Genomic DNA, 72,089 nt, shown 5'->3' with positions numbered 1-72,089 from the left:
GAAGAAGGCATACTGGTGGCAGAGAGCCTGGACAAAGCCTTCATCCTCAGCAATCAAAGAGCTTCTACTCTTTGGGTATGTTTGGAGACACTGATGGCCTCTTGGTAATCTGTGGGAGCTTTGCTGTCTCTGCAGGAGCTCTACTATCTCCTCAAGTTAGTTGGGGACATACTTGTATTTTTTTTTTAAGATTTTATTTATTCATGAGGGACACACAGTGAGAGGCAGAGACATAGGCAGAGGGAGATCCCAGGACCCTGGGATCACACTCTGAGCCAAAGGCAGATGCTCAACCACTGAGCCACCCAGGTGTCCCCATCCTTGTATTCTTAATATTGGAATAGGTCCCTTTGAGAGACAACCCCATAGTTATTGCCTCCTTTGTTATATTATGTGGCTTCCTGGGCATTGCTATAAAATGTGGAGGGGTGGGTAACTAGCTGACCTTCTAAGGCCTCCTCTAAGCCAGGGTTAGAATGCCAAATCTCTTCCTTAAAGTTACCACTGTAATTGGCCTCATCTATTAAATGTACTGTATCATCCTTCACTGCCATGCATTTCATTATGCATTGTGGAAGGGTTTAAATAACAACCTTTACTTCTAAAAGCCTGCTCCAAGTCTTCCAGCATTACTAATAGAAATCCCAAAGAGTACAGCCTATATTAAAATAGAAAATAAAAAATGCATAAACTGCACCAAGCCAATGTGATGGAAATCTTGCCAAAAATATAAAAAAGCATATGCATAATATTTTATTAAACCTAAGAAACACACATAAATTCCTCTGTGGGATCCAAGTATATTAGTAATAGACATACCATAAAACTCAGTTACTCAACAGTCATAAAAAACAGCACAGACCAAGTAAATGCTGCCATTTTAAAGGAAACATTTCAAAATGAGAGAGAAAAGACATTTAATGTATGGCTGCAACTGGGAAAATGACAGTGATGTAGTCAGTGGCTACAAGTCATTTCTGGATAGTTCCAGATATAGGGGCAGCAGGGAGGTGCTGTATTACTCTGGGTTTTATGGAGAAACAGAACCCAATATATATACACATATGTTTATACATACATATATACTTTTTAATATATATACACTTTAAATATATATATACATACACACATTTTATATATATATATTTTTTTTATATGCACACACACAATAAGGAACATATAGAGATTATAAGGAATTGATTCATGTGATTATAGAGGCTAAGAAGTCCCAAGATCTGTACTCATCAAGTAGAAATCCAATAGAGCCAATGATGAAAGTTCCAGTTTAAGTATAGACTTGAAAGCAGGAGAAGACTGATGTTGTAGCTTCAAAAGAGAGATTTCTTTCTTGCCAGCTTTTTTGTTCTATTTGGAGCCTCAACAGATTGAATGGGGCCCACCACACTGGGGAGGGCAATCTGCTTTATTCCATCTACTGATTCAAATATTAATCTCATCCAGAAACACCCTCATAGACACACTTACAAGCAATCTTTAACCAAATATCTGGACTTTCTGTGACCCAGTTAAGTTGACTTATATATATAATTATCACCAATGCTGTGTCCTGGAGGAAAGACATACCTGATTTTACAGAGGTGGATATGTGATTTCTATATAATACCACCACACTTAAAAATCAGAATAACAACTTTTGAGGCTGAATATAAGGTATGCACATGGCATTTGTTGCTTAATTTATCAGTGTGTATTTTTTTGCCTGATAGTTTACACCTAAGTAATTTTTCTTCTAAATGCATGGATATAATTTCTATTAAAATACATTAGAAGAGACAAATAAGCTGATAACAGAAGAAGGAATTTTATCCCTACTATAGAATATTGCTTTTCCCAAGAGAATGGCTTACAGTGAATGGAACCAGGATCTCTCACAAGTCCTCTGTATTCCTAACCAACCCATAGAGTGACTATGAGCCTGCCATGCTACTGTGATTCTTACATACAAATTTGGAAGGTGAGGAGCCTATTTGAATAGATTCTGCAGGGAATCATGACTTTTTCTTTCATCCTTCTCATCTGCCAAGCCAGAGGTGTTATGTATGGCCTTAGCCTGGGGAATAACTTTGCAGGTTGGAGAATTGAACTTAAAAAGCTGGAACCATGTGAAGAGAGTGGTTCTTTTTTTGTTGTCTTCCACTATGAATGCGTATCAGGAGATAAATCTAGATGAATTAGGTGGCAAAATAGCATTTGTATAATAAGACTATCCCAGGATGGAGTAAAGGAAGCCAGAACAGCAATTGTATTTTCATGAAGCAGGCAATGTTTCTTAAACTTGGGTGACCATTGCTCTGGAGATATGCGAAGATACAGAACAAACATAGCATCCTCTTGAAACACAAATTTTGTCTAATAATTTGGGGGAAAAATAATTTTATATTAATCCAAATAGATGCTTCACTGGGTAGAATACAGAATTCACAATTTAAAAAAAATGTGACATGTAAGTTCAAGGAAGTTTCATTTTTGTGAGTAGCTACTAAGAATTATGCCTCTTTCCCTTGGGAAAGAGAAAATATATGAAGATATTTAGTTAGAAAAGTTTGGGAGCTCTGGTGAAGGAAGTTGGTTTTTACACTCAAACATTTTGTTGTTTTGCTGTCTAGCACTCAGCAATACTATCCTCTCTTTACCTGTACCTCTTTTTCTATAAAGCTGAAATAAAGTTTTATTTGTCTAGGCTGAACAAAATGATCTCTTGAACATCTCTTGAGTCTTTAACTTTTTCTGGGCTTGAGAAGGAAGAGCTTTGATAACATTTGGGATCTGGTCCATTTTTTACCCCATTCAACTGAGTTTTTCAGTTGCCCTGCACCTCTAGGTCATAGCCTCAAGTCATCTTTGGAATGCCCCCAAACTAGCAGGATCTCACTGCTGGTGCAAAGCACTCCACTATCTCAAATCTCTCTTGTTGGAAAAGAGTGATGGCAACCACCCAGCAGGTGACAAGCTCCAATCAGCCTGGTAAGGGTAGCTGTGGATGTACACGCCTTATTAAACACAACCCACGACAGATTGACGTGCTGTGAACACTTGCTAAATGGTTTGGCAAAGACATAGATCCTTTTGCCAAGTGAAGTCTAGAAACTACAAATCTGAAATCCATTATACAACAGCTTTATATTGAGGGCCTAGCTTATTTGGAGATTCTGAAAAGTATCTAACTACTGACAGGTTTTCATTTCTTTGCACAGAAAATGGATCCTTTATAAGATTCCAGGGCAACTTTGTCTTGGGGAAATCCAATCTGAGTGGAAATTCAGTAAAATGTAAGGAAGACGTATTAGGATTGTTTGGGATAGGAATGCCTGGGTGGCCCCGTGGTTGAGTGTCTGCCTTTGGCTCAGGGCGTGATCCTGGAGTTCCCAGATCAAGTCTCGCATTGGGCTCCCTGCATGGAGCCTGTTTCTCCTCCCTCTGCCTATGTCTCTACCTCTCTCCCTGTGTCTCTTGTGAATAAATAAATAAAATATTTTTTAAAAAAGGGTTGTTTCAGATAATCTATTTGTAAATGCAGCTGGCAGTTTCCCCCTGAGTTGTAGAACTGTAGGAAACTCTAAGGGGTCAGCTCTGTAGGCTCCTGTTTCTAGGGAAGGGTAAAAATGGGATACTGGGGCAGCCCAGGTGGCTCAGCAGTTTCGCACCGCCTTCAGCCCAGGGCATGATCCTGGAGACTCGGGATCAAGTTCCATGTCAGGCTCCTTGCATGGAGCCTGCTTCTCCCTCTGCCTGTGTCTCTCATGAATAAATAAAATCTTAAAAAAAAAAAAATGGGAAACTGACTTGTCATCTGTAGGCTGTTCTTGGTGAGGTCTTTTACCCTGAAGTGGTGACTTGGAGGTCCCAGCCTTCCCCATGAGCTCAACAGCGACTGACCTGCTTTATTCTGTGGCAAGTTATTTTATAGAACTGTACCCAATCTCATTGTCATTAGTGACTCTAGGAGACCATTTTTGCTGTGATGGAAAGCCTCTGCATTTATTCACTTGTTGATCAAATAAATATTTTTGAGCACATACCCATGCATCTGCGAACTTAATTCTCTTTTATTCCTAAAAGTAAATTTAACATACCAGTTGGCATTTGTTGGTTTTAGAACTAGGGAGAGTTCAGTTTTCTGAGACCTTACCGTATTTCACCCTATGATACCCTATGACATACACTACTGTGACATCATACTTCCTCTGTAATAGTATGTGTCATACCGTATTGTAGTTTGTTTAATTACCTGCCACCCCTAGTAGGCTGGAAACTGTGAGGGCAGTGATGGTATCTCCATTCTTCATTGCTATGTCCGCAAAGTTTACAAACATTTCTGGATATCTAGTAAGCACCCAACAAAAACTTACTAATTAAAAAAATACTTCATTGCCTTTTACTTTTTGATTAATTCCAGCAAAGTAAAGTAGAATTCTCCTGTGATACTCATCTCATTTTCCTTACCTCCCCAATATTTGGTTAGACTCCGTGTTAAGTCAGAGGATCAAGTTATATCCACTGAGAATGTATATTTGGCAACTACCCAGTATGAGAAGTGATTTTAGGAAACTAATTTTACTTCAAATGACAGTGAGACAGAAAACAAATATAACTTAGAAATGTGTTGTTTTGAGGTTCAGTAAATAACAGTCCAAAGGCTTTAATATTTTAGGGAAATAACACCATATCCGAGAAAGGTAGTCATTAATCAAATTTTGGAATAAAAGCCAAGTATTTTTTGCTCTTTTTCATTTTCATACTTTTCATTCAGATGGTAGTAGATTTGGTATGATGAGAAGAAATAAACATACAAAACAACAATTTTGTCCTAATAAATTCTTACCCCAACTTGTGGTTTATTTCAGAATGAAATCGTATCATCATCTTCCTGTGATATGTGGAAATGTATGGTCAAAACAGCAAACCTTGTCTTTAGCAAATTCTTGTGACTTCATGGAAACATGAACAATACAGTTTAGGCTGTTTTGTCTATAAATACTGACTAGTTTGAAGCAAAATATATGGCACATACATTTTAATGGGTGTTTGTTTTAATAATGATTGTTTGACATACATAGCTGAATTTAGGGAAATACTGAAAATTGTGGAACTTGAGAAAAAAAAAACTTTGAACCATATCCTACTTGTCTAATGATTATTAAAACTCTTCCTCTCTTTCTTTATGCACAAGGCACAAGGCACAAGGGATGCAAAGTTGAACAAATGGTTCCTGCCTTTAAAGACCACTGTCTCAGTGAGAGAGATACTAATGAAGCCAGAATTAGAGTGCCCTGTGCCCTGAGAGAGTTTTAGGCAGAATGTTGGGGGAGTATAGAGGAGAGAACTGGACTCTTTTAAGAGCTGACATCTGAGCTAAATCTTCAAAGCTGAATTGGAAGTCTTCAGATAGGGTGGGGCAGGATTTTTTAAGCAGACAGCAAAAAAACTTGCAGACATGAAGATATTAAAGAATTTGGTGTACTGAGGAATGTCCAAGAGTGTGTGATAGCTGGAAAGAAGGAGTGATGTGAAAATAAGAACAATGCAGTTTATAAGAGAGATGGAGGATGAGGTGACAGAGGTGGTTTGCCATGATTTGTGAAAAGGTCTATGTCCAGGTCAGGAATGAAGTGGGCAGATGATAAGAGAAAAGGGAGTATTGGGTGAACATCATATAGAGATAGCAATGCTAAGGAATTGCAGCAATTCTAATTCAGATAGAAAGACCCTTTATAATGCTGAAGTAGATTTTGTCAAGGACAAGGACTAGTGATCCTAATTAGGGGCCAGGAAAGGCTTTTTAGAGGGGTTGATATCTGAAGGATAAGTATGAGGAGCCACGGGAAGCCAGGAGGGAGGAAACTATTCCAGGAAGAGCGACCATCCTATAGAAAGAGATGAGTTAAGCAGAAGGGAGGGAAAGGAAGGAAGGGGAGGTGAAAGGAGAGAAGCAGAGTTACATTCTCAGAACTGAAAGTAGTTGAATGTGGCAGTAGGATGGAAGCAAAAGTTAGTGAAGGTAGTGAAGGGGAGTTAGAGGAGATGGCCTTTGGGATACAAACAGTGGCTAGAACAAGTAGGTCCTTGTAAGCAATCTCAGGATGGGGTAGCCTCTATAATATTAAAAGCAGGAAGGTGATATGATCAGGTTTGCAGTTAAGAAAGATTATTCTAGAGAGTCGATTGAAGAATCTATGGTTGAGCCAGAAGATTAACACGTTAGTTGTTTCAGTAGTATAGAAAAAGGTGATGGCAACTAAAACTGGGATACTTATTGACAAGAGAGTTGATATTTTTAAGAAAGGGACTAATGAAGACCATGGGGTTTAAACAATAGGCGTGTGCCCATGGAGAGCAAAGGATACTTGTCAAAGGACTAAAAGCTTCATTGGATCGAAGATTTGGTGTGGCAGTTGGGCGGAATTACTGTAGGAGAATGTAGTGATCGGAAGGTAATGGCTAATTTATTTTTATTTCAGAAGGTAGTGGTTCTTAGCAATAAAAAAAAAAAACTGCCCCTGATGTGGAGATGAGCAAGAGAAATGGAGGAGAAGGTGCCAGATGAGGAGGCCATGGATTGAGTGAGTACCTTGTTGGAAGGCCATCCCTCTGGGCTAGTAAAGAAGAGAGCTTGGGCCAGTGGCTAGTCTTACCATCTAAGTAAGACATGATATGGGATTGGGTAGATGGTGAGATGTAGAAAACCATCCACAAATAAAATGACACCAGTCTAGAAGGAGCAGAGGGCTTTTATAAAAAAACAAAAAAACAAAAACAAAAACAAAAAAAAACAAACACACACACACACACACACACACACACACACAAAACGGTTCAGAAATAGTCCAGAAATAACACTGAGCAGCTATCAGAGAATGCACAAGAATGATTAGTTTCAAACTGAGAGGGAAGTAGAAGTGATTGCTCAGGAAAAAAACACATTTTGGATAAAGCAAGAAGATGGATGGAGCAATGTTGAAAAGACCTAGGCTGTGCACATCTGGATTAGGGTGCTAGAGAGCACAGGTTTCCGGAAGCAAAGTGGGAACTGCAAACTTAACCAAAGTTAACCTGGATGGGATGCATGTGGATTTTGGTGGCTATGTTTTCCAAAACTGTTGGAAGGAGAAGGTTGTTCAAGCTTTTAGAGAGGATTAACTGTGCGTACTTTTATTAAATGTGAAAATAAGAAGCTACCAATTCCCCTAAGTGGACTAACTGGAATTTTGTAGTACTGCCACTTGGCCTTATTTCTGAATACTGCTCAAGGATGAAAACTCATAGGGCATCTCTGGAGATCTGTGTCCTGGGCACAAGTTGTTGACTGAAAGACCCTTCAAATTGATGTTTAATGATGAGATATCTAGAAAGAATGTTGCAGTAACCAGGAAAGCTCATCCTACAAAGATTTTTATTTCTAGATCTTTTTCCAAAGACTTCCTCAGCAAAGACACATTTTCTCCTTATGTGTATTAAAAGGAATAAGCTCTAACCTTGAGGGAAGACGGAATCAAAGATCTGACAACAACATTTTTCATAAATAATGAATAAAAAACATTAAAAACTTAATTGGGAAAAATGAAACATCAGTGTAATACTTGTGAAAATTGACTCATGGGGGTTCTGGTAGGTTCGCCTCACTGATGAGATGTCTGTATGAAATTCTTCTCCCATGGTACTCTCCAAACACTGCTTAGGTTTTCCTCTTCCCTCACCAATGGCTCCTTGTTTTCCTTCTCTAGTCCCTAAGTGAGTGTTCCTCAAATCTCAACTCTCAAGCTTGAGAATTCTTTCAAAAGTTTGTACTTCAGGCTTTTACTGTTTATTTCTAAGTCTATATAGTTCTTTCCTTTCTTTGGCTCAGACTCCAGACTTTTACTGGTAGGGGCATACAAACAGAACTCCTTTCTTGGAATGTACAATTACTGTCATCTCAGCAAACTAATTCTGATTCAATCTCAATTGATTATCTTTCTTTTCAATCTCCTACTCTCTCTCAGGGGCACCATTCCCATCCTGGACATTCAGGCCCCAAATCTTTGTTTATCTCAGACTATTATTAGGGTACCACCAATTCTTCCTTTGCAATCTCTTTTTGTATTTACCCTTTTCACTCCTTTTTTTTATTCCACCACCATGTGACTAGTCCTTAATATCCTACTCTCAAATCTATTCTGCTTACAAAGCCAGTCTTCTCAAAATAGTGATGGAATAGTGATTCCATGTATCTCTATTAAAAAGATACATGGAATATCCTCCCTATCCCTCCATGCTACCTCAGTCCTACATTCTAAGGCCAAACCCCGATTCCACATCCTCTAGGGAGCAGCAGTTTCCACTCAAAACTAAGGCCAAACCCTGATTCCACATCCTCTAGGGAGCAGCAGTTTCCACTCAAAACTCCCATCTCTTCCTTGAAGGGACCCAGCCTGTAAAAGTTGGTATTGGGAATGGCCCAGGAAAACAGGTGATAGATGGGATTTTTGATCACTGAACACCAAGATTCAATAAAGACACAGCCACTGTGCACAGACAGCTCTTGGCCAAAGGTATCATTGCACTTATTATAACTTTTGCTAGTGGTACGTGATATGGGAGACTGGTGTAAAGGAATGTACTAGCATGCATTATGTAACAGGCTTTTGAAACAAATGTGTGAGATGAGTCAATAGTCTCTATAAAGGGTGGTAGGATTGCATGGCTATTGATAAATGCCACTGATGCTTTGTAGAGAGATAATGAACAGCTGAAGGTAAATAAAAGCAATAGAAATCCAGGCATGAAAGCCAAAGGGTTTTTTGGGTTATGTACAAAGAAGTTTTCATTTTGAAACCAAGTACCATGTAAAGACTTAATAGTGATAATAGCTGAGTTTTAAAGACTATTAAGTGCACAGTCATAGCAGGTCTGATGTTAGAGTCCACATAGAACCAAATATACTTCTTGAGGAGGTGCCTAAGTCCCTAGGAAGAAAGAAATATCATGTAACACTATGACATACATGCCCAGTAAGTTGCCCAGTCCTCCAGGCAGTACTAAGGTCATTTACATGGGTAATTGTGCTCTGGAGATATGGGAATACTAAGATACTCCAAGTACTAGTTGGCATAGGATTTGAGAAGACATAACTAGAGACCCAAACCATATGGTCTTCCTATTAGAGTAGGGGCATATGGGGTCCTGCACAAAGTCTGGTGGGCAGTTCCTCGCCTCAAATGTGTAAGTGGGTTTGACATACTTGGCAGTTGGTGCAGCCACCATATTAGATCATTAGTCTGTGGGATCAAAGCTACTGTAGAGAAAATCTTCAAACTGTTCCTCACCCTTCTCCACCCCTGCAGCCAAGATGGTGAATCAAAACCAATATTATATTCTGAAAGGATGGTTGAGATTAATGTCATACTTATAGGATCTGAAGGATGCAGATGGTGATCTTTGTCATATTTCCATCTAATTCATGAGTTTTGTCTTCAAAAACTTGATGAAACTTGGAGAATGATGATAGATTACTGCAAATTCAACAAAGTAGTAGCCCTAATCGCAGCTGCCTTAGCAAATGTATTATCTTTGCTAGAGCAAATTAATATAGCCTCAGGTATAAGCTATGCATTGATTTGGTGACTAGCTCCTTTCATCACTACCACAAAGAAGGTTAAGAAACAGCTCACATTTACATCATATGGAATGGATAACTGCATGAATTTATAATTTTGCTCCAGGGCTGTACTAACTTTCCTGCTCTTTTTCATGGTATATAGACTGAAGAGCTCCAGATCAGTGCTGGGCCCAGTATAAATGAAATGTGAGTCATATATGTAATTCAAATTTTTTATTAATCACATTAAAAAAGTAAAAGGAAACTGGTAAATTAATTTAATATGTTTCATTTAACTCAATATTTCCAAAATGTTGTTTCAATACCTACTCGTTATAATAATTAGTGAGTTTCTTGGTATAAAGTCTTCTATACTTCTGATATGTTTTATATTTATAGGGTATCTCAGTTCACATGTCAAATTTTCACTGGATGTACTTGATCTCATAAAATTTAGTTAAAAAAGTAGATTTACATGCCCAAATTGTTCCTGACATACTTAAAATTTGACCAATAACTGAATTAACTGCCCAAAAGTATACTTTTCCTTCAATAGTTGCATCAACATTAACAAAACTGTTTTATCTTTTTTAAAGAATTGATTTGACTTTGGAGGAAATATCTATCAGTTTGAAAACTACAACTATTAAAATTAACTAAATTTATTAACTCTTTGTCAACCCCATATTACCAAAATTGAAGTAAAAACAGTAGTACATAAATTGAAAGCAACTCTAAATTTGTTAATATCAAAAAGTGTTCTTCAAATTTTTCTTATAGTTTTTTCAATAAATTTATATAACACTGCCAGTTACAATTGAAATTTCAATATTCATGTTGGAAAATGTAAAACTTGATTTATCAATTAAATTATTATTAATTTAATAATCATTATTATAGATACAAAAAACTTAAAGCCCAACATTAATTTGCACACAAGTGTGTCAAAAATAAACGTTTTCTTTCCTCAAGAGCTTTAAAGTTAGTCTATTCATATGGAGTGTGTTATCAGTGAGAAAATATAGAGTGTACTGCTGGGGGTTTTTTGCCTTTGATTATTGAATGTCAGCAAATACACCTTTTTGTTTCAGAGTTTATAGTAGATTGAAATAGGAGTTTGTAATTCTAGAAATCTTTTTACAATGCTTCCATGACTCAGTCAATGAGAACAAGATCATTTAATTAATTGTCTTCTATTTTTTCAAAAGTTTGATAAACTGGTGACGATTTTTGCACATGTGTATTGCATAATCTTAATGACTATATAAGTGGTGCTTTTCCTAGAGTTTGCTAGAAAACTAAACCCAAATATTTCCAATATGTATCATGTAGTGGGATAATCAATGAGAGAAATATCAATGTCTTGTTTTAAAATACCAAAAAACCGATTTTTACCTAACATAGTTGGAGCACCACCCATAGTTATAGAAACAAATTTTTCATATCTAGATAAAAATTTTCTTTGATGGATACAAAGCATTTAAAAATAGCTATTCCATGAATCTTGTTTTTTAGTTGCAAATTGATATTTGTTTATAAATTTGGAAGTCAAAATGAGACATAATATACTGAAGTATTAATTGGGCTTTGTCTTTTAACTTTGCATGGCTCATCTAAAGCTAATGAAAAGTACTTAAAATTTTTCCAAAAAAAATTTAAGAGATTATTTATTTGAGAATAGGAGAGAGCATAATCTGAGAAGGGGCAGACAGAAAGAATCTTCAAGCAGACTCTCTGCTGACTGTGGAGCCTGATGCGGGGCTCGATCTTTAGACCCACAAGATTTCCATCTGAGCTGAAAACAAGAGTAGGATATTTAACTGACTGAGCCACCTGGGTGCCCCTCAATTTTTCAAATTTTGAATCAACTGGTTTTGGTGTTGTTGGAAAAGTCTATCATTGTAGTGATAATTACTTGGTTGCTTCATTGAGGATCTTCCACATTTTATGAAATATCTTTTTTATTTTTTTCTTATTTTATAGCTTTCCATCACTGAAATAATTTTTTACCATTTCTACGTCTAAAAATCATTTTCTGTCTTGTAGAATCTGAGACATTTTATAGCTGGCCAACATTATAAACCCACATCCTGTTAAGAGTATTAGAAAATTTTTGTTGGATATTTAATTTAGATTCCAGGTAACTATTTAACTACTAACTTTTTCACTGTTGAGAGGAATCTTCTTATCAAGTTCACTATATATTTTTGGCTAAAAATGCCTCAATATTGCTGACTTAAATCTTTTCTTACACAACAAACAACTTTTTTTTGTTTTTCTTTGCAGTAACAAATTGCAATTGCCATTCATCATGAAATTTCTGATATATTTTCTTCTGGTCACTTTTTTTTTTTTGCCTTTGAAGTACTGGCTTTGCATTTTCACTCCATCTGCATCAGTAATATGCCTTCATTTTGCTTTTAAAAATTTATATTTCTTTAAGAAAATTAGTTTAATTATATTACAATTAAAACACTAATAAGCTACTTCAGTTACTAATAACATCTTAAATAGGTATCATTATACTGTGTATGGATTATAGAAAATATTAAAATAAACACAATATTACACTGATGCCTGGAAAAAGTCATTTATACTTAATTTGTTGACTTCCACTCAGTGATATGTTTCTGTGTAATGCTAGAAATGATGCATGACCCTGAAGAGCACTTTACAATACAATTACATTACTCCATGTAATTTTTAACATAACATGTAATCCTACCAAAACAATGAAGTTATGTCTAACAAAAAAGGCATTTTACACTGTTTCAATCTTTTTAAATACTATTTCAATCTTTAGGTTTAAATTTATTAAAATGAAAAATTCAGTTTCTCAGTTGCACTAAGCCACATTTCACATGGCAAATTGCTACATAATGGACAACACAGATTGAGATTTTTAGACATCTTGCAGACCATCATATTCATCTATGATATCAGTGACATTATGTTGATTGGACTGGATAAGGAAGATGTAGTTAGCACACTGGAAGCCTTGGTAGGATACATGTTCCAGGTGGTGAGAAAGACACGCTGCCATATTCATAAAATATTTAGGAGCCCAGGGCTCTGACGCATGGCATGGCATCCCTCCAAAAGGAAGAGATAAATTATTATATCCCAGGCTTTCTGTCTTGGAGAAGGGAGCACAATAATACCTGGTGGGACTCTTCAGTTCAATTGACAGAGTATTCTGTACAGAGAGATATTGCTCTGGCCCATATACTAGGTGATTGAAAAGACTGCCAGTGTTGAGAGGTTCTGCAACCCTGCCAGTGGGTCTTATGATCCAGTAGGCCCCATGGTGTTAGAGGTTTTGTTGGGAAAAGATGCCGTATGAGGTTTTCGACAAACTCCAGGCCCTCAGGATTCTGGAGTAAGGGCATGCTGTCTACAGTGGGGATTTATATGATTTAAAACAACAGCACATGGTTTGTTGCTGGGCTTTAGTCTAAAGAGAATACCTGACAATGGAATATACCAAATGACCACATGGCTGAAAGTATTTATTATTAGCTGAGTCCTGTACCCATGAAGTCAAAGGTTGGGTTGGCCCACTTTCCATTGCAAATGGAAGTGGTGCATCCTTGTTGAGCATGAACAGGATCAGGGGCACAAACTAGTACCGGAACAGGTTGCCCACACCCACATGACACCCACCACTGTTGGATTAATTACCCTCCCTCAGTGCATGCCTATGGCTATATGAGGATCCCATATAAACAGTTGAAGGAGGAACACGAAGACTTATATTGGTGTATAAATGGGTTAATCTGTTATGTGAGTATAAGCCAAAAATGGACAACTATACTACAGCCTCAGGGTAGCCTTGAAAGATAGCAGTGAGGGAAAAATCTTTTAATTGTAATAGTTTTGGATAATGCACTTGGCCATCCATTTTGTATGAAAAGAGAAATGACCCCAAGGTTTAATATGCATGGACACGTGGTGAGTAGCAAATGGAAACAGATTGAAACATCAGGAACAGAGAAGTCTGGGTTAATGACATGTGGATGGAGAAATAGGAGTTGTCATGCTGTGTGAACACAACGTGTGTTCATGTTAATTAATGTGTGGGAACGTTAATGCCAGAGAATATACACCAAAGAAGAGATGCTAAACAATCAAGTGGACAAAAGTACTCAGCCATTTGATGTTAGCCAGTGTCTCTCATCAGACACCTCAATGTTGGCATGATAAACACATGAATAGAATAGATACTGTGGCAGAGATGGAGGCTATATGTGGGTTTAACAGCATGAGTTCTGACTTATCAAGATATATTTATCTATAGCCACTATAAAGTCTCCAGTCTGCCAGTAATAGGGACTAGTGCTGAGTACCCAAATGAGTACCATTGCTTGAAAATATCAGGTGATCATTTATTGGCAATATGACAGCATTGGGCCTTTTTCATCCTGGAAGGCTAGAAGTTCACTTTTACTAGACTAGGTACATATAACCTGTGTCAGTGATGTGTCCTTCCTGTCTGTAGGGCCTCAGCCAGCACCACTATTCATAGGTTTATGTAGTCCTAGATCTTTTCTTTCTTCTTCTCTTTTAAAAAGATTTTATTTATTTGAAGGAGGGGGTTGGGAAGAGCATGGAGGGAGAGCACAGAGGGAAAGTGAGAGGGAGACTTCCCACTGAGCAGAGAGCCTGATATGGGACTTGATGCTTAACCCACTGGGCTATCTAGGTCCCCAGTCCTAGATCCAATAACATAGGATCTAATGAGAGGGGGTGTAGATTGCTACATTACCAGACTTAAAAGGGGTTCAGACGGCTAGAGAACAGGAGAAGGAGTTGGCAAACACCAGTTGGTAGATGAAATTGGAGAGGCTGTCAAGGTGTATATAAATCGTGGAAAGCCTTTGTGAGCCAAGCTAGGGAGTCTGGGCCATATGGATGTGGGTAATCAGCAAAGGGTTTTAAAAGGCAAGTGACATGATCAGATTTTCCATGAGCTCCTTATTATCTTGGGCTTTACTTACCTTATTTGTTGAGAAGAGGAGGAATGTGAAGTTCTGAACTAAATTACAGTCTCAAGTGCCAGGTCTCTGTCCTATTTATCATAGAAGAAAGCTCTCTCATTTTTATAATGAGACAATTGGCAAGATTATATTTTTTTCAAGTAACAAAAACATACAAATGGAGTAGGGGAGGATCTTTGCCTGCTCCTATTTGTAAAAACTAAGAACGGAATATAGAAATGCTCAAAGAGCATGTTTGAATACATCTCTTTGTAAAACATGACAGAAAGGAGTGATTATTTAAATTGGACAGGACTTTGCATTCCTGGCTCCTTGGTGGCAGTGCCTTTTGTCTGAACTCTTCTTACTACAAAAATGTCACAAAGGATAAAAAATGAGTCCAATAAGTTTTATTCAATTTCAGAGTCTATTATATATTCTGTTTTACACAAAGCATATAATTTTAAATTTCATAGATAGGCACACCGAACATACACTTGGTAGATATACAGCTGTTTGTATGGGTGAAATTGAAACCCTCTAGGGAGGGTACATTAATAATTCCTTACTTGTAAGACAGAACAGCCATCTCATGTTCCAAACAAAGCCTAGCCAGCCAAAAGTGATTCATGGTCATTTATATAAACTGATTACCAATCACCAGATCTTAAAGCCATGGCAACCTTTATTTTTCAATCTTATAAACAATAAAGCTCTCTTTTGTTAAACTTATGAGGGAACTCTTTCCCACGGAGGAGTTAGTAAGTGCAAAAGCTAATTTCCCACATCTGACAGCAGGAATGAAAGCTGACAAATACATATATGATAAATATATATTTCAGTAGAAAGAAAATATTAGTGTGTATATATTTATATAAAGTTTTCTTTTTCTGAGCTGATCCAATGGGGAAAAAGTCCAGAACTGACTCCTTTGTTTTAGTGCTCCAAAGGCACTTTTTTTTTCCTGATAGGACAATATTAAAATATTCAGTTCATTAATCCTAAAAAAATCCATATTCATATTTAGTTTAAGTGATTCTTCTGAACAAGATATTAAAAAGGTAGTTTCTGTATTTAATAGTGAGAAACAAGAGATTGTAATAATTCTTGATTTGTAGCTTAATCTCAGTGCTTGGTAATGACATTAGACAAATCATTCATCAAGTTTTGATCATCCAGGAGTTCCAAGGTACCAGGTAGGACTAGCATGACTCTGTGACTAATGGCTCCTGCTGGGGCCCCTTTTCCCTCTTTCAATGGTTGAGTGGCAGACCAAGTAGATAAGAGAAAGCATCAAGGTCATTTCTTTGCTTAGCCGTCATTTGTTCTGTTACTGTCTGTTCTGTGTATTAGTAAGACGGTAACTTCTTCAAGGTCAGTTTGAAAGCCCAGAAATATGTTCACCCATCATGTAGTCGAAAGTACTGGTAAAGGCATGTGAAATCCAATAGTCGGTTAGGAGGTAGGCAGAGGGTAGAGAGATGGAGGAGCATAGGCAAATCTCTGTTTACTTTCCATTATGTACATAATTGGTTTTACATTTGGAAGAGTTCCTTAAAACATTTCAGTGCAGAGTAAGCCAAAGAAATTTATGAAAAAAAATTATTTCAAATTCAGATAATTATTTTGGGCCATCTTTGAGGGTGATATAGCCAGAGCTGAGCAAGAATTGAAATCTTATTGATTTGTTGAAGTCTGTTGGTATCTTTGGTCTCCATATGATAACTAAGCAATTGTGGATTTCAGGCCATTTAGATTCTCCTGCTCAAACTCTTGAGTCCTGCTTTGGAGTCCTGGCCTTGAACTTAGACCTTCCCGAGTCTTACAACTTTCACGATTGGATCTTCATTAAAGGTGTTAGTTAACTCCATGTCCAGTATCTGTGGTCTCCTACTTTGTTATATCTCTTCCTTATCCTTTGTCCAAGCTTTGCCCATTGACATGATCCTGAATTGGGCTTGAGCCTCCTTTACTTCTGTAATAGGATTTGAGTAACTCTTACTGCAAATCTTGACTGGTTGCATAATCAATGGTACCTTGACTACCTTAGTCAAACTGGCTCCTGCCTTCTTGTCTGCTTGCTTGAGCATTTTATGGTTAAAATTGAGGTTTAGTTGTGGGGGCAAAGGTAGTTCAAAAATTCTAGTCCAGTCTGGCCACAAGAACAATCTTTAGTTCTTATTCTGCATCAAATACATAATCCCTCTTGGGTCTGTTCTAAGCTGTGCAAGCAGATAATTTCTGGTTTTTCAATGGCATTTTTAATAGTTGCCTTCTGGAATTCAGCTCTCAAGGGATTTTTTTTTTTGATAAGAGCTATGTAATCATGATGGAATCTCTTATTAAAAGGACTTTCCTTTTCCAAAGCTTGAAAAAAGTCTGTTTCTCTCTTCTCAAATTATCAGGCTATCTATCAATAATTGAAGGTGAGATCGAAACTATGACCTTGGCAGGTAGTGCAGGAGATTTGCTAAAGTTGTTCAATAGTGTGAGCTATTTTTTCGATTATGTGTTTTTGGACTGTATTAAAAGTAAACTTCTTTTCTCACTCTTTAGGAATCTGTGAACAGGTTCATTTATTCAACAAACATTTCACTTATTCAACAAACAATAATACCATGAAAATAGAGGAAGAGAGCAAATTGAGGCAGTTTCCAGCTGCCCTTTCATACTGAATGTCCTTGGGCACATTACCCAAGAGGGGTCCATCCTTGGCCCAGTTACCATAGTGCCTCACAGTTCTGAGCGTGGTTTCAAGTTTAGCCCATGATAAATGATGAACCAGGCTTCCTGCATACAAACCTTCATCTGAATCACCTGAAAAGTGTACGAAAATGCAGATTCCAGTTTTCAAGCCAGATATACAGTCAGTAACTAAATGAAAGGACTTGGAGGGAACTTGTTAAAACACAGACTCCAAAGCAAGGAAATACTTACAAGGCTGAGTCTCTTGCTACTACCAAACTACCACTAATAGTGCTGATAATAACAAAAAAACAGCTATACAGCACTTACTAAATATTAGTCTAAGCATTTAACATACATTAATTACACATATTCATATGATCCCTGCAACTACCCTATGAGGTAGACACTAGTGTTATCTCTCATTTTATAGATAAGGAAATAGAGACTCTGAGAGTTTAAAAAAATTGTCCAAAGTCACACTATTGAGTTAGAAAGACAGGATTCTGGTCATAACTTCTGATGCAGCCTGCCAGTAATCCTCTATAAAGGTGATTCACAAGAAACAAAAGGACAATTTGTCTTCTTGCCACCAGTCTCTGAGCTCCTCAGGCCCCTGCTCCTCTTTTTTCAAATGCCTGCCTCTTCCTGAGTATCTGCATACTGCACTGGGTCCCTGTGGCTGCTGGATGCTTGTTCCCTTGTCTGTTTCTCTGCATCTCCCACTATGGTCTCTTCACAGCCTGCTGCTCAATTGCTTCTTTAACCTCAGGGAGGAGGTTAAAGGTTCTATATGCCACTGGAATGTGGATCAGGAAGGGAGGAAGAGTTGACATAATTCATACAAAATGGATTTTTTAAAAAAAACTACATCCAGTTTCCTCAGCCTATAGTACCTGGAAGCACTCTGAGACATCATTTCAGGCCCTCTTAGATGGTATCATCTTTCTAGAAGGTGCTGCACCTGGCACATAGTAGGAACTTACTGAATACTCATGGAAAATTGATGTTTTCACATATTATATATGATTTCCTGTGTGGGAGAATGAAGCTAATCCTAGGTCTTTCCTAATCCAGGCTACAGACAGCTTTCTGCTTGTTTTTAAAGATTGTGTTTGGTTTGATCTAGGTATCTAGAATATCAATCTACAGCCATAGTATCAAGCCACTATATAGCAGTATTATTATGACAGTATCTAAAGGGAGAATACTGGCTGTACCAGAAAAAAAAAAAAAAGTTTGTCTGGTCTCTGTGTCTGAAGTGTGAGGAATTAATTCAGTCTAGTAACTTGAAGAAACAAAGCAAAGCACAATAACAACAAAAAACCCCACAAAAAACAAACCATGATTTGTGTTCTTCAAGGGGGAGAGCATCTCTCTACTGAGCTAAGTTCAACTTCACCATTGTGTGCAGTTGGCTCCTATTGTAGGGTAGGACCACTCTGTCTAGAGGCACAACTGTCTGTGATGGGAGTAACCCTCTGAGCCATACAAATTGTCTCTGGTATCTTTTGGAGAGCTCTACTACCTCTCTAAAAATGCAGGTAAGATGTTCTTCTAGTCTCTGGGATTGGGGTGCCTAGAATGCTTGGATGAGGAAAGAAAAGAGCACCAAGAAGTGACAGATGACAACCAGATTGTAGAAGAGAGATGAGAGCCATCAGATATAAAAACCAAGCAGAGCAGCAGTCTGGAGCTACTTATTACATAAACAAATAGTTTGAAACCTTTTAATCTTCCTCCCACATTGTATCAGGATCATATATAAAAATATACTAATATACATAATTGAATAAAATATGCAATTTGATGAATATAAATTGTTGAAGAAAAGCTGGATTACTTTAGAGGTGGAAGTAAGAGTGCCATGCATTGTGGAAAGTTTTCCATTCAAAATAGATACAAAATGGAGGTACAGTTTTACTTTATGATGTCATACTTATCTGGAATGCTGCATTCCTAGAAAGTATCAACTAAGAATTAAGTGAATTTAACATCTATTGGTTATCTATTCTGTGTCAGGCTTGAGGAGACACTAAGACATAGTATCTGTCCTCGTGGTGCCCACAGTTTTCAGTGGGTTACTTCAATGAGAATCATTTGCGTATCACAGAAGGGGGTATTGATGGTTTCTTTCAGAACTTGGATGGGCCTTTTAGTGACTCTTGCCTTGCTTTTCTTTTCTTTTTTTATAAATTTATTTTTTATTGGTGTTCCATTTGCCAACATATAGAATAACACCCAGTGCTCATCCCGTCAAGTACCCACCTCAGTGCCTGTCACCCAGTCACCCCCACCCCCCGCCCACCTCCCCTTCCACCACCCCTAGTTCGCTTCCCAGAGTTAGGAGTCTTTCATGTTCTGTCTCCCTTTCTGATATTTCCCACTTATTTTGCCTTGCTTTTCACTCAAAGGATATATTGCTGTGTTGCCCAGGCCATTGTATCATGACTTGATCCTCAGAACTATAAAAATGAAGTCCACTCTGGGATCCAAGGAAGGGTATCAACATCATCCCCAATCTAGTTAAAAAGGTTACTTTAAGGGGATCCCTGGGTGGCGCAGCAGTTTAGCACCTGCCTTTGGCCCAGGGCACGATCCTGGAGACCCGGGATTGAATCCCACGTCGGGCTCCCTGCATGGAGCCTGCTTCTCCCTCTGCCTGTGTCTCTGCCTCTCTCTCTCTCTCTCTGTGTGTGTGTGACTATCATAAATAAATAAAAATTAAAAAAAAAAAAAGGTTACTTTAAGAGCATTGTCCTCCAGGTTCCACATCCTTTCATGAATCTCCAAGAACAATCTTTACCTACTATGGGCAGCATGTGGGTGTAGGGATGGCCTGCCTCTCAGTCACGCCTCTAAAGCTACAGGCTTTCAGTGAGACACTCTATTTTGGGATCTCAGTTTCCCTGTATGAAAAACAAGAAGGCTGCACTCACACCCTCAGTTAGGGTTCTTCCTGGGTAGGCTTTCTGATCAAGCTATTTCCTCTTGCTCTGTTGTTGTAGTCCAGAGCAGGGTGTGCTTCACTGACATCTGGAATAAGCCCAATGAGGCAATAAATACATAGCACAAATTTCTTTATATGGTAATAGGGTGGACCCTTGCTTGCTGAAGCTCCTGCACATACAACATTCTCAACTTAAAATACTGTAAAAGACAGTGGCTCCCTAGTTCTGCGTCTCTGATTCTATGGTTCCTATATTCTGTGCTGTAGAGTGGTGAGGATCAAAAGGAGGCACTGAGGAGTCCTATCCATTATCACAGTTTTGAGCTACAGTATGCCCTTCGTCCTGTTTTTTTTTTTTTTTTTTTTTTGGTTGCTTGACAGTCCTTTGGAAGATTTCTTAGCCAAGATACAGCTGATATTCTTGCCATGTCTTTGAACTTGCCTTTGTGTTCTCCCATAGGTCAGATAGATGCTAACTGAACTGAAAAATTAGAGTTCATTAGAGATTTTATTAATTCATAACCATTCCTTCAAAACAAAGAAATTAAAAAAAAAGAAATTACCGAATGAAAAGTTACTAATTTATTTAATTCCTATTTGCTCAAGCTGAATATCGTAGGTACCCTGAAGTCTTCCCTCTACCCTGGGTATCTAATATCTAATCAGTAAGCCTACTTATGCTTCTCTAGAATATTCTTCCTCTACCCCCTAATTTAGGACTGTATTACAGCTTATCTTGACTACTGCAATATCCTCCTATATTGCTACCATGCCTCATCTTTCAACATCCCCAAATCCCAGTCATCATACCTGTATTTCGGCATTAGCTTCATAAATCTTAAGCCCTGGTAATCATTTTCCTCTATTCAAAAACATCAATGTTTCCTGTTGATCCAGCTTAAGTCCAGATTAAAGTCCACGTTCCTCAGTCTCACAGCAGGGCCCTCCTGTGTTCTCCAGTTCTTCAGACTCATCCTGATGCATTCCAACACAAAACTAAGCCCCATCTTTACTAATTTCTTCAGGGAACCATCAGAGAACTTTAATTCCCTTACATTATGCACATGCCTTAAACCTCCCACTATAGTGGAAACTCTTTAGGGGTAATATTCCCTATATTCTCCAGGGACACTGGGTTTTCCTCACAGTTGCTAGCCTAGAGTATAACAGACTGCTTTGCAGTAAATGTTTGTAGGACCCATCAGCGAGGGTACCCCACAAAGCCATTGCCATTTCTATCTTCAGCTCTTCTCTCACATATTGCTCTGCTTGGGATGCTTTCTTACGTTCGCTTTAAAATGTTTGCTAATTTTGGTAAGTTAATTTTCATCTAAGATTTCATATTCATTAGCAGAAAACTCTTCATAATCTCATCTTATTAATGTTTGTGGCATCTGTAATTAATTCCCCCTTTTCTTTTCTAATATTGTTTGTTCATATGTTCTGTACCTTTTATCTTGATCAATCTTGTTTGTTAATTTTATTACTCTTTGCTAGGAACCAACTTTTGGCTTTTGTTTTATCCTGTCTATTGTATGTTGGTTTTATATTTTATTAATTTCTCTTAGCTTTATTATTTCCCCCTTCTACTTTCTTTGGGTTTGATTTGCTGTTCCCTCTCTCTCCTTTTTTTAACTTTCTAAAACAAATGCTCAGCCCAAGAATTTTCAACCTTTTTTCTTTTTGTAATCATTTGAGATTATACCTTTTTCTGTCAGTGCTGTATTAATTGCATTTTACTCTATAGAGGATTGTTATATAGCATTATTGTTTAGCTCTAGATATTTTCTAATTTATAATATGATTTTTTTGATGTATGAGTGATTTAGGAATGTGTTTTTAAATTTCCACACATGTGAAGTTTTTCCTAGTGATCTTTTAGTTACTATTTCATACCTAATTGCTTTGTGCTCAGAGAAAGTGTGATACCAAATTGTTAAAATATATTAAGACTTCATGGCCAATGTATTGTTGATGGTTGAAGACTTTCTTGTCTTTAATTATTGGGTGGAATGTCTATAAACACCAATTAAGTTATACAGTTAATAGTATGATCTTAATCAGTATTCTTGATTTTGTTTTCTTCTGCATGGGCTAACAGTTACCAAGATAGTGATCTTAAAAAAAAAATCTTCCATTAACATAATAGTTTGCCTGGTTTTCTCTATAACATTTTTTACTTTAAAAATTTTATGGATATGTTACTAAATACATGCACATTAAGAAAGATTACAACTTTCTGATAAATTGAACCTTTTAACATTATTCGGTGACTCTCTTTTTTCCTTTCTCTAGTGATGGTAGTTATGGTTTTCCCAAGAGTCAATTTCATCTGATATTGCGAATTGTGATAGCTTTCTTTGTTAATATTTACTTGGTATATCTTTCCATTTTTTTCCCTCTCATTCTATTTGTATCCTTTGTCTTAGATGTATCTCATAAAAAACATAGGGCTGGATTTATTTTTATCATCTTCAGTCTTTATCTTTTGACTAGAGCAGTTCATGCATCAATACTTGTCATGATTACTGATACACATATACAATATGTTTATTTCTCTCTCTATATATATGTACAATATATTTTGTGTTTTCTAATTATAATATCTTATTTTTCTATTTATTTTTTGTGTTTAATATTTCCTTTTTTTTTTTTTACTTGTGAGTATATTATTTTATCTTAGTAATTCTACACTCTATTTTTAGTGATTACTGTGATATTTTGATCTTTATCTTCAATGGTGACTTTATAAGTCATTTTCTTTATCCTTCTTCTATAGGTTTTTGGTTGTTGTTAAGAGCTTTGAGATATAATTTGCATATCATATAATTTGCCCATTTAAAGTATATAATTCAATGATTTTTAGTATATTCACAGAGTTGTGCAACCATCGCCAATACCTGATTTTAGATATTTTCTCACTTCCTTTAAAAAACAAAAAACCAAAGAAATTCCCATTAGTATTCACTCTCCATTTTTTACCCACCCTCCCCAGCTCCTGACAATAATTAATCTATTGTCTGCCTCTATGGATTTGCCTATTCTGGACATTTCATATAAATGGATTATACAATATGTTGTCTTTTGTGACCAGCTTCTTTCACTTAGCATAATGCTCTCAAGATTCATCAGTGTTATAGCATATATCAGTACTTCCTTCCTTTTTTTTTTTTAAGATTTTATTTATTTATTCATAGAGACACAGCTAGAGAGAGACAGGCAGAGACACAGGCAGAGGGAGAAGCAGGCACCATGCAGGGAGCCTGATGTGGGACTCAATCCCGGGTCTCCAGAATCATGCCCTGGGCTGCAGGCGGCACCAAACCGCTGTGCCACCAGGCCTGCCCAGTACTTCCTTTCTTTTTATGGCTAAATAATTTTTCATTGTATTGATATATCTGACATTTATGTTTACCAGGTTTGGTAAATGCTTTTAAAGCTAAAATTGGTTTCTGTGATCATTTTATATCTGAAGGTTCTTTACTCACTTATTCTGTAGTTTGAAATTATTTAGTTTCCTGACTAATCATGTTAAATCAAGAGGTTAAATTATTAAAATCAGACTGTTTAGATGTTTGTTGCAGATAGTTCAATCTGTGTGCTATATTGCTGGACAAATTAACCATTCAAAGGCCATTCTTTTCTATGCTTTCCACTCTTCCATCTGTCCTTTTCTGCCGGATCAAACCCTCTTCTTTAGAAGATTTTTTTCTGATCTACAAGCTTACTGAGGTCTTACTTGCCTCAAATTCCTTAAACCCCTTTTTAGGTTCAATTCATATGCCTCCTGACACAGATAGCTTTGTCTTCAGTTATTGTTCACTATGATGGGAATCTCTTGGTGGGCTTGTTGTGGGTACCTTGGTTTTTCTGTCTCTAGGTAGGCAGTCTTACCATAGCATGGGACAGATTGTAGGTATTCAAGAACTACCTGTAGAATAAATGAATGAACAGAGTCAAAAGTTGCTATTTTTCTTCTCTGACAATTGACATTTCTGAGTGAAATTTCATGTCTGAAGCTCTGGGTGCCTGGATAAAGCAAACTAGGATTCAGGTGCCAATACACTGCTTGTGGCACCTTTTCTGGGTCTGGCTCCTTCACCTCAGGGATATGGGAGGGGGCCAAAGTACAAGATCTCATTATTTACAGCCTCCCCAGGGCATGTGAGAGGATGTGGAACAAATCATCTTCCCTGGTCTGCCTCCACTGATGCCTCCTGAGGGTTGGGAAGCATTTGTTGCAGTTTTGATTTCACAAATTCAGAGAAGGTTTAGATATGCATCTGTCTTAAGCTCCTTATTGTCTTCTGCATATGAAGTGGCAAAACCAAGGTCTCAGTGGAGCATATTCAAAAGGAAGATCAAGAGAGGAATTTGGATCTGATCTGATTAAACCCTAATCTCCTTATTACCACATTGGTAGGAAAGTGCTGACCAGTACCAGTGGTAGGGCACTTTTCATAGAGCGGCTTATGTGGTTTGCTCGGGAGGAAGAACACAGTGACCCAGGAGACCTTTTACTGGTCTCACAGGCCCTTCCCTGAATTTGTGAATCTTAACTCCAGCTGGGGACGGAGAGCACTGAGGTTGAACATATGGGGCTGCGGCTACTACTGCTGCAGGCTAATGAGAAATCAGCATTCCCAGGTAAAAAGGACTTGGGAGGGACCAGACCTAGGCAGCTTAGGGGAGTTTAGAAAGGGATGAGGGAGGCAATGAAGAATCATCACTGTGGAACTTTCAGCTGCTTCATAATATCAGCACATTACCCTTATTCTTTCTTCCTGAAATAGCAGCTGGTTCATCAGGGGTGTCTAATCTTGACACAGGTTAGAAATGTATATCTCTTTTTTAAAAAGATGGAATAAGTGGGGAAAAATGAAAATACAGCGTTACAGCCTAGCAATATGAGGGGAGGATTTCACATAAACCAAATCTAATTTATAGTTGGCAGTTGCAAAGGGTTGCGGAGCCTTACACATAATAGAGGCTTAATGGGTATTTGTTGAATTTAATGATTTGAATCATTTGCAGCAAAACAAATTCCACTTTGTCTGAATTGCTCAGATAGGTTTCCTCCTCGCTCCATTTAGCGCAGCAGGCAGGTAAGATTTTCCTTGTGCATTTGAACCACAGGATGAGGGACCCTGGCCCATTCATATACTGTGCCTTAAGCTATAGAGGCATGTGACAGTTGTACTGAAATAGACCTTGGCCTGTGTCCTGGCTTTCTAATTTACCTATCAGGAAAAATACAGAACTTGTCGGTGAGATATAACTCTTATGATGAAACAACACAGTATCTGGCACAATGTAGCCCTCAATAAATGTTTGTTACAAAGATGAGTTGTGATTTCTCCTTAAGACAGTGTTGGGCAAAAATCATTGATTCGGCCTGAGGTGCACCACTAACATATCCATGTCTTCTGAGAAAACTTTGAAAAAGCCTTATAGCCTAAAAGTCCTATGATGACATCCGAGATGGATTTGAATTAATTATGGGAAGGCATGTATCTGAATCAAATGGAGCTGGTGATTTTACCATTGGAAGGACCAATGGCACACCTGTAGCCTAGAAGTAAGGTTAGGAGAGACACATGATAAGGAAGACTGTGCCAAATGGAAAATCCATAGCAAACTGCTTTCTAAAGGACTAAGAATGTGTTATTTCTCCTGATTAGTGCCTCTTCTTCTCCATCTGCCCAGAGCATACAAATCCCAATTTTATTATATGGTTTAGTCCTCGGATCAGACCAAGGGAGGGGCTCTGTAACCAGCATAGTTAGAGGAAGGGATCATATCAGAGAGAAGGACTTCAGGCTAGAGTTTTCTGATGTTAAATGAGAATGGAAGTGGGGGTTCAGGAGGCAGCATTTTTCCCCCAAGCTCTGCAGGTAAATTTAATATATAGTTAGGGTTAGAATCCACCATTTCAGATTTTTCAGGAATATGTTTTTCTTTAGATGGGAGGTAGAAGCATATCATTTTGCAGTCCAGTATCTACCCTAGAAAAATGATAATCAAAGCAGTGTTTCTCAAAGTCTTGTTAAAAACAGATAAAAAAAAATACGGATAATGGGGCACCGGAGGTAGAAGCATATCATTTTGCAGTCCAGTATCTACCCTAGAAAAATGATAATCAAAGCAGTGTTTCTCAAAGTCTTGTTAAAAACAGATAAAAAAAAATACAGATAATGGGGCACCTGGGTGGCTCAGCTGACTAAGCATCTGCCTGGCTAAACATCTGCCTTTGGCTTAGGTCATGATCCCAGGACCCTGGATCCAGCCCCACATGGGGCTCCCTGCTAAGTGTGGAGTCTGCTAATACCTCTCCCTCTCTCCCTTCTCTCCACTTGTGTTCTCTCTCTCTCTCATATAAATAAATAAAATCTTTAAAAAAAAATACAGATAATGCACCCTCACCCAAGACATGCCAAATCCAAATCTCTGGGAAGGTGAGGCTGTTGGATCTTGGGAATCTGCATTTTTCACAACTCCCTGGCTGTCTTTTATGTTCACTTAAGTCTGAAAATAAATGTTAGTTGATTGCAACTCTACCTACATATTAGAATTACCTGGAGAGCTTTGAAAAACAAACAAACAAACAAACAAACAAACAAACAAACAAAACCACAGCTTAAACGCCTCCTCCTGGAGATTTTCATTTAATTGGTCCGGCAGAGGTCCCAGAGATCAGCAACTTTAAAAGCTCCCCAATGAATCCAATGTACTGCTAGGATTAAGAACCACTGAACTAGAGGCTGTGTATGTTAATAAACCAGTAAGCTTAAAATGTGAAAGGTAAATTCCCACAGCAACAATGTGGACGAATAATTCATTCCTTTTGTTTATTGATTACATAAATTTTGAATCCTGAGATTCTTAAGCAAATGAGACAAATGTAGAACAATAGGCTATTCTGTGAACCTATAGCAAACAGATCTTTACTAGCATACCCAAGGATCAAATGCTGGATGCATTTCCTTTAATATTTTTTTATAATAAATTTGTTTTTCATTGGTGTTCAATTTGCCAACATACAGAGTAACACCCAGTGCTCATCCCGTCAAGTGCCCCCCTCAGTGCCTGCCAACCAGTCACTCCCACTCCCCGCCCCCCTCCCCTTCCACCACCCCTAGTTCATTTCCCAGAGTACTTTTTTTTTTTTAAGATTTATTTATTTACTTATTTATGATAGACATAGAGAGAGAGAGAGAGGGAGAGAGAGAGAGAGAGGCAGAGACACAGGCAGAGGGAGAAGCAGGCTCCATGCCGGGAGCCCGACATGGGACTTGATCCCGGGACTTCAGGATTGTGCCCTGGGCCAAAGGCAGGCGCTAAACTGCTGAGCCACTCAGGGATCCCCTAATACTTATTTTTTTTTAAAGATTTTATTTATTTATTTGAGAGACAATGAGCCAGGGTGGGGCAGGGGCAGAAGGAGAGGGAGAAGCAAGCTCCCCCCTGAACAGGGAACCCTGACATGGGGCTGGATCCCAGGACCCTGACATCATGACCCGGAGTCAAAAGCAGACAGGATGCTTAACTGACTGAGCCACCTAGGCACCTCCAGTGCATTTCCTTCGAAACAAGAACATGACAAGCATGTCCACTATTATTAAAATTTTGTTTTGAAGGTTTTAACTAATGGAATAGCACAAGACAAAACAATAGAGGCAGAACTAGTGAAACAGATTAGCAATATTACATTTTCTGATGATTCAGGCTTTGCCTAATAAACCTAATGTATAACTATTAGTTGTTAAGATATAAGCAAAAATTTAAAAAAAACCTAATGTATAACTATTAGTTGTTAAGATATAAGCCTAATAAACCTAATGTATAACTATTAGTTGTTAAGATATAAGCAAAAATTTAAAAAACACTACCTTTCCCATATTTTAACATTAACTAAGAAAAATAATAGAAGATGATGACAGTCACATTAGTAATTAAAAGAAATCTTAATAAGAAATCGGAATATAAGGAAACCACAAAACAAATGAGCAACGTAAGAGAGATCTTGTATAAATGGAGTCACCTGATTCATAGGAAAGGACAACTGTAATGATGTCAGTTTTCAGCAAATTAATTTGTAATTTTACTGTAGTTACAAAAAAGTTAGGATTTGTTTAAAAGAATGGATAAGATTATTTTAAAGTCTCCTTAACAGAATGAGTAAGAAAGATTATTTAATAAAAAATGGGAAAATGACAAACATATCTTACTTTGTATAAAAACATACAAAACTGAAAAATGCAAAGATACTTCTTGCAAGAAAAAAAAGGCATTGAGTGGAACAAATTTTTAAAAATTGTAAAACCTCCCTAGAATGTAGATTCATGATATGATATTGATAATATTTCAGATCCCTAGGGAAAATTAATTATTCAACAATTAGAACAATTGATTAGTCTTTGGAAAAATACCAATGTTAAATTTCTATGTCATGAAATATAAGATTAATTCCGTTTCAGTTAAATGAAATGTCCTCTTACAAATAAAAAATATGAGTCCCTCAGTAAAATGTGTACAGTTAACAAACCACTAATAAATGAAGTGAAAATGACCAATAAGAACGTGAAAATGTTTGACTTTACTAATAATCTTACAAAAATTAAAAAGACTTTATTTTTTGTTTCTTTACTTTTCAAAGAGAAAAATTATGGTGAGGTTGTGGTAAATTGGACTCTCTACTGCTGAGGTTGTGAATTGGTATCATCATTTCTCTAAAGCAAGTTGGAAATGTGTACTGAGAGTCTTAAGACTATGCATTCTTAAAATGTCCAGAACTTTTTTTTTTTTAAGATTTTATTCATCCATTCATGAAAGACAGAGAAAGAGAGAGAGAGAGAGAGAGAGAGAGGCAGAGACACAGGCAGAGGGAGAAGCAGACTCCATGCAGGGAGCCTGACAGGGGACTTGATCCCAGGTCTCCAGGATCATAACCCGGGCTGAAGGCAGGCACCAAACCACTGAGCCACCCAGGCTGCCCCAGAACCTTTCAATAAGTAATTTCACTTCTAGGACTTTTTCTTGAGGACATAATCAGAGATTTGGTAATGATTATAGTATGAGTATGTTCGGCTGTAGAGCATTGTTTTTATAGTGAAAACCAGAAGCAACATAAATACCCATATTAGGGAATGGCTTCACTAAATTTTGGTTTAGCCATATACTGTAAAACCTTAACAAACTATCTTTTTGAAGAAAAATGACATAGGGCAAGTGTATGCTGTTGGTAAAAGATAGAAAAGACCACTAAAGTAATTAATATATATTGGGGAGAAAAAGTTTAAACCCAACTCATACCCTCCAGCAGAATGATGAATACAATAGTCAAACCTGGGCATCTTTTATTCAGTATATATTAGCAGATAGGTTATGTTCATTATGGGAGTAAGTCTTGCTTTTGTCCTGCCAGAATTATAATAGCACTTTTTATCTTTGGCTGATCTCCTTTTTCTCCTCATAGAAGTAGGGAGAGTTGAGAAAGTGTGCAGTGTAAAGAGGCAGGGGCTACGGTCACAAGGGCAAATCTCTCTTCCTCTCTTAGTCCTTTCCTTGGGTGCTGCTGGAAGAGGGCATTGGGTCCTTTTTTCTTCTATTACAGTGGTAAGAGGCAAGGTCTCAACTTGAGTTTAGGGGAAACAGAGAGGATAAAGCCTTTGGCCTGCAGTTAAGGCCAAGTCGACAGAGTAAGAAGAAGCCGTACACCTCTAGCTTTCAGAATCATAGATCAGGGCTTGCAATAAAACATCAGCATCTGACTAATCATTGTTCTCTGAATGTAGTTACTTCACTTGAAGACATTTATATTGTTGTAGACAAGATTGGGTGATTTTTAGGTCTTGATCCTAATACCATTTTGATCTCAGAATTTCTGTGTCTCTCTGTCTCTATCTTGAGAGACCGATTTTACAAATGGACAGTGTCCAGACCATATGACAAAATAGAATTTTGACCCACAGTGGCAACCAGTCCAGAAAGACAAATCAGAACCTCTGTAGCAATTGACTCAAAACAGTCAGCACTTAGTAACTAATTGACTGCTCCCCAATTTAGAACGAACCAGAGAAAGTCAAATATCCTTTCCTGACCAATCACATATGACGCTCTGCTTTTAGTTAGCCTGCCTCCGGTTTATGCCAACAACCTCCAAAAGGGGCATGACCGAGGCAACAACTTTTACATCCCCTCCAGCCTCTGAGTTTTTGCAAAATTCAAGTTATGGTGGCTGACTCTCTTGCTAAATAGCAAGCTGGGAATTATCTCTGCTCATTCAGGTGGTCTCTGCTTGTTTCCACACTCTCTGTATCTCCCTATATATGTATGACTCTATACAGAGAAATATATCCCATGAAGGGGAAAATATTCTCTATCTGTAGAAATGTGTATAATACTCAGAATAAGTATTGGTTGCTTTTATCTTGGACAGCAAAATGCACAGATTGATCAGACTGGAATTCAAGGAAGGCCTGGTTTGGCTTTTAGCACAGTTCCAAGAAGTTCTAAAACATCTTGGGAAGAAAAAAAACACAGGGTGGACTGAAGTCAGGGAGGGCTCCAAAGGTAAGAAACTGGGGCAGAGGCCAGATAGAGAAAGGAAGTCTGTGGTGAGAGTGATTTATCTGTTGGGCAGTGGGATCATACAGAGATTCATTAAAGGATTGACTGGGTAGTCTGGAAGTGCTCTGTGGATTAGAGAGGGAGAGAAAATGAAGACAGGGAGAGTAGCCAGGAGCTCTTATGGTAGTGTAGGAGAGATTCTGAGGTTATCCAGGAAGAAGGGATGGAAAGACCAGTCCTTAGAGACATGCTGTGATAGTTAATTTTATGTGTCCAACTTGACTGGACCATGAAATGCCCAGATACCTGGTCAAAAATTAGTCTGTATATGTCTGTGACCTATTTAAATCAGTAGGCCGAAGGCCCAATAGAACTGAAGAAGCTGACCCTCCCTGATAAGAGACAATTCTGCTTTCCAACTAGGATGTTGGCTCATCCTGGTTCTACAGCCACTTCTGGCCTTTGCACTCAAACTGAGATGCCCTTCTCCAAATTTTTGGACTTGTCAGCCTCCATTATTGCATGAGCCAATTCCTTATAATCTACCCCCTCCCCCAACACACACAAAAACATATACTCTATTGGTTCTGTTTTTCTAGAGAGACTCTAGACTCCCTAATACATTATAGTAGAAGCCATCAGACTTTTATTAGACATAAAAGGTTGAGCTGGTATGATGGATGAGGGAAACAGAGGCTCTTAAGCTAAAAGATAGATTACTGACAGATATGGGAAAACATAGAAGGCCAGGAATGTTATAGGGTGGAGGAAGGAGGAAATTGGTCAGTCCTCTTTGGAATATATTGAGTTTGAGACAATAACAAGCTATGCAACAGGAGTGGGGAGTGACCTATAAAAAGTCCTCAGTAATGTTCCTTGAATAGAAAAAAGAAGTATGTACAAGTCTAACCAATTACAGATAGGTTGGTTGTTTAAAACCATTATCTCCATCTCTGACACTACAGATTATCAGTTTTCTTAAAGGAATGCTAGCAGATTTTCATAAAAATTAATTTTAGCTTATTTTGCTCTGTATTCATGATCTGAAAGAGCCTGCTAGTGAGAATGAGGTGGAATGAAGTCTCTCATATACTACTAATGTTTTGCAACTGAAAGCAAGTTGTAATTGTTATGCAGAATTATCCCGATTGCCTGTGTACACTGAACTCAGTAGGTGACCCTTTCACTTTCTAGTTCTCTTTGCTTCTGCATAACTAGACTCAATGGTGGATAGAGGGACCGCTCAAAAACGTTGGCTGTCAAATGCGTAAACATGAACCAGGGTTAGAGAAACAGGATTAATGCAGTCTGCTTAATGAATGTTCTCTGCTGAATGGCTTCTCAGCAAGAAGGCAAACGTCCAATAGATTCAAGAATGTAACGAAAGCATCCAGAGCAGGTCCACTGGTGGCATCTCTCTCTGAGCTGTCTGCTGCCCTGCTTTGCGCTTCAGTCCCTGCACACTGAATCGTTAACCTTTGGCACGGAGTAGGGTTCAGCATTTCAGAAGTGTCTTGATTATGAAAAATCTGCCAGCACTAATGGGGAACCTCTGACCCAGGTGCCAGCCCAGCCTTACAGCTTCACAGCTGCTGTGATTTTGATTGAAAAACAGGTCTCTGGTGTCAGGAACAAAGTAACTGGGAATTAGGCCACCTGTAATAGTCACACTTTTATGCAGACCATGGAGATTCTTCTTTTCCTTTTTTTTTTTTCTTTTTTATTTTTTCCTTTGCTGTCAAAAGACTGATTTCCAACATTGTCTGAACACAAAACTTACAAATCACCATCTTCCACTACTTTTTCACCCATCCATATCAGTTAGGGACCTACTGCATGTTTGCTCACTGCTGGTTACCGTAGGGGGAGGGTCATTAAATAATGGGGAGTCATGGGCACATGCACACACACATATTGATGTTAAGTTCTGTAAGTCACATTAATACTACATTCAAAGAAGAGGGCGATCACTGTAGACTTGCGTAGCAGGGAAGACTTCTTGGGAAAGGTAGCAGTGGGCCTCGGCATGGAAGAATGGATAAGATGGGGAGGTGGAGAAGATCTTTAAAGCTGAGAAAACAGTCTGGTCTGGAGTTTTAAAGTCAGAATGACCACCGTAATTCTGGTTTGGAAGTCATCTCTTCATCCCTAGCACTTAGCATATGGCACACCAAAGAGCAGATTAAGTATTAACTTACCTGTTTGTTGAGCCCTGTATATTCAGGGGAAGTGGCTAGAGTACCCTGGATTTCACAGAACGCCCCCCAAATAAAAGGAGAAATAAAAAACACGAAGAACTCTTTAAGAGCCCAACTAACATGTTTCTGTAGCTGAGGTTTTTTTAAACTTGTTTTTGTGAAGAGAAGTGATCATTGTATTTCTCTTTTGAGTGAAGCCAAGTATTTTTTTTTAAGGCCTTAACTAGTTTTAGCATATTCACTTATTAAATAGTTCTGAGGGTCTCATATGTCGGGCATTGTTCTAGGTACTGAGTACCCAGTGAAACAAACAGACAAAAATCCCTCACCTATACCACTTATTCTCTAGTATCTGCAGTGGAGAGAAGCACTACTTTTAATATAGTTAATAAGTAATTAATGTAATATGTTAGGTGATAAATGATACAGAAAAAAGAAACAAGCACTTTAACGGAATAGGTATACTAAGCTGATGATATGCCATAAAATTAACCTTTTTAAAGTATAATAATTCATCACCACTTCCAGAACATTTTCATCATCCTCCCTCCCAAATTCCTGCGCATATGAGGAGTCACTACCCATCCCCTCCTTTCCTCCAGTTCCTTGAAACCATTAATAAATATTCTGTGTTTATAGATTTGCCTATTCTGGATATTTCATATTAATGGAATCATATGGCATATTCCTTATTGTATCTGGCTTCTTATAATGCTTTCCAGATTCATCAAGCTTTCATTTATCAAGCTCTTTATGGCTGTATAATAGTCCAATATATATGACCATATGTTTTCAGTTTTCTTGGGTATATACTTAGTAGTGGAATTGCTGGGTCAAATGGTAACTCTCTGTTTAATTTTTTGGTAGAACTGTCAAATTGTTTTACTAAGCAATTACACAATTTTACATTCCCGGCAGCAGTGCATGAGGGTTCCAATTTCTCCACATTCTCAACAACACTTGTTATTGTCTTTTTTATTATAGCCACCCTAGCGGTATCTTATTGTGGTTGTGATTTACATTTCCTTAATGACGAGTGGTGGTGAACATCTTTTCATGTGCTTATCAGCTATTTTTATATATCTTTGGAGAAAGGTCTTTTCAAACACTTCTTCCCACTAAAAAAATAGCATAGTTGTTTTACTTTTTACTGTGTGTGGTTTTACTGTTGATTTGTAAAAATTCCTTCTTATATTTTATATACCAGTCTCTTATCAGATATAGTATATCTTACAAATATTTTCTCCCTTTCTGAGGGTTGTATTATCATTTTCATTTTCATAATAGTGTCTTTTGAAGCACAAATTTTTTTTTTAATTTTTAATTTTAAATCCAGTTTTGCAGTTTTTGTTGTTTGTGTTTTTGGTATTGTATAAGAAACCATTGTCTAATCCAAAGTCATGAGATTTATACTTATATTTTCTTTAAAGACTTTTGTATTTCATAGTTTTATCTCTTATATGTATATTATATATAATATATTTTGTATTTCAAGTTAAGTTATATAAGTTATATTTTATAATTTTAATTTTTGTGCATGTGAATATCCTGTTGTCCTAGCACATTTTGATGAAAGACTATCCCTTCACCATTATTTTGAGGCTCTTATTGGAAATCTGTTGACAATAGGTATAAGGATTTATTTCTGAACTCTCAATTCCCTTCCATCAATCCATATGTCTGTCCCTGTGCCAGTACTACACGGCTATGAGTACTATAGCTTTGTAATACATTTTAGAATTGGGAGATGTTCTTCTGTAGATTGTTTTGGCTATTCTGCATTCCTTGTGTATTTATGTGAATTTCAGAATCAACTCATTAATTTCTGCAAAAAAAAAAAAAAGGCAGCTTGAATTTTGATGAGGTCAAATCTCTACTTCAATTTGGGGAGTGTTGCTATACTTAACAAGACAGTCTTCTCTTCCAGGAATATAGCTATCTTTCCATTTATTTAGATCTCATTAAACTTCTTATACTGATACCTTTTAGTTTTCCATGTGCAGTTTTGTATTTATTTTAAACTCAAATTTAGTGCTAAATATTTTATTCTTGTTTATGTTACCATAATTGAAATTGTTTTCCTAATTTCAGTTCTGGATCATTCATTGTTAATGTTTAGAAATAAAATTGAACTCCTTTTATAGCTCTAGAAGATTTTTTGTGGGGTTTCTTTTCTTATAATTTTCTTTTTTTCTTATAATTTTAATTATTGAAGTATAGCTGGCATACAGTGTTATATTAGTTTCAGGTATGCAACATAGTGATTCAATAATTCACAGTGATTCTATGCATTACTCAATGCTCACCATGATAATTATAGTTACCATCTGTCACAATACAATGCTACTACAGTATTATCAACTATCTTCCCTATGCTGTATTTTTCATTTCTGTGACTTTATAACTGTAAGTTTGTACCTGCTAATCTCTTTCACTTATTTCACTTATCCCACATCCCCCTCAACCACCTCCCCTCTGGCAACTACCAGTTCTCTGTATTTATGTGTCTGTTTCTGTTTTTTTGTTTGTTTGTTCATTTGTTTTGTTTTTTAGATTCACATATAAATGAAATTATATGATATCTGTCTTTCTCTGACTTATTTCACTTAGCATTGTACCCTAAAGGTCTACTCATATTGTCACAAATGGCAAGGTTTCATTCTTTTTTTATGGATAAGTTCTTTATGTGTTTTGGATATTAATCTGTTTTTTAATATTAATCTCTTATTAGATGTGTCATTTGCAAATATCTCTGCTATTCATTAAGTTGTCTTTTTGTTTTGTAGATAGTTTTCTTTGATGTGTGAAAGCTTTTTATTTTGATGTAGTCCCTATAGTTTATTCTTGCTTTTATTTACCTTACCTTAGGAAACATATCTAGGAAAACAGTATGGAAGTTGTTCAAAAAATTAAAAGAAGAAATATTGTATGATCCAATAATTCCACTATTGGATATTTACCCAAAGAAAGTAAAAACACTAATATGAAATGATGTATGCACGCCTATGTTTATTGCAACATTATTTATAATAGACAAGATATGGAAACAACCTAAGTGTCCATCAGTAGATGAATGGATAAGGAAGATGTGGCAAATATAGGTAAAGGAATATTATACAGCCATAAAAAGGAGATCATGCCTTTTGAGATGTGTGGATAGACTTAGAGGGTATTATGCTAAGCGAAATAAGTTAGAATGAGAAAGACAAATACCATATGAATATAGTTATATATGGAATCTAAAAGAAGACAAATGCACAAACAATAAGCAGAATCAGGTGTATAAATACAGAAAATAAACTGATTATTGCCTGAAGGGGTGGGTAAAAAATTGATGAAGGGAAGTGGGAGATACAGTCTTCTAGTTATAGAATGAATAAGTCAGTGTATGGTGACAGATGGTAGTAGCTACACTTATGGTGAATATAGCATAATGTATAAACTTGTCAAATCACTATGTTGCACACCTGAAACTACTATAACATTGTATATCAGCTATACCAAAAAAAAAAGTCACATTGTTTGCTATTTAGTAAATAAATAGCAGAGGAACAAGGTAGGAAGGAGAGAAAACCACTTAGGAAGTGAGTGTGAAAATCCAGGCAAGAGATAATGATGCTTTGTACCAGTTGGTAGCAGTAAATTTATTAAGAAGTGGTCAGATTCTGGATATATTTTGCAGCCACAGCTACATATACAATTTAAATTGAGAGAAAGTGAAGTAAAGAATGATTCCCGTGTTTTCAGACCTAAGAAGCCATAAGGATCAACTGGGTTGGGGAAAACCAGGGGTGGAGCAAGATGGGGGAAGGAGGAGAGGTGTCCAAAGGTTTAGTTTCTGGCATGTGGAATGCTGAGATGTCTATTGGTTATCTAAATGTACTTATTGAGTAGACAGTCTCATATATGTGTCTGAAGTTCGGGAGAACTGTCTAAGCTCAAGATACAGATTTGGGAGTCATTGATATTAAGATGCTATTTGAGGGGCTCCTGGGTGGCACAATTCATTTAGTGAGTGACTCTTGGTTTCAGCTCAGGTCATGATCTCGGGGTTGTGAGATTGAGCCCCATGTCAGGCTCTGTGTTCAATGAGGAGTCCACTTAAGACTCTCTCTCCCCCTGCCCCTCCCCCTGCTCGCTCTCTGTCTCTAGAATAAATCATTGAAAAGAAAATATGTTATCTGAAGGCACAAACTTAGATTACCAAGGAATGATTACATATAGAGAGATGAAGAAACAAAGGAATGAACTCTAGGACACATAGCATTAAGAATTTACAACTCCAGGGCAAATGGAGGAAATAGCAAAGGTGACCAAGAGGGAAAGCTTAGTGATGTAGGAGACAAAAATATTTGGTGTCCTGGAAGCTAAGTGTAGAACAGAGTGTCAATTCTTTTAATACTCTACATATTTTGAAGAACTGTGTTAGCCTCTTCAGCTTCTGAATGATAGATAACATCCTGGCGGCCTTCCCTGTCAGGTCAATGTCTCCTGATTTCAGATTTTGGGGATGTGGCTTCCCTCAAATACGTAATGGTGGAGAATAAGGCTTTGGGAGATGGTGGTGGGGAGATGGTGGCAGGAGAACTGACAGTTTTCATGTCCACTGTGGTTGCATTTGCTTAGAGGTTTGCCTTGCTCTCCACAGTTGTTCTGAGCTGCTAATCGAGTATGCCAGATTTTCAGCTTCTGGTTTGCAAACGCAGATCCTGTCAGTTTTATCCCATTGGAGCAAGAATTAATTAAAGCAAGATTAAAATGTTAATAATTTGGGGGGCAATATGGTGAAGCTTGGAATCTCTGGAGATTATGTTAGAAAGTTTTTCATGGAAACGAAGTATAAAGCAATGAAAAAAATTCATCTAAATTGTCAAATAAGTCTAATTTCAGAGCTGAATATTTGGTTTTGAGAACAATTATGATCTTTTTTATTTGAAAAGAAATTTATGATATTCTGTAACTCAGGGAGTATGCAGGCCATTAAAATTGTGAACATAGGCATAGACATGGCCCAGAGTTTTCGGGGAGAAATGTATACTACGTCTCTCAGAGTTTTTTTCACAGGTTATGCTGTGGATAATATGTTTAATCCATGTCTCTAGTCGTATGTAAGTGCCACTCCTAGCCCCTTACACGATCCCAAAATGTGTTCATGAAATAAAGGAGAATAAAGACTATTTTGAATTAATGTGGCCTTTTCTTTGACTTCCTGCATAATTTTAGTTAAATCACTTTAAGGTCTTCCTTTAGAGATCATATCAGAAGTGGAATCTGCTACTTTGACTAGAAGAGTCTCCAATCATACTCTGGAGATCGGCATCAGTTGTTATTCTGGCCTTCCTTACGGTATCCTAGGCACTGTGCATGCGTCTGAAAGGGACCAGGACTTTATTCCAGCCCTCACTATAAGCTATGAGGATTCTATTGCTAGAGATCTACAATCTATAATTGCTAGAGATCTACAATGTATCACAATTTCCAACTGTGCAGTGTGCATTTGGTGCCTATTCACTACTCTTGTATCCCCAGAAGCCAAGCTCACACAATCTGGCTAACCTACCTGTCACTACTCTCTGGAGTTTTGTGGCTTAGAACATACTGTTTAAAGTAGTGAGAAAAAAGTCTGGTCTAGAACAGCTTTTTTATGCTAAAGTGAGCAAATACATTCTCCACAGCGGCAGCAGACGTTTGGAAATTTTAAACCACCACTCCCTTATTGAGCTGTCTCTCTGCATTAGATCTGATGCTTTGGAAAATGATTGTTGCAGACTAATTTCCTGCAGGCGTTCTTGGCTATGTGATGTTCACTTCTGATCTGTAGCTATGGCTCCTCTGCCTGATAGATATATGGTCCCATGTATTGAGGGTTCTTAGCCACTTCAGGGAAGGAATTATCTAGGGAGAAAGTGGCAACTCAGCCAGTTGAGCTAAAAAAAGAAGAAAAAAAAACTAAATGAGCTAATACAATGCACACTGCTCTAGCATAAATCTTAGTTGTCATCATAACCATAGGCCGATTATTATTATTATCTGAGAATTTTTTAGAAATGGGCCTTCCCTAGTCTCCAGGTTGAATATCTTCCATTTAACTCTTCTGTTAAATGTATTCTCTACCCTCTTTGTTCCTGCTCTGGGTTCCTGGAGGCTGGATTGCATAGACTCCTTCCACTGGATCCCATACTCTCTGGTTTAGGCTTGGGTTCAGCCAGTGGGGACCTTGGAAGGAGCTCTGCAGGAGGAAGGAAAGTGTGTAATGTGAGTGTTATTCCCCTTCTGCCTTATAGTGTCATCTTAGATTTGGTTAGTGTTGAGAAGTCACAGATCTTGCCTGACAGTTTTCTCCACATAGCCTCTTTTTCCAGGTTATGGACCCTGTTCCTTTCTCTTGCTACTTCAGGCCCAGGGGAAGGAAGGCTCTTTCTCAATAGCCCTGGTATACTAGGCCCAGCACCATCCTGTGTGTTTTCCCTATACTCTGCCAGCATTCTTGCAGATGGTTCCTTTATTAATTGTTCTTTAATTACTTAATTGGAGTGTGTCATCTGTTATAGGCTGACACCCTCAATAATACACATCCTACTTCTCTTCACCACCAAGGCAAAACAAAGAAGCCCATCCTCTGCTATTTCTGGCCATACTTCACTGACCTCTTTTTTCCTGCAAGATTACACTATCCTGAAATTACTTGATGGGACAAGTGTGCTTGTTGAATATGTTATCCACTCTTTTATTTTCTCCTGAAAACTTTGTCCAAAGGAAAATATAGGTCTCAACAAGGCTCATCTAAACCATTTGTGGCTCCTCTTGAACTTCTACCACTAGATCTCCCTGACGTCTGCTTCTGGGGCAGGGGGGCAGTGGTGGTATCTGTATAATCACTTCTCTGAAGATAGCTTAAATAACATGTCCTTCCTCTGGTGACCTCTGGCCCTGAACTTTGCATTTGAATGATTAATGGTTGATGCTAGTGAAAATGCTTAGAGATTTAGATGAGAAGACTTTTAGATTCCAAATTGCTCTGGGGACTTTCAGAAATCTGGAAGAGGATTTTATAGTTTATAGACAGCCTTTGTGTTCACAGGCATAGAGATATGAAATTTATGTGTAATTGTCTTCTGTTACCTCCCGTCACCCCACTTTCTCTCTAAACTTTCTAATCCCTGACATAGTTCTGAATACACAGACTGGGACTAAATTACATTAGCTCCCAACGTCTTTGTCAGTTAACGTATTTTTTTGCCATAGTGTGAGATTTTAACAGCCAAACTTGCCACTAGCATACAGTGTCACATCTCAGTGAGTGTCTGGGGAGGAGAATAGCAGCCATTAAAATAACTAATACTGAGTTATGCTTGAGTACTCACTGAGAAAGTTGAGAGGTCAAGTTGGGTAATCTAATGAGCTCTTCCAAAACCACATATGTCTTGAGTATGTTTAAGAAGATGCCCCAAATATCTTTTAGTTGGTTCAGAATCATCACTATGAAATGTGAAACAAGGCCTCTTGATTATATTCAATGGGAATTTGAATACACATTGTTTTCCATATCTGAATAGGCCTTGTTCTCCGTATGCCATGAGACACAAAGTACTTCCCATGGAAACAAAGGCTTAATGAAGGGTGTTTGTCAAAGAGAAAGTTAAGACTCAGGGGAATTATAAATAATCTTCCCAGTGCAGATCTTTCTCTAAGAGAGAATTGAGACCTACCTTCCTTATTTGAGGTTTAGTAGGAAGTCTAGTCTTTTTCAGGAGATTAAAAAAAAAAAAATCCTGTATTTGAACAGGAATGCCCCAAACCAAATCATCTTTTCAGGGGTTTTAGCCACCATTTGATAAATGCATCCTTGATTGGATCTTCATTTCACGTGTATTAATACAAATTAAGATAGTGAAACCATGGGATATTTATACCAGTGAGGGAAAGGGCTAATGTATATGGATTTTTCTGCCTAACTAAAACTTTTAGGCTCCTTTCTCTGACCTGATCTGATTTAGAATTTTTAGTTTTTTAATGTGGTGACAGCAAACCTTACAGTATCTAGGTGTGAATGCCTCAGACACTTCAGATTGGGCAGGTGTCTATTTTCTGTTTTGATTCCAGGCCCTTTTATGACAGTGCCCAACATTTAATCAACCATTTTTCCTAGAGCTGTCTGTAAGGCTAATGGATTTTAGGAAATGCTTTTTAGAAACTTCCAGGCTCTTGTTATGAGATATAGCTGATGTTTAAGAGTCACCACCCTTTAGAGCAAATTTTGATAATTTCTCTGATTGTATTACATAATACTTCTCTCACTAAATTTAACTGTCGACACTCTGTCTACTCTAGAAGGCTTGGAATATTTTTTTTAACACCAAAAGACGTTTAGTCAATCGAAATATGAGATCTTATTAAATTTCTTCTTTCATTACCATTCATAACATGTTAAATAAGATTTGCATTTAGTACAGATCTCTTGGTTATGTTACACTTTATACCTACATGCAGAGAGAATTGCCCATCTATCCTCACTACATGTTTCAGTCTTAAAACCAATTCTTGATCCCTGACAAACAATTCTTTCAAACCCAGGGTTAATCCATTTTCAGTGGCCTTTGATGTGAACATTTCTAAGTGGCTTAAAAAATGTATTTCCAGTCATTCCCTTTTAGTCACCTCAGGTCAGGGTAATTTGCCTTGAAGCACTGGTTTCCAGTGAGGGTTCTGAGGACCTCAGAAGGACATGGAAAATTTAGCAAAGAGTCTGTAAATCCATATGCCCTTCTGGCATTTTCCATAGTTGGAAAAAAATTTCTCTTGCATATCCACAATCTACTATTTTTTAAATGAATGTTGATAAATTTATGATTACTAAAAATCAAATTATTTTATTTTTTTAATTCAAATTATTTTAGAAGAACTATATATTTCATAGGATTTGTTTAAATAGAAGGCATGCATCAGTGAATATTGAAACTCAGAGAAAGTCTTTTCATTTTGGGCATTTTATATTTTTATTTATTTATTTTGTTTTGTTTTATTTTTATTGAAGTTCAATTTGCCAACATATAGTATAACACCCAGTGCTCAGGAGCCAAAATAGGTGGCATATCTGCCTTGGAATTGCAATATTGATTTTATTTAAAAGGCTGTGTTAGTTTCAGTAGTTGGTAACAAATACTGGTTTAGCAGGTGGACTTTTATTGATAATATAGGAAATGGAAGACAACACTTCCATAATTTTTCCTATAACAGGTGCAGGTCACATGGCAACTCAGCAGTATCCTTCCACTAGGTCATCTCTACCACACCTTTTTATTATGTGTTTCCTTCCCAAATCTGGATGAATGCTAGTTTCTATTAGCAAGTTAGGTATTGACTGAATCTCCTGTATCTCTTTTTAATAACCAGCTCATCTACTAGTAGCTTTACCTTGCTAATGGCCATTTAAATTGTTCCTGACTATAAGCAATGGAATAAAATTAATGATTTTGAAAGTACGGCTTGATTACAGACTGTGGCCATTTTATTGTATCCATGAGTGTTAATGGTGCTCACTGTAGGGATCCAATGAGGAAATGTATGTCTTAGTGTTTGGTAAGAGTGAAGTGCTAAGCAAATGCAATTCTTTTTTTTTTTATTAATATGGGAGCATAATACTTGTTTCCTGATTTGGAAACATAAAATCTAGCTGATAGAGTGAATAGCATATACAACATGAAGGAAGATGTTAACATTGGTAGTGAAGTGGAATAGAAGGAAAGGTAGGGGGCGGCCAAGGAAGCCTGCATTTATTGGGGCTGGCTTTAGGCAGCAAATGAAACAATAGACGGGACTTGAAAGATGGGGAAAAAAAAAAAAAGATGGGAAAGGAAGGTCAGGAAACTCCTATTATCCTTGAAGGGCACTTGGAACTTTATATACATTGTGGCGCTCATCTTAATTTTAGTTTTATAAGGCAGAAAATTATTATCTTTACTGATGAGAAAACTGAGCATTAGAAATTAAGTGGTATGGGTTAAAAAGTTACACAGATTAATAGAATTGCAGAACCAGGGCTTGAATCCCAAAGTGACTGCAAAGTCCATCAGGAAAATAGAATTTTAATATCAACCAGGAAGGTAGAATTTCAATAGTTTTTTTTTCTCTCTCTCTGATAGCATATTCTCCTTTGTATGTTTGTGTAAAAAGATAACCAGTACCATGTATACCCATTTATAGTTCCCTATAGTCACCATGAGCATGAGGTTTTGAAGACTTATGTGTCAGCCAAGGTTTAACCAGAAGATCAGTGGAACCAGAAGCAGATTGATAAATCAATTGATCTATGTATTAGTCATCTACCTATTACTGAACTATGAATGTATTACAGGAAATTATTCATACAGTAGTAGGGCTTGTTAAGCAGTCCATATAAGGTTGTCTCCATCTCTGATGCTAGATCTTAAAGCCTACAGGGTAGGTAGTCAGGAATGGAAGATCACAAAGAGGCTGAGGTCTTATACCTAGATTCTCACTGGGATAGCCTGAAACCTTAGTCTGTTTTTGTTGCCTCTGACATTTATGATGAAGGTATCCTGCAGAGGCTAGAATCCTTAGTCCTGGACCTAAACACCCATATCTCATCATGATACTGCTTTGCAACAGAGGTGAATCACCACATTAGTAAAAGTCTATGTAAGCTATAAAAAGATTGCTGTCTCCCTTCTATCTTCCTTTGGGAATCTCCTGAAAATTCTGGGAAATGTAGTTTTGCCTGCTTATTTCAACACTTCACAAAACCATAAGACCTTTTTTCTAAGTGACACAATTATCATTCTAATAACATGCAACAGCCATATTTTTAAAAACTCCAGTATAATTTACATACAGTGTTATGTTAGTTTTCAGGGGTACAACATAGTGACTCAACAATTCTATGCATTACTCAGTTCTTATCACAATAAGTATACTCTTAATCCCCTTTACCCATCATCCTACCCATCTCCCCTCTGATAACTATCAGTTTATTCTCTATAGTTAAGAGTTGTTCTTTTGTCTCTTTTTTCTTTATTTGTTTTGTTTCTTAAATTGCACATATGGGTGAAATAATATATTTGTCTTTGACTTTTTCCCCTTAGCACTATATCGCCTTGATCTACCCATATTGGTTTTTCTTAAAAAATTTATTTTGCAAATGGCAAGATTTCATTCTTTTTTATGGCTCAGTATTATTCCATCATTTTTAAAAGATGTATTTATTTATTTATTTATTTATTTATTTATTTATTTATTTATTTATTCATGAGAGAGACACACATACACAGAGAGAGAGAGAGAGAGTGAGGCAGAGACACAGGCAGAGGGAGAAGCAGGCTCCATGGAGGGAGCCCGGCGGGGGACTTGATCCCAGGTCTCCAGGCTCATGCCCTGTGTTGAAGGCAGTGCTAAACCACTAAGCCACCTGGGCTGTCCTCCATCATTTTTATATGTACTGCTTCTTCTTTATTCATTCATCTATTGATAGACACTTGGGTTGCTTCCATAATTCGGCTATTGTAAATAACGCTGTAATAAATATAGAGGTGCATATATCTTTTGGAAATAGTGTTATCATATTTTTTGGGTAAATACCTAGTAGTGGAATTATTAGATCATATGGTAATTTTATTTTAAATTTTTTGGGGGGAACTTTCAAATGTTTTTCACAGTGGCTGCACCAGTTTGCATTTCCACCAACAATACATGAGGATTCTTTTTCCTTTGCATCCTTGCTAATGCTTATTGTTTCTTGTGTTTTTGATTTTAGCACTTCTGGCAGGTATGAGGTGATATCTCACTGCAGTTTTGATTTGCATTTCTCTGATGATGAGTGATGTTGAGCATTGTTTCATATAACTTTTGATCACCTGTGTGACTTCCTTGGAGAGATATCTGATCATGTCTTTTGCACATTTTTAATTGGATTTTTTTTTTTTTTTTTGGCATTGAGTTGTGCAAGTTCTTTATATATTTTGGATACTAATCCTATATTGGATATGTCATTTGCAAATGTCTTTTTTTCCTAGTCACTAGATTTTTTAGGTTTGTTGATTTTTTCCTTAACTGTGCAGAAACTTTTTATTTTGATGTAGTTCCAATAGTTTATTTTTGCTTGTATTTCCCTTGCCTCAGGAGACATACCTAGAAAAATGTTGCTATGGCCAATGTCACAGAAATTATGGTTTGTGCTCTCTGCAGGTCTGACATTTATCTTTAGTCCTTTAATTTTGAGTACATTTTTGTATATGGTGTAAGAAAGTGGTCTTATTTCATTCTTTTGCATGTAGCTGTCCAGTTTTCCCAGCACCATTTTTTGAAGAGATTATCTTTTTTCCCATTGAATATTTTTGCCTCCTTTGTTGAAAATTAATTTACCATATAATTGTGGGGTTATTTCTGGGCTCTCTATTCTGTTCCATGGATCTATGTGTCTACTTTTGGGACAGTATCATACTGTTTGGATTACTGTAGCATTGTAATATATCTTGAAATATAGATTCATAGTATGTCCAGTTAAGTTTTTCTTTTTCAAGATTGGTTTGGCTGTTCAGGGTCTTTTGTAGTTCCAGTGAGTACTTTTATGACCATTACTTTAATTCTTTTCAGGCATATTACTTCTTTCATTTTGTTTAGGTTGCCTGCTGTGATTGTGTCCTGTTTTGTTTTTTGTTTTTTTTTTTTTCATTTGGGACATATTCCTCTGTCTCCTCATTTTATCTAACTCTGTATCTGTTCAAGGTGTTAGGAAAAGCAGCTATGTCTCCTGCTCTTAAGGTAGAAGAAGAGGTTTAGTACCTAGCGTCCAACAGTCCCTTTTTCTCTAGAACCTGACACTTCAGGGGTGTCCTATGTGTGTTGCTTGTGCCCTAATATTGTGCTGAGCTGCCTTTGCCTAAGTCATCTGCAATGGCTCTTTTTTACCTATTATGGACAGGACTTGGTTCCTGTGTTTTTATTGCCCCATTCTGGGTTGCCTTGGTTTTGAGTTGGGTTATATTATGCATTTGCCAGAGCTGCACTGCACTGAACTACAGGGCACTCTCCCTGTATTGTTCCCTGAGAATTTTTTCTTTTGGTGGGCAGATCTTGCAGTCAGATCAGATGTCTGCCCTTAGCCCAACACTGGAGTCACAGAGGAACTAGTATATGAAGTTATCTTCCAGTCTCCCTGGGGCATGAATCATTTTGGAGTGGTACAGACTCATGTTGGGGCTGTTTGCACACTACCATGCTTATGGTACCACTTTGGATTCCTTGGGACTAGGTAGGAGGGGGAGGGTTTGCAGGAGGACATGGGGTCAGGGCACCCACTGTTCTCAAGGTGTGTGCAAGTCTGTTGTGCAAGGGCACCTGTAGCTGCTATTTGCAGCTCTGCTGGTTCCTGCAGCTATCAATGTATCTAGGTGGGAGGAAGGTGGAGGGAAATAGCACTCACCAGCTCTTTTGTTTTCAGAGAAGTCTTTCAAAGATCACTGCCTCATTAGCATATGCTCTGAGAATCATAAAGAAATCTGTTTCTTCTATATCTCGGGCATTTTTCAAACTGCCACTTCTAAGCTGTGTCTCAGTGGGGCTGTTTGTTATGCTATCTCTTTAAGAGTGAGGACTCAGTTTCCTATTGCCCTCTGCTTCTTCCAGAGCTGTTCCCACTGATATATAAAGTTTCAGGTGTTAAGCACCACTGGTTGTAAGAACTTAAGCCCTTTGTTTTGCAAAGCTAAATGTTATAGGGATTCATCTTCCCAGTACAGGTCCCCAATGCCTTGGGTGCCTGCTGTGGGGTCTACTACTCTCCCCTCTCCATGCTTACAGTGTCCCTCCCTCTTGGGGACAGTTCTGAGGGTTAGTTTGGTTCCTGACCAAGTCTGTGCCCTTACCGTCCTCTTTGATGTGGCCTCTTCTCTACATTTAGCTGTGGAGAGTCTGTTCTGTCAGTTTTCACATCATTTTCTGATTTAATTACACTGATGTGGTGTTATCTAGTGGTATCCATGGGAGAGGGTGAGTTCAGGATCTTCCTCCTCTACCTTCTTCCCTAGAAGTCACAATTCCACTTTTATAGGACCAGTTAACACTAGCAAAAAAACAAGCTGGTTTGTTAGGGATCATTCAGTCTAGTCATGATAGATAATCTTAATAGTTTCAGGCAGAAAAAGTCAGAGTCATCATTTACACAAATAAAGACATTGTAACCTGTAGACAGACAGTTTTTAATTACTATTCTAACCACAGTAAGAATAAAACCAGAATTATGGGACTTGTGCCTTTTGATTTGGCTGAGAGGCACTTTTCTGAGGGTTTCAGACTGATCCTCCAGGGTTCTTTTATATCTTAAGTAGAGTCTAGGTCACCTTTCACTGGTCTTGGGGATTCCTCAGTTGTGTCAGTATGATGAGCATCTTGAGAGTCCAAAAGGTAAAACCTGCACCCTGTACCCTGTCCTCTAAAGGATGTAGGCATGGGCATGTGGACTGAAGGGACTTCTCAGAAAGCTGGCCAACTGCCTGACCTGGGGCTTACTCTAAGGCAGCCCACAAACTGCCAGCTGACTCAGCCCCAAAACCACTAAATGGTAATGGCAGAAACCGAGGTTTTGTAAACTTTCTGGTGTTTTTAGTCTTCATGAACAATAAAATGAAATAAAATGAATTTCTTTTCTGATAATTTGCATGCTTTTATCTTAGAAACAGAAATTTAAACATTTATCTCAAGTCATCTTTTTATTCAATAACATAGATCATGACTTTTTCTGAAACCTACTATATGAAACACTAAAGGTAACTTTAAGTTAATGTATAAAATCAGGCATCTTAACCCAGATACTCCACAACAGTATGTATCACAGCTAACAAATATATAGATAATTAGACAGTGTTAGGTATGGAATTGCATAGCAAAATGATGTATGTTATATTAGAATTGTCAATATGATGTATAACCCGATTGCAGATATAGGCTAAACAAATTAATGCATCTTTGAGTTTCTGATAATGAATTTTCACTGGCTTTTCAAAAAGATTTAAACCACTGATTCAATCCACCTACAATTATCTTGGAGAATTCTTGGGCAGGAAACACTACTTCTGAGGCTGAAATGATAGGGACGCTCAAGATGCGATACTAAGTGGCAAATAACTCAGTATGCTTGGGAGAAATAAGAAATTTTATCAAAAGAAGTGCCATTATCAGGAATACGAGAAAAGTACTTTGGGGTACCATAGGTGGGTAGATTCCTTGCAGCTGAGGAGGATCAGAGAAGCTGAGCAAGGCCTTCAAAGACAGGTAAGGTTTTATCTGGTGGAATTGGGGAGGGCATTCAGCCAGTGTACTGTTTAATTTGACTATGTCTGGTTTAAGACAGCAGGTGAATATAGAAGATATGAAATTTTAAAGGGTACTTAACTCTTGATTTTTCAATTTATCCTTTCATTACAATTATTGGGACTTAAAGTGTTTACAATTAAAGTTAATGAACATTTTATTGCTCATGACAGTTCACAGCAAATTAGACTCTTGCTTTCTTCTCAAAGTGGGATAAGGCCCTAGGCAACCTGTCCCTGAAGCTAGAGCTGTGTAGCATTAGCTCTGTAGAATACTTTGTGGGGATGAAATTTGGAGCAGGTATTCTGCATGGTGGGATCTTTTGTGAAATGTGCAAAGGCTACTTAGGGGTTAGTTAAATGCTGAACTACCTGCTCGAGTTAAGGAAAGAAAAGGAGGTGTGGCCCCTGCCTGGAGCAGCCTGAGAATTCTGTAAATGTTGGCTTCATTTGGTCTGGCGCTGGAGGTAGGCTTGAACTATAGACCTGCTGCCCTTACCTGTTGCTTCCTCTTCACAGCTTCTCCCTAATCCCTGAAGATGGGCCCATTTTGTATATGTGTGTGTAGGGGTGGATGCTGGGTAAAGATACAGTGTGTACTTTTATTGATTTTATGAGGATACTTTCAACAATGGATGATATAATATAGAATAGAACTGGGACTATTTCTCTTTCCCTAGAGCAGCATAGCAATCCTGATCTGGGCTCCTGTAGCCCTATGTCACAGTCCCAACTTAGCTGTTTTTGGGGCAGCCTGATCTGGGCCTCAGTACCAAAATGTATATAATAAGGCAACTAGTGTAGCACAAAATTCTTGAAGGTGTCTCCTGGATTTCTGTAGATTCTACTCCCAATTCCCCCATGAGATAGCTTAGCTGTTCACATTCCATTTAAGTTTTCATTTTTATTTTTATTCATTTTTAAATGTTTTATTTAAATTCAATTTAATTAATATGTAGTGCATTATTAGCTCCAGGGGTAGAATTTAGTGATTTATCAGTTGCCTATAACACCCAGTGCTAACTGCATCAAGTGCCCTCTTTAATGCCCATCCTCCCAGTTACTTCATCCTCCCACCCACCTCCCCTTCAGCAGCCCTCAGTTTATTCCCTATAGTTAAGAGTTTATGGTTTGTCTCCCTCTCTTTTTATCTTATTTTGTTTTTCCTTCCCTTCCCCTATGTTCATCTGTTTTGTTTCTTAAGTTCCACATAGAAATGAAATCATATGGTATTTGTCTTTCTCTGACTGACTTCACTTAGCATAATACTCTCTAGTTCTAACCACATTGTTGCAAATGGCAAGATATAATTATTTTTGATGGCTGAGTAATATTCCATTATATACACATATCACATATGCACATACACCATTGCTTCTGGGCTGTTTCTGTTTTTTTTTTTTTTAAGATTTTTTAAAAATATTTTATTTATTTATGACAGATACAGAGAGAGAGAGAGAGAGAGGCAGAGACACAGGCAGAGGGAGAAGCAGGCTCCATGCACCGGGAGCCCGATGTGGGATTCGATCCCGGGTCTCCAGGATCACGCCCTGGGCCAAAGGCAGGCGCCAAACTGCTGCGCCACCCAGGGATCCCTTTTTTAAGATTTTTATTTATTTATTCATGAAAGGCAGAGAGAGAGAGAGAGAGAGAGAGGCAGAGACAAAGGTAGAAGGGGAAGCAGGCTCCATGCAGGGAGACCAATGTGCGACTCAATCCCGGGACTCCAGGATCATGCCCTGGGCCCAAGGCAGGTGCTAAACTGCTGAGGCACCCAAGGATCCCTGTTTCTGTATTTTGGCTATTGTGGACATTGCTTCTATAAATATTGTAGTACCTGTGCCCCTTTGAATCACTGGGTCATAGGGTAGTTCTGTTTTTAACTTTCTGAGGAACCTCCATACTATTTTCCAGAGTGGCTGCACCAGTTTGTGTTCCCACCAACAGTGTAAGAGTGTTCCCCTTTCTCCACATCCTCACCAACATCTGTTGTTTCCTGAGTTGTTCATTTTAACCATTGTAACCCATGTGAGGTGGTATGTCATTTTGGTTTCGATTTGTATTTCCCTGATGCCATGTGATGTGAGGCGTTTTTTTCATGTATCTCTTGGAGATTTCTATGTCTTCTTTGGAGAAATGTCTGTCCATATCTTCTGATCGTTTCCTGAACAGATTTAGTTTTTGGGTGTTGAGTTTGATAACTTCTTTATCAAGTTTGGATGCTAGCCCTTTATCGGATATGTCATTTGTGAATATCTTCCCCCATTCTATAGGTTGACTTTTAGTTTTGTTAATTATTTCCTTTGCTGTGCAAAAGCTTTTTATCCTGATGAAGTCCCAGTAGTCCATTTTTGCTTTCATTCCCCTTGCCTCTGGAGACATGTCTAGTAAGAAGTTGCTGTGGCCTATGTCAGAGAGGTTGCTGCCTGTGTTTTCCTCTAGGATTTTGATGGATTCCTGTTTCACATTTAGGTCTTTCATCCATTTTGAATTTATATTTGTATATGGTTTAAGAAAGTGGTCCACTTTCATTCTTCATGTGGCTGTCCAGTTTTCCCAGTAGCATTTGTTGAAGAGGCTGTCTTTTTTCCCATTGGATATTCTTTCCTGCTCTGTTGAAGATTAGTTGACCATAAAGTTGCGGGTCCATTTTTGGGTTCTGGATTCTGTTCTATTGATCTTTGTGTCTGTTTTTGTGCCAGCACTGTACTACCTTGATGATTATAGCTTTGTAGTAGAGCTTGCAGTCTGGAATTGTGATGCCTCTACTTCTGGTTTTCTTTTTCAACATCCCTTTGGCTATTTGGGGCCTTTTCTGGTTCCATACAAATTTTAGAATTTTTTGCTCCTGCACTGTGAAGACTGCTAGTAGTATTTTGATAGGAATTTCATTGAATGCATACATTGCTTTGGGTAGTATAGACATTTTAACATTATTTATTCTTCTAATTCATGAGCATGGAATGTTTTTCCATTTCTCTGTGTCTTTTACAATTTCTTTCATAAGTATTCTATAGTTTTCAGAGTACAGATTATTTACCTCTTTTATTAGGTTTATTCCTAAGTATCTTATGGTTTTTGGTACAATTGTAAACTAGGTTGATTCCTTGATTTCTCTTTCTGCTCCTTCATTGTTAGCATATAGAAACGCAACAGACTTCTGTGCATTGATTTTATATCCTGTGACTTTGCTGAATTCCTGTATCAGTTCTAGCAATTTTTTTGATGGATTCTTTTAGGTTTTCTACATAGAGTATCATGTCTGCAAAGAGTGGAAGTTTGACTTCTTCTTTGCCAATTTAGTTGCCTTTTATTTCTTTTTGTTATCTGATTGCTGAACTAGGACTTTGAATTCTATGTTGAACAATAGTGATGAGAGTGGACATCCTTGTCGTGTTCCTGACCTTAGAGGAAAAGCTCTCAGTTTTTCCCTGTTGAGGATGATTTTCACTGTGGGTCTTTTGTATATGGTTTTTATGATGTTGAGATATGTTCCCTCTAACTGTACATCGTGGAGGGTTTTTATAAAGAAAAAATAATATACTTTGCCAAATGCTTTTTCTGCATCTATTGAGAGGATCATATGAATCTAATCCTTTCTTTTGTTAATATGGTATATCACGTTGATTGATTTGTGGATGTTAAACCACCCTTACAGCCAGGAATAAATTCTACTTAGTCTCGGTGAATAATCCTTTTAATGAATGTTGGATCCTATTATCCATATCTTAGTTAGAATTTTCACATCCATGTTCATCAGGGATATTGGTCTTTAATTCTTCTTTTTAATGGGATCTTTGTCTGGTTTGGGGATCAAGGTAATGCTGGCCTCATAGAATGAGTTTGAAAGTTTTCCTTCCATTTATATTCTCAGAAGAGTAGGTTAATTCTTCTTTAAATGTGTGGTAAAATTCCCCTGAGAAGCTATTGGACTTCTTTTTTGGACTGGACTATTGCTTTTTTGGAAGATTTTTGATTATTAATTCAATTTCTTTGCTGGTTATGGGTCTATTCAGGTTTCTATTTCTTTTTGTTGCAGTTTTGGTAGTTTATGTATTTCTAGGAATTGATGTATTTCTTCTAGATTGACTAATTTGTTGGCATATAATTGCTCATAATATTCTTCTGTAATTGTATTTCTTCAGTGTTGGCTGTGATTTTTCTTCTTTCATTCATGATTTTATTTATCTGAGTCCTTTCTCTTTTCTTTTTGATAAGTCTGGTTAGGAGTTTATGAATCTTGTTAATTCTTTCAAAGAACCAGATCCTAGTTTTATTTATCTGTCCTTTTGTTTCCTTAATTTCTATATCACTGATTTCTGCCCTAATCTTTATTATTTCTCCTGCTGGATTTAGGCTTTATTTGCCATTCTTCTTCTATATCCTTTAGGTTTAAAGTTGGGTTGTATATTTGAGACATTTCTTGCTTCTTGAGGAAGGCCTGTATTGCTGCATACTTCCCTTTTAAGACCACCTTTGCTCATCCCAGAAGTTTTGAACTGTTGTGTTTTCATTTTCATTTGATTCCATGTATTTTTAAAATTCTTCTTTAATTTTTTTGAAGAATGATCCATTCATTCTTTAGTAGGATGCTCTTTAATCTCCATGTATTTGTGGTCCTTCCACATTTTTTTTCTTGTGATTCAAGTGTCATAGCATTGTGGTCTGAAAAATATGCATGGTATGATCTCAATATTTTTGTAACAGTTCAGACCTGATTTGTCACCTAATATGTGATCTATTCTGGAGTATATTCCATGTAAACTTGAAAATAATATGTGTTCTGCTGTTTTAAGATGAAATCCTCTGAATATATTTGTTAAGTCCATGTGGTTTGGTGTGTCATTCAAAGCTCCTGTTTCCTTCTTAATCTTCTGCTTAGATGATCTGTCCATTGCTGTTAGTGGGGTGCTATAGTCCCCTACTATTATGTATTATATCAATGAGTTTCTTTAATTTTGTTATTAATTGATTTATATATTTGGCTGATCCCATGTTAGGGGCATAAATATTTACAATTGTTAGATCTTCTTTGTTGGGAAGATCCCTTTATTATGATGTAGTTTTCTTCTTCATCTCTTATTAAAGTCTTCAGCTTAATATCTAGTTTGTCTGATATAAGGATGGCAACTCCAGTATTCTTTTGATGTACATTAGTATGATAAATGGTTCTTCACTCCCTTACTGTCAGTCAAAAGACAAAGGGTATCAGCATGGATAAACAAACAAACAAACAAACAAACAAACAAAAAAACCAAGACCCATCTATATGCCACTTAGACTCATTTTAGATCATAAATTTTCACTCTTAAGAAACATTTCCACAGTAAAAAGTTTTAAAACCACCCTACTAGATACTCTCCCAGGGTCCTTTGACTCTCAAATTTCATGATTATTTTCATCACATGCTACTGTAGTGACTCCTAAACCAGCCTTTGCCCCAGCAAGCAAACTGCTAAAGTTCCTCAACAGAATATTAATAGGACTCTTTCTGCCATAGACTGGATGTTTGTGTGTCCCCAAATTCATATGTTGAAATCTACCCCTCCAAGATGATATTAGGAAGTGGGGCCCTTGGGAGGCAGGCGGGGTTAGTGCCATTATAAAAGAGGCCCCAGAGAGCTCTCTTTTCCCTTATGCCTTGCAATATTACAGTGAGATGGCCATCAATGAGGAAGTGGGCTGTCCTTAGACACAGAGTGCGTTGGAATGATGGTATCAGACTTTCTAGCCTCCAGAATTGTGAGAAAGAAAAATTTGTTGTTTATAAGTCAGCTAGTGTATGGTGCATTTTTTATGCAGCCTTAATGGACTGAGACACTTTGCCTTTACACATAGCTCTTCTAGTCCTCCATAAACATATGGATATTGGGGGAATTGGGATGGCTCAGTTAGGTAAACATCTGCCTTTGGCTCAGGTCCTGATTCCAGGGTTCTGGGATCAAACCCTATATCAGGCTCCCTGTTCAATGGGGAGCCTGCTTCTCCCTCTTCCTCTGCCACTCCCCTGGCTTGTGTTCTCCCTCCCTCTCTCTCTCTCTGCCAGATAAATAAATAAATAAATAAAAAATCTTTAGAGGAAGAAAAAAACAATTGGGTACTGACATCCTTCCTGGTTACCAGTCCTGTGTTTGATCAGGACAAGAGTTGCATAGTAAGGAAGGATTGAAGAATGAGCTCCCACCATGCAGAATATATGTAGGACTTACTTCAGCAATAGCACTGGGGGAAGTGTACCTGGTGCTGGACTTTAGTCTCAGTTAATCATTTTCTATACCCCAGACCTAGATGTGGATGCTCACTTCTGCTCCAGACCAACATCCACAGCTTCCTGCTTCAGATTTCTGTTTGCATATCCACCCTATACTTTCCATTCTCTACAGCATATCTTCCTGCCAAGAATTCATTTTCTTACCTTAAAGCTGATTCTTTTTTCCTGATTTTCTGGTCAGGCTGAACAACTAGAGTCATTTGTATCATTTCCCTTCTTCACATCAAATACCTATCCAGTCCCCAAGTCCTGACAAATCTTTTTATTGCTTCTTGCTTCCAGTTCTCTTTTGCCTTTGCTACCCTTCTAGTTCAGGGTGCCATCATCTCCCAGCTATCACAAACACATGACAAATCTTTATGACTCTGTTTTTCCTTCACTCCAATCCTTAATGAAGAGTGATTGGGGACAGCGTTTCTGAAAGACCATGTAGGATATCAGTCCATGTAGTCAACACTCTGATGGCTCTGCATTAAACTAATGGTCTTCACATCAGAATCTCCTTCCATCTCTCCCTCCACCCTTCAGTAGGACTCCACCTGATCTGTATGAAGAAGCATTTTCTTACTATTTCCTTACTGTTATAATTACCATCCCCAAATTATGATCATTTCTGCCACCATCCTGGTCAAACTGTTTTCTTTCTGGAACCCATTTCAGCTTATCCTTCAAGCCCCAGGTAGGGGACTTTGTGAAATTCTCTGAAACAATTTCAAGATCAAAAGATTTCTTTGTTTCTCAGCACTATCTGTGCCCCTTACTATGTCAGTTCATTGGATACTATGGGATTATGCTCTTTTGTGTGTGTGTGTGTGTGTGTGTGTGTGTGTGTGTGTGTATGTGGTTATCTTCCTTTAAGTAGGAAGCTCATGAAGGGCAGGGACCTGGAAAGGGATCTTTTGGACCCATTTCATGAGTAACCAGGCAAAAATATGCCCTATATCCAGAAATCTGATCTGTTGGAAAATATTAAAGGATGTCAAAACCTGTGTAGTAACTGCAATGTGTTCAAACTCCTGTGTAATTGACCATAATAAATAACTCTAATTGTATTTGTTTTTTCTCCATTTAAATAAGTGAATTTTCTGAAAAATTTGAGATCTGTAGCCAAATGACCCATTCTGGCATATCCTAGGACTTATTATTTTGAGTTTATTTTAAATTATAACAGAGAAGTTACAGATGTAACATTTTTGTATGTTTTTACAAAATTCACATTTTGCTCACTATAATTTATGTTTTCCTTGGTAACTGGTAGAAACATTTTAAGGGTCAGCCTAGAAGTAGCAGAATCAGTGGAAACACCTTTCCTAAACCTTTCTTCCTTGTGTCATTAATCAAAAGAAACACACCTACTAACCCAGCCTGTCAGATTCACTCACAAAAGTTGCAATTTATCTCCAAACCATTCTTGCCCCCTGAACCTGGTAGCTGATTGGGTAATGAGTAATTACACACCTTCAGTTATTACTCTGACTTAGAATTTTTGAGCTTCTATTTTTTGTCAGTAAATGGAACTAAACTGCATGTGTTTTGGCTTGAGTACACAACCAGAATTAATGAAATGTCATATCCATTAAAGCAAACTCAGAAAATTGCATGCAAATATGGATAAGAGGGCTCTCAGTTCTAACATTATAGCTACAAGCAAACCGATAGTGGCCATTTCACATAGATCATTCGATATAGTCTTCCTTCCTGCTGTCGCCCTATAAGACTTGGCCTCCCTAAGACAGGAAGAAAGATACCAAGGCTTCCTAAAAAATACCCATAAGGAATGCCTAAATACTGAGGAAAGCTTTAGTCCTTTAAAAACAACTATGTGAATCTCTCCTCTCTCTGGGAACTTATTCTGACACTGGCCCTGTTACTGCCTACTGTTGTGGACATTGAGGTCCAAAGAGAGCTGATAAACAGAGGACTGCAGTTTGGCAGCAGGACTTGCTAGGTTGTGTTTGTATAGCCAACACAATCTGTTTCAAATGCTTAACACATTTGCTGTTACAACTTGTAGGCTCAAATGTTTACTCTCCCACTTCTATTCATTGGTCTAAACATGGAAGTGGTTTTTAACCTAAAGTAATGTTGGAGAAACGTCTCAGCAAAAGGCAAAGATGAGTAATGTATAGTTCCCTCCAAGACCCTTTCTGGTTTTCAATGCCTAGGTAAAATGCTATTCCTGCTGCCTGTAGTTGTCTTTGCTACCTACTCATGTATATCTGGGTAGATTTATAAACAAATGACAGCCTTTTATTTTATATAAACAGTGAAAAATTACCCAAATAACTAAGTACAGAGAACCATATGTCACTTCACCATTGAGTAGCAGTTCCTGAATTCCTGATTTTGGCTGCACGCTAGAGGTTGGATCATCAATGCTGTGTATCAGGGACAAATAAATGCATGATCCTGGAAGTCTCTCAAGAGCAGTAGTTGGAGTTTTCTTTTTACTGATGTGTATATATCTGTTGCTACAAGTGTGTTTATGGCAAGAAATAATGCATCTTCTCTTGTTTAAGTGATAGGTGGTTAATACTGTTATGATTTTCAGCAAATTTATAAAGAGAGAAATAGAGCCAATGTGGTAGAGCATGCTTAGGTCATATACAGAGATGACATTTTATAATAAACTGCTGCACAGGATGCTGGAGGTCAAGAGTGAGAAAACTCCACTTACAGGTGATCAAAGAATCGTAGAAAATCGAAACAGACAACCTCCCCCAGGTAAGAGAAGAGGCTTAGCAGTTAAGTGGAGACCACTCTAAAACCTAGCCACTCAGGAGAAGCTCTGGTGCTAGTTATTTCCATGTTAGTATGAATTAATGACTTTTAGTCCTCTGTCAAGAATGGCTGAGCTCTTAATTACTCTAAAGATATATAAGAATCGAGAGAAAGGAGGTTTTGGGGGTTTGAAGTAATTCCATGTGGCTTTTCTTTTTTTTAAAGATTTTTAAAAAGATTTATTTATTTATTTGTGAGAGACACACAGAGAGAGGCAGAGATATAGGCAGAGGGGGAAGAAGGCTCCCTATGGGGAGTTTCATGTGGGACTTGATCCCAAGACCCCAGGATCACAACCTGAGCCGAAGGCAGATGTTCAACCACCGAGCCACCAGGCGCCCCTCCATGTGGCTTTTCAAGTTCCCTCCTCTCCTGGACAAAGCTTCTGAGTTTTCCCACCCCGATTTTCACAGAAAGGAAAGCAAGTGTGTCCCCTTTTGATTCTACCATTATTTCAATGAGGGAAATTCATGAATGAAAGAGGAGTTAAGAGAGAGCTGAGACATCTTTAGGGGGTAAATATTGGGAACCAGTGCTTGACTCTGGCCTCTTGGCCATTGAAAACTTGTCAGGGTCATAGGCTTTTGCATTACATTTGCTGTTTAATATATTCTTAGAGTAGGGACAGAGAACAATGTAAATGATAGGGCAATACTTTTCAGATTTTTTGGAGCAGTTTCATCCTAAGAAATTAACTTGAGTGAAAAACAACTCTGTGCTCTCTAACCTGTATTCTCAGAATCTTCCTCAACCTCCTTATCCTAGAGGGCAATTGAAGCATGGAAGGAAACCATGAGTAGACCAAGCAACATTGCTGGGGCAGGAGTCCCAGGAGGAGATGGGAGGCAGGCAGGGTGAGCAGAATGAGCACTGGTCTCGGAACTGTGGGGCCTGGTTTCCAGTACTGATGCTCCTTCCATGTATTACTTTTAGAAAGTTGGAGCCGGTCACAGAAACTTTGTTTCACTACGTGAAAAGTGAAAAGAATGGGTCAGCTGACCCCTAATGGTCCTCCTGCATCAGATCTGGTTCTATCCAGCCTTGAAGCCCGTGGAGTTTGCTATTGCTTTTCTCCTGTCAGTAGCTTGTGAGTGTTTCTTTTCTGCTTCTCTGGCCCTTCTTTGCCTTCCTCCTGAGGCTTCCTGACATCACACAGCTGCCCTGCTTTGTTCCCCATCACACTAGGACAAAGCAGCTGGCAGGAGCCAAAGACCAATCAGTGTTTGATAAAGATAAATCTGTGCTCAGAACTGGAACAGATGTTTAGCCAATTAGGAAATGAAATCCTCTGCTGAAGTAGATGAGCTTCCATCTGAGGAGTTTGGATTTTGATGTAAAAATTACTCATTTCTTAAAAAGTGCTTTGCAGAATACATCAAAACAAGGTGTGAGGTTAAGTTGTTTGCTCTAGATTACTCAGTTATAATGTAGCTTCAATATTGTTATTGTTCTCAGATTGATAACATCACAAAGGGTGAATGTTTTAGAATAGAAAGGACCTTTCCTTCCCATCTAGTGGAAGAGTTTTCCAGTCTTTCTACTCAGAGTGTGCTAACTACAGTAGCCCTAGCTTGCCGGAGAGCTTGTTAGAAATGCAGACTCTCAGGCCCCAATCCAGACCTGCTGAGTCAGAACTCACATTTTAATAAGATATTGAGAGGATTCATATGTACATGAAAGTTTGAGAAATACCACTATAAGATATCCCTGTTTTAGTTTAAGCACATTCAGACTCAAGATACCTTACATTCCAGGGCATTCTATGTGGGGATAGCTCTAAGCATCAGAATATACTTTCTTATAATAGTAAGACTGGCGCGAATATTTATTGGTCTTTGATCATGTCACTCTTCTCGATGCTTTTTAAGTGTGTTGCACCATTTAATACTCAAAACAATCTAGGTGAGATAAATACTATTTGTTTTTGCTTAATTAATCCCCATAACAAATGTATGAGGGGGACATTCTTGTCTTTCCTATTTTATCAATGAGAAAGCTGAAGCCAAGAAATCAAGTAATTTGCCCAAGTCAAATGGCTTGGAGAGTGTATTATGAGCTGTAACCTCAGTTGTTTGGATCCAGAGCCTGACTTAACCATTATTTTCTTATTCTTCATAGTGATTAAAGTGTTCCTTTCTGTAGTTTCTATCCATCTGTCTTCTAGAAGTATAAATAAAATTCTATTTTTCCCCTATGTGAAAACTCTTAAATTATTTGGAACCAAGTCTCATGATCACTCTCCTTGATACGTTCTTCATATGACTTTCAATATATATCTTTACCATATTAGTCACATTCTAGTTTGTAACTAAGGTGTGCCCTGCAGGATTGTATCCCAAATCTCAGCTATGTGGTTTTGAGGGGGGCAGAGTTTTAAGACTATCTTCAGTCTGTATCGGAACACCATACTTTGAATAATAAAGCCTAAGTAACTAATGAATCCTTTAACCTAGTCACAGTGGTGATTAGTATTGAGCTCAATGTCTTTTTCATAAAGGCTGTTATTAACCCAAGTCTGTCTAAGTCTCTGAAGATGATTTTTGAACTCAGGGGCATTCTCTTGAAGCAGACTTCTCTCTCATCAGCATCATGTGTTTTTTTTTCCCCACACTGAGCTCAGGTAATAGCCCTGCCCAAGCCTGTAATGTAGGGGGGGTGTTGGCACCTACATTATCCAGGGCAGGGCTGTGGAAAGTAAAACTTGATATCCATCCTGTTAAATTCCATCTTGTTAGCTGTGACTCATTATTCATCCTGTCAAATCTTTTGGATTCTTGATTCTGTCACTCAGCATATTTGCTAGCTGGCCCAGCCCTGTGTCATCTGAAAATTTGATCAACACACCTTCTGTCTTTATTAAGCAATTTATAGCTAAAAGTGCTGACTGGGCCAAAGTTGAAGTTAGCTCCTGGGATGGGACTTGCTCCCAGGGACCTCTTCTGCAGGCTGACTTCAGTTCATTAATCTGCACCTTTGCACCAGGTATTCAATCATCTCAATATCTCTAAGCTCTTCATGCAGCTCTCCCATTTTCCCAAGAGGGAGGATGATGGCCAGCATGCTGTTTTAAACCACCAATGACCTCCAGTTATATGGTCTTGAATTATTATGGTAGAAGCAGCAATCATTTAGTGGAAAGTACCCTGAATCAGCATTAGAAATGAGCTAGATGGGAGTTCTAGCTTTGCCATTTCCATCTTTGTACTCTTCAGTTAGGGCAAATCAGAGCAGAAACATCAGGAATGGTTTATATATATAATTACATATAAAAGGATTTGTTGCTGAGATTTGAACTGTACAGTTGTACAATAAACAGTATGAAAGGCTGTTACTTCTGTGTATATTTCTAGAGCCTGAAGCAGCAGGATAGTCAGTTGGGAAGAAAATATGGGTATTAAATAGAGAAGAACAAGGACAAATGAGAACCCATGAGAATGTCCTGGAGCCCACAGAATGGGCTAGAACACACATCAATCTCTCATTACCTCCAGTACTCTATCTTTGATGATATAGGTAACCTGCAGGAGAAGCTGGCACTTTCCTCACAGAGATAAACACACACCTGGCTCAAGAGTCAGAAACTGCAGGGGGAGACATGGTGGGAGTTGGAGTTACTGGGATCTGGCCACTGCCCCATGGCAGCCAGGTGAACCCACAGATCAGCAACGCTGTGCATTAGCCACAACAGCTGCCAGTGCTGACCTTCTTCTGTCTACTGCTTTATGCTGCTTTCCAAATCTCTTTGCAGATTTCTTCTTTAGCCCAGACTATTCTGAAGCTATGCAGGAAAGGGAATTCTGGGAAACATAGTTTTAGCTTAGCTAAATGACACACCATCTCAGCGTGTCATCAGTATATACTGTCCTTTTAACTGTCCTTACTTTCTAAATAAATACAATTGATAGACCATGTTTCAGCTTAACATAATGCATCTATTCCTTGTACAACTGAGAACACATCCTCTTTCCAAAAGTGAATACAAATTCTTTTTATTCATCTTTGGGTACGGTGTAATCCTCTTCTTGCTGAATCACATTCTCCCTTTGATATCTTGTAATTTAGGTACTAAGATAAACTTAACTACCGTTATCATATCTTATGTTAGATAATGGGGGAATGAGAGAAATGAAGAGGAAAAAAAGTTGGTTAATATGTACTGAAACATTTATATTAAAATAATGAAGAAGTACTAAAATCATGATGGTCCTTATTTCTGCAACAGGGCACATGGTTTATAGCTGGTATTTTTAACTACCTTTTTCTACTACATATTCTGTATTTGCATTTCCTGTACCTCAACAAAGTACATCTGCTGGTTTTGGTTCCTTGTCAGATGGGGTGACCCAAACCTTTATTCCTGAAGGTTCTGGGGTATTGAATTAACTGCCTGCATTGAGTTGTTGAAATTTTCCATTAACTTTAATGGCAGGACCTGGCGTTAAGAGATGCCCTAGGAACTCTTTTTTTTTTTTTTTTTTGTAAATCATGGATGAACTCTTCTTTACTTACAATATGTGGTAGCAACTCTGTATTATCTTGGAGACCTCAGTATCCCCGTCAGTACAGTAACTCCCTTCTTTACCAGTTGAATTACGGCCAGGAGGAGCTCAAAGTGGTTGGTGGCTGGCTCAACTACCACTGTCAGTAAAGCATTGTTGCATCCTCTGTTGGAAGCATCTTTCCTTGGGAGCTAGGTATTATAGACCAGAAAAGGCCAAAGTGGGAATAAAGCAAAACTTTCTCTTGTGGATCACTGGGAGTATCAATGAAAGGAGCCACTCTCATTTTCAAAACCCTTGATTTTGTAAGTCCTGTAAGCTCTGGCTAAGGGAGAAACAATACTGTATAGCTTCCCGATTTAAAGCATAATGCATTTCTGGAGAGATTTCAGAGATTACTGCCATTACCAAGGACCTGAGAGATGGTAGGATGTGTTCATCTTACCAGATCTTCATTCAGCTTGTTTCTTTGGCTTTCCAGAAGATGGATGGATCTTGGGGACCAACAGTGGATTATCATACACTCAATCAGGTAGTGACTCTAATTACAGCTGCTGTTCCCAATGTAGTTTCATTCCTAGAGCAAATCAGCACATTCCTTGTCCCTAATATATAGCTGTTGATCAGGAAAATGCCCTTTTCTCTATACTTGTTATTGAATCATTAAAAATTCTTTGGCTTCCATCTAGTGAGGCCAATAGCATACCTTCATGATACTACCTCATTCAGCTCTCCAGCCATATGTCATAATCTAGTTCTCCAGCAGATCATGCTGGTTCAGTGCATTGACAATATCATACTGTTTGAACCTGGTGTGTTAAATATAGCAATAACCCAAACTATGTTGGTGAGAAACATGTGTGCCAGAGAGCAACAAATAAATCCTACGTATAAGATGACTTCAGGCCAATAGTCTATACCTTTGAGGTCAGGGGTCCATCATCTAAATATCTGGATGGCACTTCCAGGCAGCCTATGTACTTTCAACTGCTCAAGGGTGAAAGCTGGTTACTCTTTTAAATGGTCTTCCCTCACTCCTACTAGCCCATACTGGCCTGGATCTGTTACATTGGAGACAATAGTAGTGTAGTGGAAATACCTGAGCCAGTATTGGAAATGAGCTAGGTTTTTGCTATAATTTTGCTACTTATGCCTATGCTTTCTGAAACAGGCCAGTTTCTTCATCTTTAAGATAAGAAAGACAAAATCCAACTTACAAGGTTGACATGAGGACTACCTGTGATAATGAATGCAATGGAGTAAGGAATTTATTGCTATACAGCCCCTTATATATGCAGACACGTTATGAATTTGAGTGTGTTTAATACATATGTGCTTTTATTACCTGTTAACAGATAAGGAACAAAGGTTCTGATAAATCCTTTAACTTGCCCAGGCTCATACTGTTAGGAGGTGGTGGAGTCAGCATGTGAACTCCAGCTGATCTGTTAGTAAACCAGTGTTCTTTCCATTTGTCATGTTCCCATTTTGCCATGGTACATTATAAATCCTGAAACACCAACAGTGTATAAATATAGGTTCTAGGCTGTTCTTAGTGAATTCATGCTGAAATGCACTGATCTTCCCTTCCCTAAAACTGTCTAGAAATCCTCTATCTAGCCATCTGGTAACTTTGCCTTTAATTCTTGGGATAAATTTGGTTTTTTGTTCTTTTTTTGTTTTAATTTTGTTTCCTCATTTTGAAAAATTGCCCTTCCTTATATCATATAATTTTATAAAGCACTTATACTTTCTTTTTTCCATTTTTATTTAAATTCAACTAGCAAATCTATAGTATATCATAAAGCAATTATACTTTCTACTTATGCTTTTATGTTCTCTCACCAGTCTATAGGGTGGAGCCTCATTTTTTTCTGTGGGAAACTGAGAATCAGGTAGATAATACTGTATCAAAGCTAACATATTGATAAGTAGAGACATACTTGTCTCCAGCTTCAAGTCTTTTTTCCCACTGTTTCAGTCCTGTGTGGGGCTTTAAATATCTGTTAATTCTATGAAGCCATATTTTCCATTTTCTTCCATTATCAGGATGCCTCTTGGTACTAGACACAATTTCCCCTAGGCAGTATATGGACGTTTGTAAATCTCAGAAGGTTCATAGAGCTTTGTACACCAATAGGTCATAGAAGTGCCTAAAATCTCAGGAGAGTTTTATTTCACAATTCTGTTAGAGGAAAACCACTAAAAACCATAAGCATCAGAACTGAGCCAATTCCAGCTTATCAGGTTGTGATTATACTGAGGGTAGTAAGATAAAGAAAATGCTCCCAAATACTCACTAATGGCTTATTTTATTTCAGATGTTATTAAATGATCCAGGTTTGTGTGTGTGTGTGTGTGTGTGTGGGTAAACTCCTATTAAAAATAACTAATGCTCTTGAATAAAGAACGTTAAGTAGTCTTTAAACCCACATTGAGCTAGTATGAAAGTTAGGATTTATCATAGACTAAAAACTCAGTAGAAGCAGAAGCTAGAGGGCAGGGAAATCGTTGAAGGAGGCTTTTTTTTTTTTTTTTCCTGAACCTTTTTGCTGACTCCTGGGCACTAGGAGTTTCAGTTTTCAAGGCAAGGACAGGAGGTAAAGTGAAGAGTCCATTCAAAATGGTGAGTGTAATAAGAGGGCAGTATCAAGGGCTCTAACCTCAGAAGAGATTCTAACATAACTATCAAGGTTCTTATAATTATGTTTATTTTCTGTCTTCTCAACATGGGCTGAACCACATGAGATTGTTGATACTTGACCATTTTGACCTACAAAAGTATCAGTTTCATATAATTCAATGTAATAGGATGTCACAGAGATTTTTGCCCACAGTTGTCTGTTCAATGCCTAGAATCGTATCTGGTACATAGTAGGTGCTTAATATTTGTAGATGGACCGAATGAATGAAATTAAGTTGGAAATCAATCATCAAAGATAAGTAGGACAATTTCAGATGAGAATTTAAAAAAAAAAACACATCTGAACAAGCCATGAGTAAAAAGAATTCAGAATGAAAATAAACAAACCTGAGTTTAGAACCTGTTAGGAATGGGAAAGAGTGACTGGAGGCAGAAAATGGTCTCTGGGAGTTGCCTGCATAGGGATTTGACCAGACAGCTGGATAAACATTGATTTCTAGGGTCCCTACTGCATCCTTCCTAGCTGGTATTTGCAAGTTTGAAATTTCTGATTTTCATTCCCATCTGAATAAAGCAGATATTAAAAAATAAAAGCTCAAGTCTTTTCAGTGTTTATAACCAAATGTAATCACTTTGAGTAATATACAGGTTCATATTTATAAGAAAAATGTGGAATACAAATTAAAAACCCTATGATGTAGATAGAGCTCAGAAGCTTTCCTTTCAAGAGTTACCTAAGATTATGTGCAGTTTTCTCACCAACCCCCATCTCTTTCATATTTAATCAGATTTGGAGATTAGGGATGCAATTTCCTTTTGTGTCTAGAGAAGTTTATCAGGATGCTGCACACTACTGTTTCCATTCTATTCCTCTCCACTCCCAGGTTATAGCACTAAAGTGTCTATCATGTAAGTATCCATTAAAAAAGAAAATTATTTGCTTTCCTAATTTAATGAACAAAAATTCTGTGAAGTCACATCTCTGTGGGTTAGGTTCAAAAATTGATGAGTAGGGTGAAAATCATATATAGTTAAAACCACACATGAAAATCTTCTATACTAACAAAATATATAAGGTTTTAAATGCACAATCCTATGTGATGTTCCTTGTGTGAGAACCACTCAGTTAACTACAGAAATGAAAGAGAAGCATATCAGTAGATGTCCAGCTATTTAAATCCTCTGCCTTTAACAAAATTCACATGTGACTATGAGGAAGGTCGAGAACCCTAAAAGTGCTTCTGCTTGCCTTAAGGGATGATTCTACTTTGTTTGAATAGAATGCTCCTATGTTGTATGACACATTCATATATTTGTTCATACTGGTGTTTGTATGTTACATCTTCTGTAGACCCTGTGGACCAATGTTAGGGCTGAGTTTCATGCACCTGCAGTGTTATTATTTATCATCAGGTACCAAATAAAGATTCAAGTTTGGAGCTAAAATTTTACATTTGCAAATATGGACATGCATTCCTAGGTTTCCTCCTTCCATGTGAGAGAGATGATTGAATCCACTTTGACCTGGGAAAGTGGTGTGGAATTCAGGCTGAGGATGTACACCAGATGCAATGTATGGATGGTAATCTCATGTAATGAAGGTCTGTTCAGACCAGACCATGCTTGGGTCAGAGTTTCTGCCTTAACTGTGATTAGAGTCTAGATGCTTTAGAGAATCGTAACCCCTGGTGTGTTAGACGTAAAGATCTCCTCTGGACATCCTCCTGGCTCCCTCTCCCCACTCCTGCTGGGGCAGAGGGATTGAGAGTAGACACAGAGGTGGCTTTATGGAGAAAGAGCAAGACTTACATTTAGCCTTGTACTCTTGCAAATGTCCTTTCAAGATGTAGTAGGGGTCTTGGCAATATATTCAAATGATCCTTTTTTTTTAATTTGCAAAATTAAGATATTATATTCATTATTGGCTAATATCATTCTTTCTTTCTCCCCCACTTCTCCAAACATGTCTATTATTTTATCGCTGGTGGGGTAGCTGCAGAGATTTGGGATCCATCTAAGAGGAAATCGCCTTGAGGTTATAGTAACCTGGAGTTTTGTAGTCGACAGCTACTTTTTTGAAGACGTAAGTTGTTGTTGGCTGTCTTGTTGTAGAAGTGGCTTCTAGGATCCTCCTGCCATCTGCTGAGATGAACTGCCTAGTCGGCAAGAGGACACAAGGCTGGAGGCTGTGCTGCCTCGTGAATCTGCCTTGTGCACATCACGGGACCACCATAGGCCCTGGAGGAGAACCTGCAGAGGAAAAGACAAGAGTCATTCTCTTCTCAGCCTTGATAGCTATGCCATAAAATTGTTGACATATAAGCCCAAAGTGTAGGGAAAAATACCAAAGAAGAATGACAGGAGCTTAATTAATACAAACATGATGCTATTTTTCTTGATTTTATGATTATATGTATTTGTCAGCTTTCTATGATGTGTATTGTGATATATTTTGTCTTTATAAATGTTTACTTTCATATGAAATTTTTGTTCTTGCAACTCTAAATTCCCTTTTAAAGTGGCTTTCAAAATTGTATGAGCTTAAGACCTCATTTAACCTACTCTTCTCGAGTCTGGGATCTTGACCAAAGTATGATTCCACATGCTGCTGAAGATTTCTTTGCTTGTCTAGGACACTCCTCCATTGCATGAACTGGTGTCTTATGAGCTATAGAACATCAATCTTTGAAAAGCTGCCTGAAATTGAGCACAGGTGGCAGTGCCCAGGGCCATGAGGCTTATAGAGTCTGACTTGTGTACAAAGCCCTCTCTTTGTCCAGAGAAGAATGAAGAGTATCCAGTGTGCAGACTATACACCAGGCAGAGGAAGCTGTTTTCCTTGAGATTTGTTAGGTGAGTGAGTGGCTTTTTTCATTCCTGGGTGGCTTATGGCTTATGTGACTCAGAAGGTGGTGAAATCAAATAGAAGGTCTTGTTCCATATAGATGCTCAGAGCCATTATTAAGAAGATGCAATGCTAGTCTAGGAGACAGAAGACTTCACCTCTCACTCCTTAGGGTATTTCCAGCTCCCCATGACTTGGACTCTGTCCTGTAAAATTGGGGTTGTAATCCTTTGCTAGACTGTGTTAAAGAACTTATTACATAATGCTGGCCACAGAGCCAAGGGAATATGTAATATATGAAGCAGATGTAAGAAATGTGATTAATATAAGAAAATATGAAGGATAAAAATCAATATTGTCATTTAGCTAAACTTTCAGAAAATCTTTTCCTGGACTAGCTGTGGGCTACAATAGAGTGGTTCTGATCAATTAAGGTCACAGAGGCTCGAAAGGATGTGGATTTTTATAACCAGTTTAATTCCCAGGTGCCAATTTGTTCAAGTCTAGACATGTTTGTTCATGTAATTGAAAGAAGCTTGATCAGACCACATGTGTTCTAGCCAGCAGCAGACCCAGGGGACTGTGTTCTTGCTATGCCTAGGGACCTTAGTAGACTACCTGTTCCCAGGCCAAGAGGAAGACAGAAGGGAGGAAAGCTTCCTTCTTGCTTTTGGCCTACTCGTTAATCAATATCACTTTTCTCATTAATATAAAGGCATTCTCAGCTGCACATTTTGAGGAGCTTCCAACAATTCATTTTTCCTTCTGGTTATAGAAAAAACAGCCTTCATAATGAGGAGGAGAGCTGTGTTTTTTTTCAAAGCTAAATATTAATTCTTCTTTCAGTTTGCCATTTGCATATTCCTCAAATTGGGTTTACTTTTTCAATTTACACCGCTGAAGCCCCACAGCCTGAAGACACACAATTAACAGCATTTCCTTGGTGAGGGTCAGAGTGCCTACTTTGAAGGCTCAGGTTTTTCTTAAGATATCAGTTGAAGGTACATGAGAAATGGAATAACAAGAATGATCTCCTTGCCAGGCTGAGAATGAGAGATAAATGTCCATTATCTTAGGTTAGCCATTTCCCTATACACAGTGTTGGTCCAGGTTGTTTCTACTCTCATAGAAGGAAACAGGTACTTAGTCTTGGGTAACTTAGTCTTTGCTCTTCTCTGCCCAGGGATTATGGATGGAGTCCAGTAGCCACTCAGGGTATCCTCTCCTAGCAGGACTAATGATCTCCAGGTATTAACAGATACTCATCTAGGTTTGTAGATGACTCGCTCAAGAACTTGCCTTGATGTTAAGACATACAGACTGTTCATCACCCAAGCCTCGTACTCACCTTCTTCCTTTCTCTTCCCTTCCTCCCTTTCCCTCCCTCCCTCCTTCCATCCTTCTCTCCTGTTTCTTTCCCCCTCTCATTCCTGCTTCCCTCTCTATCTTCCCCTTCTCTCCATCCCTCCTTCCTTCCATGTTGAGCAACTCCTAAGTTATTACGTAGTTGGCACTGTTGCTGGATGCTGGAAACACTATGGTGAAGAAGACAAAGTCTAGTAGGAAAAAGAGTCACAAAAACAGGCACCTTGGGGGTAGTCTGATAACCATCACTACAGGAGACAGGACAGGGTTCTGTGATACAAGGAGGAGTCAGGCAGGGAAGGATGGGTCTTTCCTCTGAAATCTTTCAGCTGGGGATTTTCTGATATCTCTTATATATTTAACTGAGAGGTGCCTGTGATTCTAGAGTTTCATAGGCCAAATGAAATATTCCAGTGTTCATTTTTCTCACTATAAAATAGTAATACAACAAAACCTGAGTTTAGTCATGGAATGTGCTTAGAATTCCAAATCCAGCCAAGTGTTTCTAGGACCATAGATGGCACATATAGGGATTAGGCAGCTATTTGACCTTTTGTCTGTAAATGACAGCTTATGCCATTTAGAATTATCTCTTAGATCTTTAGGGACTTGGAAGACCTCCCTGGAAAGTCAACATGAAAAAGATTCATGGTGTTGGATTCTTCTTAAGGCTGCTGAATAGCTGTACATCTGTTCTGGAATGCCATCTGGAGTCATTTGAGGCTAATAAGGTGAGCAGTATCAGTTCTTCATTTTGGGTAGGTGAGGGGAATCAAAGTTGAAATATTGCATCTACAAGAAGAGTAGTTCTGTTTTACTTTTTTTTTCTTTTAATTGCCTAGAATGTGTGCTTGGAATTTTTCTCCTTGGCATCAGGCTTGGTGCATGCTACATATTTTCTGAATTAAAGAGAAAGTGTCTTAGTGGCAAGAGTGCTGAGTCTAAGATCAGAAAGAGCCACATTCAAATTCCAAAACTGCAGTTTACTAGCTTTATAAACTTCAGCAGGTTGCTTCTTTTCTCCAAAACTGATCCTTTTCATCTGTAAAACAAAGATAACTACATTACTAGCTTATAAAGATTTTGTGACTCCTAAATGCTCTTGGCAGTTAGTCAATGTGTAATAAACATTAACTATTGTTATAGAACACTAACTGTATACATGCTGTGCACATGTTTACCAAGGCATGGTGCTATGGATTCCACACTACAAGAGACAGAGTCCCTTGGCACACTTTATCTCATGGAGGACATCTGCCATTAATTGGCATGGTGGCTTCTTGTAGAAGACACTCATAGAGCTGTCTCTTCAGTTCCCCCTTTTCTACTGATTGCCTTGCGCTTGTTTATCCTTAGTGTGACTGTAAGAGTTACTGTGCCAGTACAGTGATTCTGTTCCTTAGACACAGTGGACTGACCCAAGATATTGACTTGGGACCCAGAGAGTTGAGTTTGCTTCTTTCTCTGTCTTATAGCAGTAAGATTGACAACTCAGGGACTATTAGAGTCCTTCCACATGGACTTGAGAAACAAAAGAATTTGGTCTAGAGAAAGACAAGGAAAGATAAAGAAAAGAAAAAAAAGAACAAAATAAAGAGAAAGAGATATGTAGTGGATGTGTAGGGAGGAGTGGGAATATGAGTTGAAAAATGAATCTCAAACAATACCTTGGTCCATTTATTCCTGAAATCCAGCTATATGCCTAGTGCTGAGTTCCTTGAGATGATTCAGCAGTATTTCAAAAGTATCTCTACTTTTACCTAAGCTATTGAGAGTTGGGTTTTCATCACTTGTGATCCCCTAAATTCTAAGTAATACCTTCTGCTAATGTTGCAGCAGTGAGGGTGCCCAGCACACGTGTGCAACAGATGTTACAGCTGTTACACATAGCTAACATTACACCCACCTGGCCTTTCTAAATGATTGGTCATCATCATCATACTCACTGCAGAGAATATATACATGAGTTTTTAAAACGACTATCTGTATGATATTGTTTTTTGTATGGTCTTAAGGGTAAGAGAGAAGTTGGAGTGGCATTGTAGCTGCAGATATTGGCAGTTTTAAACACTGAACCCCAGGAACCTCACAGACTAGAGGCACAAAAGGAAAGGCTGAGAAGAGTAGAACCCCTCAGAGATTTGTCTGCCCCCAGCAATTTCTGCTAGAGCCAACAGTTCTTCAATACTGCCAGGGTCACTTATTATAGGGAAAGTGATCCTGGAAAAAGATATTGCCAGGTTCCAGTGGCTCAGAGCCTCTACCCCTATCATAGGCTGTACCTAAGAGCTAGAAGGCTGTGAACTGTCACCATGTTGGAGAGGCAGGATAGCATGGTGGATAAGAACATGGATTGCAGAGAAAGACTTTCTGGGTTTGAATCATGTCTATGTTGTGTGATCCTGAGCAAGTTAAATGTGTCCTGTTTTTCCATGTCTTTTTTTAAAGATTTTATTTATTTATTTGTGAGAGACACAGGGAGAGAGAAAGAGAGAGGCAGAGGCACAGGCAGAGGGAGAAGCAGACTCCATGCAGGCAGCCCGATGTGGGACTTGATTCCAGGTCTCCAGGATCATGCCCTGGGCTGAAGGTGGTGCTAAACCGCTGAGCCACCCAGGCTGCCCTGTTCTTCCATTTCTTCATCTGTAAGATGAGGATAACACTGTTATTTACTTCAAAGGTCTGTGAGGGGATTGAGTGGGTTTATATATGAAAAGCATTTAGAATAGTGTTTGGCACATATTAAGCATGATACAAATATTATCATTATTGCCACTGCTGCCTCTTACTACACTACTACCACCACCAACTTTAGTTCATAACCCACATCGGAGGCAACACTGGAACATATTAAACAGTCAAACAGTAAAAAAGAAGAGTATTTAGCATAGTTAATTCAAAAGGAATACTGAGAATTACAGGAATTGAGCGCAAGTATAGGGAAGACCCTCACCTTAAAGTCTCTTGAATGGAGGGAGCCTTAGTGGCCTTTTCATCCAATACCTGACGAGACACATGAACCTAATTATTAATATTTCGGGCATATAATTGTTAACCATAGCCTTGCGTACTTCTCAGTAGGGAACTCACTTCTTTCTGAATCAGGTCAAAGTGATCTTATTAAATGGCTTTGTCAGGTACCAAGTCACATAAGCTAGGAAACTAAAAGCCAACTGGTACCATTTATTTATTTATTTATTTATTTATTTATTTATTTATTTATTTATTTATTGTCTTAATTTCCCCTACCCCCCACCTAAATGCAAGGTGATTTGCAGTTATTTGGAGGGATGTAGTTCTTGAAGACCATACATAGCTGAAAAAACTTGTGGAAGGCAAGCATTTCTGTTGATCAGCTTAAGTGTTGCTGCCCTATGGTTAGAGTGTA

Source organism: Canis lupus, chromosome 12 (genome assembly GCF_048164855.1).
Source record: "Canis lupus baileyi chromosome 12, mCanLup2.hap1, whole genome shotgun sequence".
NCBI lineage: Eukaryota > Metazoa > Chordata > Mammalia > Carnivora > Canidae > Canis > Canis lupus.
Note: the sequence above shows the minus strand (reverse complement) of the source record.